The 72,089-nt window shown below is 31.4% G+C and overlaps 1 protein-coding gene across 2 annotated transcripts; it reads right to left on the reverse strand.

Annotated features, from left to right (window-relative positions):
* Window positions 1–10,278: 10,278 nt before the first annotated feature.
* Window positions 10,279–45,989, reverse strand: LOC148614571 (uncharacterized). Of its 2 annotated transcripts, none has more exons than XM_088588740.1 (20): window positions 45,292–45,989; window positions 28,930–29,046; window positions 28,233–28,428; window positions 25,795–25,916; window positions 21,757–21,888; window positions 20,643–20,777; window positions 19,810–19,907; window positions 18,772–18,926; window positions 18,158–18,255; window positions 17,042–17,179; window positions 16,390–16,642; window positions 15,625–15,715; window positions 15,280–15,344; window positions 14,860–14,986; window positions 13,500–13,600; window positions 12,817–12,909; window positions 11,957–12,058; window positions 11,637–11,771; window positions 11,210–11,300; window positions 10,279–10,842 (listed from the first exon to the last, which is right to left on the reverse strand). In XM_088588740.1, exons 1-20 carry the CDS (start codon window positions 45,791–45,793, stop codon window positions 10,606–10,608), a joined length of 2,988 nt encoding a protein of 995 aa, XP_088444866.1. In that variant the 5' UTR covers window positions 45,794–45,989; the 3' UTR covers window positions 10,279–10,605. The 2 variants fall into 2 exon arrangements, with proteins under 2 accessions (XP_088444866.1, XP_088444865.1); XM_088588739.1 differs by lacking the exon at window positions 45,292–45,989 and adding an exon at window positions 32,486–33,097.
* Window positions 45,990–72,089: the final 26,100 nt, after the last annotated feature.

Consider the following 72,089-nt stretch of genomic DNA (forward strand, 5'->3'; position numbering starts at 1 on the left):
TTTAAGTGTGACCAGAAGAAGTGTCGTTTTTATTGTGTATCTTTTTGCCGATAAATGTTTGACACAAATGAACTACATTAAAAAAAATCATAGATATATTCAATTTATTACTATATTTACATAAAAAGATACAAATATAAAACATTGGAACTCAGCTTTGGTGGATTTGGTAACTTAGACGTATAAAACATTCTAAAATGTAATCATTTTTCGTTGATATTTGCATGAAGGTCCAAACTTGACAGCAGATTGGACACTCTGTAGTCTTGTAAGAATGTGGTGTCCCCAGATGGGAATCTTAGCACACTCACATCCGATATGGACATTCTTTTTATTACCACTATAACCTTGGTTCCCTTGATTACTCTCTCATACACAAAAAATGATTTTTTTTTAATTATTTAATCGCAATGAATCGTAAAGTAGTAAGAGGGACGAATTGTTATCGACTTCCTATATGTGTGAGTTAATATGGTATCAATCTTGTGTTACATGTCCCTGAGCGAATGTACGTCAATGCATGGAGGCTAAAAAATATAGCGCGATTTCTTTTTGCCTTTTGTTTTTTTGTTTTTTTGGGGTTTTTTTGGTTTTGTTGTTTGATTTGCAAGTGATTATCATTTATTTTCTCAAAAGTACAGGGTAAATATCATGCTATGACACGAAAAAACTGTTTTCGTAAAAAAATAATGCTTCAGAAAAGGGTCCATTATGAACTCAAAATAAAAGTGAAAATAGAAGAAGTCTATTTTAAGTTTGACCTGTTTTTTTTCTAAAATGGACCTAAAACTGTTTTTGACATTTCCTAAATGGTAAAACATTCTCAACAATTATTCGGAAGTTATTGATAAAACTTTTAACTCAGATATATATCAGGTGTTCTAGGAAGTCTGTCAATTCTCGTAGGTCAAGACATCACCGGTAAATCATTAACAAAAGATTCATTTGTGTACAAATTGCTGCTTCCTTCATATACAAAGCTTAACATTATTAAAGTAGTAAGCAGTGTATTGTAAATATGCCTTTTTAACTAAATAACATTTTCACTTTTCATTTACACTTGATAGAATATGACTCTGGTAGATACAAATTTCAAGCCTTAATAACTAAATTAGAAGGTTTTTACATTAGTTGATCTTCCATGTGTGATAAAAAGACCAGCAGGTAGGTGTCTATAACGAGTGGAACATCACACAGTCTTTTCCAACAACAAATGTAAGTACATATATCTTCCGTGTCTCAACTTATTTCAGTGTTGCAATCTTCTGTGGAAGAGTAATCAAGGGAACCAATGTTATAGCGGTAATCAAAAGAATGTAATCCAGGGACAAAAACCAGATATGGAAAACAGGCATACACAACAAAGAACAAGTGGATCTGTTTATGTTACATATATTTTTGCTTTAATTATTGATTAACTTATATCATAAGGCGTTTAATTCATATAAAAATAGTCAAGAGACACCTGAAAACAGGGAATTAAATAAATATATATAGCTTTCTATGGATATTTTTGCATTTATTCGCCACTTTGCGATACATTTTATTGAAAAGAAAATATATCGAACAAAGGGAACTATTTCTGTGTTGTTATAGCATGTAGTTTGAAATTTTTGGAAACTGCTCAAAGGCCATTTTCTCCTTCTGCAGTATTTAGCAATAAACAATACATGTACATTTACATGTATGAACAAAACGTTTAAGATGTTTTATTCCATTCTGAACAAAATATCGTATACCAATCGATTAAATACAAGAAGTGTGCGTGACCTCGTCGTACATGGGTCGCCTTAACAGTTTATTTATGGGGAAATGAAATGTCTACAAAAAGTTTAAATTTAATTGAAAATTTAAAATAACTTCCCAAGACATTTCATTAGTTGAGTATTTTTTAATCATGACTTGGCCAATTCTATCCCTAGACCGACATGATATTAATACCGTTAATAGTTTATTATACAACTTGCTGTACGCTCAACACAATTTCTTACCATTCTACACTGTCCTGAAAACTTACATCCGGAAAGTATAGTTTTAGGTATTTTTATTCTTTCTTTTTTTGTTTGTTTGTTTGGTTTGTTTTAGATGTTGAACCCCGTACTTGGAGTTATTTCCCTTTCATTTTGAAGCTTGAATATCAGGAGTCAATCAAACGTTCTAATGACTGAAGACCTTTCTATTTGGATAACCTCCCTTACCCCAAGTCTACTTCCTCCTTAAGTAAATAAGGGATTGCATTAATTATTATCATGTTTCTGTCTTTTTTTCTTGCGTACAATGTAAAAAGAAATTCATGTTCCTAAACGTTATACAAACATGGAAACCTTGGTGGTAAACTACTGGAAGCTTAATTAGGAAAACGTTTTGAAAACGTTAAAAATAAAACTGAGAGTTTAAAAAAAATAATACAAAGTAGAAATGCCAATTACATGAATAAAAAAAAGATAAAATAAAAGAAAGATGTAACCAAATCAAAGTTTTAAATATCTAGCTGAAAGAAAACAAATGAACTAAGTTAAATAGATAAAAAAGCTCAATAAAACCGTATCTCTTAACACATTTTGATACAAATCGGGAAAAAATACTCAGATAATTTTCCGAAAAGTAGTTTTACGTACATCTTTTACCAACTTTTTTACATACAGTACTTGTATGGGGAAAGCTTCCCATTCCTTAGTATATAGAGAATGGATATTGTGAATGGGGAGGATGAGGAAATAAGTCTTAAAATATTTTTTGACATGAAAAAATTTGTAAATTTTAAATACTAATAACCGTTATGAAATTGAAGAATTTAAAAATATAAAATTTAATTTGATAATTTAAGTATCTGAAAAAAAAAACATGTATTGTATGGATTGTATGGGGGGTGAAGATTTTTCTATGGGGAATTGGAATGGGAACGATGGGGAATTGGGGAATGGGAATAGTATATTGTAAAAGTGGACAATTTATACCATACAAGAGCTGTACATTGGCAACAGCTTTATCAAGTGTTGAAGATATTATGTTTTGTATGATGTCGAAATGTAATAGTGGTATTTATCACTTCTTCTGTATAATTGAAACTCATCTTATTTTTACGCTGGAGGATAATTGTCGCTAATTTTGCGATGACGAGAATAAAAAATCACAAACGTTAATTACCTGATTTAGTCGCTTTATTGTGGAATAGGTATAGGTGTTAAGTGGGGTTTAGGCGCAAAAGTAATAGCAGTTAAAATGAGTTGATACCTTTAAAGGGGAATATAAGTATCGTCGAAAAAAATCGGTTTAACAGTCCATGCTTACTTTTCCCCGTTATATCGTTCAGTTGATCAGTTACAAAAATGAATCACATAAAAGTGAGATATACTTTTTCAATGAAATAGATTGAATTAAGTTACTGATTTGTACTGTATATCATGGTTAGGCTCCTTATCTTGAAACAATAATTTGGGACAAAACTTGAAATAATCTATATATTGCTACTTTGGACAGCATCTAAAGATGATTCAAATTTAGTGATGTCTAGACGCTGTAATGATTATGTTTTACATCAAATGTTCGTTTTTCTGTTTATACAAAGATTTAAGATTGTATCTGATTTTGCGTTGTAGAGGAGATTCGTTCTGACCATTCCAAAATAAGTTTTTAATCATAATCACTTCCGATATTATTTCTGATGGAAAGGGAACATTTTACACTTTTCGATTTACAGTGACTTTCCTACATGCATGAAACTCTTTTGTTATCAATCTGCTGAACAAATTAAATTATTGACAAGCTATGAGGTCATTTAAGTTCACCAGTTTTTATTACAAGAGCCAACGAATACTCACATGTGATATTTAAACCTGAAGTATATACCTAAGGTATTATATTCTTATTGGTAAAGGAAGGGAGTTCAATTTTAATGAATTAATTTTGCAAGATTTAAAACATAATTAAGAATAGTATATGAAATTCATTTTTCATTTCTTAATTACACTGCACAGAAGTCTTATTGATAATCTTTAAAATGAGTCTTCAATTAGTGTTTATTCCCGTCTTCAGAATATTTGTTAAGCGCATTTTTCATCAGAACTAAATACAGCATAATGACAATCATGTGCAAGAATGTTTACGAATTATTTTTAAAATAGATACATTACAGGATTATACCTCTATACATATATTTTGACTTCTTAAAAGCCAATATTAAGAAATAGATCCAGATTTGATACAGAGTGATTTTAATTAATTGCAACACTAACTGCATATGTTTCTGAAACAAATTAATTCGCTGCTTTTTCTCAAATTGCGATTTCATACTTGAAATCGACTTGAGCACCTTGGAAAAATATATGAAAATATTCACATTCACTGGTTATAAATGTCGGTATCTTTCTTTTGTCAGCTATGTAAAAAAACAACTTTCAGTATGTTTCTGAGAATATTCCATACGATTTAAAACATGGAAGGTATTGGCTGCTTCACATCTGTACAGATACAATTTCGTCGATGTCATCAACTCTTACAATATCATATGGTCAGGCTTGAATACTCCCTGAGATTATTTGAATGATTTAACTGTATTGTTCAGCAAAGTGCCATGGCTACATGAAAGAGTTATAGCGGTAATCAAAAGAATGTAATCCAGGGACAAAAACCAGACATGGAAAACAGACATACACAACAAAATACATAAAGTAACTAAAATCATACATACAAAGTAACAAAAGCAAATGAGCAACTCGGACTCCATTAAAAACTGGGAGCATGGACCAGGTGCGCCGGTCGGGAAAGCATCCTCTGCTTTTCTAGAAACAACCGCCGAGTTACTCATAAAAAGTCAAGTCCGGGGTAGACAAACGAGGAAATGAAAACTACGACCCGTTGAATAAATCAGTTTTCATGGTGCAGATGGATACACCATAACGATCCACGAGTTCATAATGACGACCATAAAACTTCTGTAGTGGTGACTTCAATCTTGTAGCAACATAACCCTGTTCCATGGTTGAAAATCATCGCAATAGGAACAAATTAGTTTCAAAAGCATTTAAACACGTGTAATAAACGTATGTTGACCATGTTTTCTATTTCATTGTAAAAGAAAATCAATTAAACAATAATATTTTGAAAATGTATTTTTTTTTTGGTAAATAGACATACATGACATAAAATGATATTTATTTGATATTTCGGATAATAATTTTAAATGTAAAATTACACAATCTTCCTATAAAGGATGATGATACTGGTCTGAGGACAATGTATTTGATATTTTAAAGACGCAAAAATACGCAATAAGCCCTCAAAACAACACTTTGTAGATGGACTGGCAGGTTGATTTTTAAATTACAATTCTTCATTAAAAATGTTTTGGCGAAGTGGTATAAATTCTTTGTGCCCCGTGCAGGTCCGGGTGTTAAAAGAATAGGCCTGCAGCAGCGCTAAGCTTGTCGTAAAAGGCGACTAAATAGTGCTCAGAACCCTAGCCGGGGGCTAGGCGCTCTGCCCACAGAGCAACTGGGATGTGTGCCCCAGGTGGTGGAATGGGGTACCCCTGGCGTGTTACATGCTGGGGTTGTCAGGCTATAATACGGAAAACCTGACCGCAAACCATAGTGGTGCAACGTGTTGGGAAAGATGCCACGTTCCTCGCACGTTAAAGAACCCTGCTGTGGTATTCGATAGGAGTAGGAACCTTTGCGCTCCGCCACAGGAGGCTAAATTGCCCGACCTTACCCATCCCCCCTTTTTCCAGTGGCAATCAAAATTTGTCGACCCTATTGTCCTTGTGTCCCATCCTTTTTTTTTTTCATTTCATGTTCATTTTATCATCCATTTCATGTTCATCGTCTGAATATAGCTGAAATATTGCTGCTCGGACGTTAAACCCCAACAAACAAACAAACAAATAAATTCTTTGTGGATTGTTAACAAAATCAAGAGATCTGTCGTAAAATCTTAATGAAAAGTTTATCATCAGAGTACATGAGTTGGTTATACCTACAAAAGAAACACTTTACAAGGGATTTTTACCCTGATATGGAATGAAATTTCGACATGACCTATTAATCTTTTATATCACATTAACAGTTTAACACCTATGCCTTTTTGCATCAGTCGGTTTGTCGTAGGTAGAAAAAAATCAGACGCATTCATTCTCCATTATACATATATCGAATATTGAGCAACAGAGTTTTCGCCGTACCAATACCTATCACACTTTTATTTCGTTGAACGATAAAAACTATATTAAACGTCCAATAAACACATAAATTGCAATCAATCCGTGTTTTTTGGGTTGTCTTCGTGTTTTCTTTTGAATAAAGCAAGGTAGCGCATTATCAAATTGCTTTACATTGTGCAAAAAATACTGCGATCAAGAAAAAAAATCCGTTCATCCTATTTTTACATATTTAGTCATTTGAAAAAAGCGTTTCAACATTAACTGTAATTTAAACCTTATCGTAAGTAAAAATTGAATAGTTGAATACCTGTGACGAATAAAATTTTATGTATAACACAATGTTCAAGATCCTTGTTAACTGTCAATAAAATTTTATACGTCACAGGTATTTACCTGTTTGGGTAGTGAGTTGTGTTCACAGACCACTTATTTTCATACACACTCAGTTTTTATTGAAGGCACTGAAGAAGGTCATTTGTTGACTGAAAATTTTGCTCATTATATATTTTATTATAGTGTATTAACATCTTTATTGGTATCATTGTACAATCCTGTTTAAGTTACCTCCTCGTACACAAATCGTGTTTTCTACAAGATCCACTTACTCTAACCAGCCGTATATTTGGATGGGATCCTTTAGAGTAAATGAAATTAATGGCATCGTAAAGAGGAAATACATTGTATTAGTTGAGCCCCGACTTCTGGTGCATTTTCCGGAGGGACCTTCCGCTTGATCCTCCCTATAGGAATGTTTTGTTTTGTTTCTTTTTGTCATATTTTGTTTCCTTTTTTATCGAACAAGAAATCTTACAGGCAGTAGTAATTTTTGTACAGGAAAAATGTTGTGATTATTTAAGCACAATTTTTCATTAATCTAAAAGTAAAGAAATGTAAAGTAAACATAATAAACCGCAAAGTCCTTTATGTCGAAGCGTAAACCAACCAACAGTCGTTTATATCTGATATTCTTACAAACATTTGAAAACAATTTTTAAATCATTAAATTACATAACGAACATTACAAAATATTATTTTTTCATGATTGTATGTACAAACAAAAAACAAATGGAAAAACTACTATTTCAATTGCAACTTTACCATTTTCGGATGTTTTATTTTTCCACTACCCCTGCAAATTGGAATTAAACATACAAATTGTCAGTTTAAAGTCAACAAATGACACTATGTAGTGCACATGCCATAAAGTGAATCATGATGCCCTTCTTAGAATAGAATTATTATTTTAAATATCTGAAGCAAGAATAATATGTTTGTTTGAACATTATTTGCAAAGCTGAATCGCTTGATAGTTTTTACTTTCCCATAGTCATTATTTTATGGTCACAGCGATGATGATTTCTTTTTTTTTCCCATTTTTTTTCTTCAAATAATGACAGTTTTATAATTTACATGGCGAAATAAAATATAAGAAAGACATGAAATAATAATACAGAGACGAGCAGTACGAATCCCAACAGAAACCTGGGGGGTCAACACAGCTGCTCCAGAAGGGTGAAAGGTTCCTGTTTTTTTTTTTTTTGCCCTACACCTTTCATGCTGCCCGATAGAGTCATTTGTGTGACAAATGTAGTTCATTAGTTATTCCAGACAAAGATATGCCATTACGACCAAAAGTTTCTTGCAAGCTATTTAGCCCTCTCATGAACAACCTGTATACAACAATTTCTTGCAAAACACAAAGCTAGAAAAATCAAAACTCCATACAATGAGTACTTGGCAAGGGGAAACCCAAAGTCGCCACGTTTGCCATTCAGTTTTTTTTTTTAAATTTTGTTTTTGGTAATGTGTTTGTTGACGACAATTAATCTGACCATCATTAGGCTCAATACAAAGAAAAAGCATTGCAATCATCCGTCTTTGAAATGCCAAGATACATAAATATATATATATATATATATATACATATATAGATCCACCAAATCTACAACCAAAACGTAGTTCCCATTATTTGCATTAATGCATAATACTTTCCAATGGTTCTTCAAATGAAAGTGACCATGATACTTGCTGCTCAAGATTGGGCAAATATTGTAATGAAAGGCAAAGCTATTTAACGTTATTGATATTTATAAACTGTACTTATTCGGGGACAAAGGAAACATAATCACCTGCAGAATCCTACAAAGATTTTTATCAAATTACTCATTATTTAATAGAATATTGATATACAAGTCAAATGCTGCTAAACTGTTTTTTCAACAGAGTATCAACTTTCCTATTGTGTTCCAACTTCTTGTCGACCTGTTTAAGCAAACCTGTTAGACAGGCTTCAGAGATAGCATTGCCAATAAATTAAGTATAGTAATATTACTTTGCATTGGGATGACTTAAACTGTTATTATATGTTATGTCTATATAATAACAAAAGGGGTTGCTTTTACAAATTATGCAATTCATTTTTAATTTTCAATTGCTGGAGCAGCAGAATACAAAGCTTAACACCTTTTCAAATCTCTTTACTTTTTTACTCACAATAGTGAATGATGGAATTAAGATTTAATGTGATAAAGCTTTATCAACAAGTGCCGTGATTAAAGACTTATATGAGTATCTCTCTACCAGTAGCCAAATCTTCCGTTATAATGTATAAATAACCTTTGATTATTCCACATAACAAGTTTAAGTCTGATTTGCGCGATCTACTTCACAAATGTATCTAAACAAAGTAAGAGAATAGTATAAATGCTTTTCTTTTATTTTTACTAGATAAGGAAATGCTTTGTTGTGTGAAAAACCACAACGATTCTAACAAGAAGTACTCTGAGTCTGATGTTAAAGTGTATAACATTCTGGTCGACAAGATATTTGTTTAGTTTAAGGAGACAATTGTTCCAATACACCGCGAGATAAGTTATGGGAACAAACCTTTGCACAACCTTCTGATCTGTTTCTATATTCACATGAAGCTAGATTCTACAATGACTAATACAGAAAAAGAGAGACTCCTAGCCGAGTCCTTCTAATAATTCACTTTTCGTATATAAAGATGATGTATTATCTCTGATAATTTCAAAGATTACTAACATATGATCTACCGTAATGGAAGTATATATATGTTTTGGCCATGTACTTGGGTTTTCATATCTTTGAATTATCATTCTGTTCAGATGCTACAGTATTTTTGTCAATTAAAAAAAACAAACAAATAAATTGCCATACCGTACCATCGAAGATTAATGCTTCAGTGTATAGTAGACGGTTAAGTAGTTAAATTTGCAGTTTCTTTTCACTATCTCAATAATATACTTTTAAATTTTATTTCAAAAAAGCCATTACAACCATTTAAAACATAAAACTTTGGTCAGTTGATCATATTCAGGAGTTTATCAATGATTTAACATATTATATCAAAGTATTACATGAACTCGAGGATCGCTACGGTGTATCCATCTGCGCCATGAAAAATGAATTGTTCAACGTGTCATAGCTTTCCTTTCCATTTTCGTCTACCCCGGATATGCCTTTTTATGAACAACTCGGCGGGTGTTTCTCCAGAAACAGAGGACGCTTACCCTACCGGTGCACCTGGTCCATGCTCCCAGTTTTTTAGTGGAGTCCGAATTGCTCATTTGCTTTTGTTACCATGTATGTATGATGTTAATTACTTTACTTTATTTGTTGTGTATGTCTGTTTTCCATGTCTGGTTTTTGTCCCTGGATTACATGTTTTTGATTACCGCTATAATCCTGGTTCCCTTGATTACTCATTCGACTGCACAAGCTCACAGTAGTAAAAAAATACTACAAAGGTGTAATTGTATTGTACTTTATTCTAACTATTGGGATTGGTGTGAATACGAGAAGCTTGTTTAGCAATAATAAACAAAAAAAAAAACAAACAAACAAACAAACAAACAAACAAACAAACAAAAAACAAAAACACAAAACAAAAAAGAAAAAGGAGACGAAAGGTTTAAATGATAATGATTTTGATACTATTTGAATTGTATAGATTTGTCCTATTGTTCATCATGTTGATTATTTTATAATAAAACATGCAACCACCTATACATATATCGAAGGAGGAATACATTTTATTTTTGTTTTGAATGAGTTAGAAACAAATGGCAAACTGTTTAGATAAATTAAATTGCATATTTGTATATTTTTAATTTCATTCTTTCACAAAAATAAATCAACAACAGTATAACAACAATATAAGATAGTAGATACTTTAGAAAGAGATATTGAATAATATTGCTTGGTTCCTCTGCATTTTAAAATAATATTTCATCTTTGACAGAAAATAAGTGACAAGTCTACAGCTTTCCATATTATCACACTTTAGAACTAGTATTTTGTTTACAAATTACTTTTAATAAGACTATTCTTTTGTAGACAATATCTTTTCATAAATTCACAAAGTTTTTTTTACATTTTGTTTTATTAATGATGCGCATTAGATATGCATACGTCTTTTTGAGCTATGTATCCTCTTTTTGCTTGGCTGCTTTCGAATCATTTGTGCATACATCTGTTTGTTTATTGGGGTTACATGTTTGACTGTTATCATTGTAAATATGATCGATCTGTATATTGCTGTCGTCAATTGAGCATACGTCTTTCTTATGAAAATTGTTGTGAATATCTGTGTCATCAGTGGTGCATTGAGAATCTATTTCGCAATAGATAAGATTTTCTTCAGATAATATCATCTGTCTCTACAAGTATAAGTAGACCATACTTGATTGTGAAACTACTCTTAAGGAGTTTGTCAAAATAAATTCATCTGAAAAAATTTCATTTTTTTTTAATTACGCAAACATATTTATTACCATGTTTGCCACAAAAGTCAAAAGAGCTTTTGTTTAAGTAAAAGGGTCCTCAAGTCATCATTTAAAACACAATCATATTAAGAGGTATTGAACATCAATTTATTTTACAATTGAAGTGATTATGTAATAGTAGGATCGTTAAGAATTGATGAGACAGACTAATTATTTTGCTTCTGGTTTCGTTTATAACGCTATGGCGATAGGCAATTTATGAAATAAATTGTCAGGGAAATTAAACCATTCAAGAATTTACCTTCTGGCAGTCTATCAGTGTATCTGAGACACGTTTGAAATTTGGTCTGTTATCTGGATTTTCTTCCCAGCAGAGCAACATCAATGCATATCTGAAATACACCAAATATACTGAAAAATCCAAGAAGATGAAGAAGATAAATGAAGAAGATAAATGAAGAAGGGAAAAGAAGAAGAAGAAAACAAAACAAATCAAAACATGTACTAAAAATACGAAGAAGAAGCTTAAAATTCCACAAGTATATTTAACTCTATTTTTATCCAAGTGCAAACCAGTGTACTTTGGATTAGAGGTGACTACAATTTTTCTCCATTCGACTTTTTTAATTTTTCCCTTCTATGCACAAATTACATTGTCTTATACATGATAATCATGTTTTCTATATACTTCATTTGCAACTAAATGATAGTTCTATTAACTAACTCACAATTTATCAGGACATAAATCTGGTTTGTTGAGCCTTCCTCCCTTTGCTACGAATGTCATGACTTCATTGTTAGATTTTCCTGGATATGGAATATGTCCGAGGGTGAACACCTCCCACAACACTATACCAAACCCCCTGCAATATTTATACATTTTATCAAAAAGTTATTTATTATGTGAAAATATTTTAAGCATAATTCAATGTTCAAAATTAATTCCAAGAGCACCTTGCACTTTTAATATACCCCGTCTGGTGTTTCAAAAACAATGATGTCCTTATTTCTATTTTATATTCATAAATATTAGAGAAGGAGTTCATACCACACGTCTGTTTTTGTGGTGAAAACGCCGTCATGGAAAGCTTCCGGTGGCATCCATTTCACAGGAACCATCGCCATTCCATTTTTTCGATAGTAATTTGTGCTGAAAAAATTTATAAACTTTCTGAACTAAACGAAGGATAAGATTGGTCATTCTTTATTTATGACCCATGCAATGGTTTAGACATGTCTTTTTATTTAAAAAAAAAAATAACCACTAGAGATAACACACTTACGCTTACTAAAGAGTAATCAAGGAAGCCAAAGTTATAGCGGTTATCAAAAGAATGTAATCCAGGGAGAGGGACTAGACATGGAAAACAGACATACACAAAAAAGAACATAAAGTAACTTAAATCATACATACAAAGTAACAAAAGCAAATCTAAAGATAATTTTTGTTTGAAAATTTAAAAAAAAATAAAGGAAATAACTTCCTGATCTGTTCATAATTTCGGTGAATATTTTTTTTTTGTGCCTTGAAAATTAATTCTGTCTAAACAACTTTTGATATAGTAAAACCCCTGTTCTGTTTTACTTCACGATGCCTTAAACGTCAATATTACATTAAAAATAATAGAATAAAGTTTATTGCGTGTCATTAATCCTATCATGCAATCTACAACGTTTGTACATGGATAATCTCTAAAGAAAATCAAATTATAACTGTGAACAAAGGTCATAACAACGTTTTCCTGTACTACTTTGATACATATGTGCACAATATTATCATTACCATTTGATCCATACAATTTATCACCCCGTTAAAGCTGGAGTATGAATATATTTAATCATCTGAATGTTTTCATTCTGGTAACAATTTCCAATTTGTGTTTATGTCATTAACATATTCATACGAACCTGAACACGTTTTTGGTCATTCCAAAATCAGCAATTTTTGCAACTCTATTTGGTCCTTTCTCTGTCAAGAGACAATTACGTGCTGCGATATCTCTGTAAAAATGATAAATGGGTATGCGTCCATGTGTGTATGAATATCACATATTGACACAATCTTCAATCAGACGTTGCGAAATAAAGAAGAATTCTATTATCATGTATTTAAGTCCTCTTTTCTCTTTACATGAACACATCAAATTCACCATCGTACAACATATATTAAAAAAATATATTTGCAAAGATCACCAACAGGTACTCAACAAGTGTAAACGCATACCTTTTAGTAAGCTCTTTAGGCCCCAACCCCAAAAGTAATAAATCCAACTAAAAACAGAACAACGATAATTCTTCGAAATCAAACTCGAAGTAACATAACGACACAATGGCACATTAGTTACTGACATCTCAAATATTCAGTGGGGTTTAAATAGCTTTATACGACCTTAAATGTCCTCTTTAATGAAAGATAAAAAATGAACGGAAACATCAAACCAACACACTATATAATTCACTCTATAGTACATCCATTTCTCCTCTTGAAAAAAACTCAACACACACAATATAGACAAAACAATATATACAAGTACAGAATACTAACGTATACAAGATCGTTGTAGATCCGTACATTTCAATTGTTTTCTTACCTGTGTATAAATTTATTTTGTTCAAGGTATTCACAACCATTAGCCACATCTAAGCAGAGCTTAAGTAAATCATTGACTCTTACTATTGAGGGAACCTCTCCCTTAAAGAAAAGAAAACGTTCGATATATGTGCAAGATGAACATGAACATTCAAATTATCCGTATTTAAAAATATTAATCTGATGAATTCCAGCAAGCTTTTTTTAAACTCTCACCGGATTCGGGATCTATGCCCTTTTAGATTAATAGTAAAATACTATTGGTCGTGGGATACCAATTTTTGTGGTTTCTTGGTTGAGCCACATTAAGTTTGTTTCCCAATGAAAAGGAGATAACCAATAATGTGTTTACTGGAAAGAAATGAAATCAAGAATCTTCAAACTTGTGTATCTTTTCTCATGTTCCTAATCCACGAAAATTGGTATCCACGAATAATAATACTTTCACAGTAACTGTTGTTGTTGTGGCGAAAACGTTGTCTTATTTTGTCTCCTTTCAAATAAGGTAATCATCTTTATTAAGTAGCACTCCAGATAAGAATCATGCAAAATGTGATTCATGATTGTAAAGCCTACATATTTTTATTTTTGATATTTTGTTTAAAATGTTATAGTAAACAGAAATCAACATGTGGATTTTCATATAACCCGTACTCTTAGCAGATGAAAATTATATATAATGTACTATGAAATTCAAAATTAAGGGAGTTAACTCTGTAAATGATACTAAAATACAATAGAAACTATTAGATTCTCAATGTGGATTATCTTATATGAGCAGTCACATTGTATTGAATGATAATACATTTCGTCATATAGCTTAATAACAAAAATAAAAACGTGTAGCCTTTTGCAGGTGTATCACATATTACAGAATTTGCATGATTCTTACAAAGACTGCTATTTAATACATGGTACTTACAAAATACATTTTTTCTCCATTAAATCCTCCTTATTAGACGGTTATGATTTACTTACGTTGCTCTCATACAATATATAAACTGTATTTGAATTTCAATTCGTATTGCAATTATACTTTCTTTATAGTTTTCTCGTAAATGATGTCATATATATACATTCACAAAGGAGTATTTGCTTGATTTAATAATTTAATTCGTATTGTGAAGAAAGAATTTTGATTATGTATTCAACTGTGAAATGGAGTCATCATAATAGATAATGTATTATCAATGCCAATTGATTTGCATTTGATTCGAATTGATTGCGCATAGTCGATACGACTTAACGAGACATCACGAAAGAGAAGAATAACATTTTTATTAATAGGAAGAAAAATAAAACATGAATTCACTGTATCAAAATTGTTGTGTCATATGTTTTCTTTTGCTAGTTAAGCTTACATTTATTCTACACTCTCTTACGAAGCTTTTCAGATCACCCCCTTCCATAAGTTCTAAGAGCAGGTAGAGGGAGCTGTCATCCAGTGATATTCCCAAAAACCGTACTATGTTTGGATGACGAAGTTTGCTGGAAAAAAAATTAGAGAATATGTACGTGTTGTTTTCGATATTCTCGATATTCATATTTCATTTGCAATTGTTTCTTATATTTTTGTCCAATTGTAATTCAAATAATTGTTGAATAAATGCATTGTTTTGAAAAGTTTGTTTATAGTTTTATCATAGTTTGAGACTTCTTTGTCTTCATTTCTGATAAGGATGATCGACAATTAAAATAAACAAAATTTGTATTTTTGACAATAGAATATCGCGGTAAAGGCATCAAAGGAGTGAGAGATATCGGCTTAAAGCCAACCTTACCTCAATAACACCGCTTCAACAAAGAACTCAGACTTTGACTGCTCCGAGCAAAGAGTAGGCAGCATCTGCATCACATGAAATCGTTGTTCAGTTGATTAATCACATGGTAATACAAGTTCAATCTTATTCTAGATCCGAATGTGTTAGACATCTTATCATTTAGTGTGAGATTATCAGTTAAAGTAAGCAATTAGCGTTCTTAATATGTTACCGTGAAGTCTATCTTTTATTGTAATATGGTGCACAATAGCAGTATTCTCTAAACTGTAGGCACATTTGTTTAAAATCATACATAAACATCTCGATTGAAAATATAATTCGTGTGTTGTTAATACCAATACAAACCTTAACAGCCACTGGAAGTGAACTTTGTAGTCTTGCAACATCAGCAAGAAGACCATAATATACCTCACCAAAGGCTCCTTTACCAAGCATTCTAAAAATTGTGTTTAGTTATTTTAGCAAAAATGCAAATTGCTAAAGTATAAGATATTCAGTTTAATTCATACATTGATAAATAAGTTTGTTATGCTATATAGTTTAAATTAAAGTAGAGTGGTACTCATTATTATAATTATTTTTTAATTTTCTTTTTTGCATTTTATATACATAACTAGTCGCACGTGGCAAAGTGTCTACTGGTAAATTTCACATATTTCTCCTTCCATGAAGTAGCAACATTGCAAGCCTGCCTTGCTTGCCGTTGTCGTAGCTGATAGCGCAATTACTGTATATTAATCACATGTTATTTAAAAAAAATATCATAATTTTGACCTACAATAAACAATATAATGAAATTGATGCTTAAAGTCAGTTAAGATATTTATTACAAATCTTAGCTATCCTTTTAGAACTACGTTAATTTTTAGGAAACTCGTTTTCAATTTCCGCTTGAGTAATATAGTGAACATAAACTAATGATATGTTAATCATAAAAAACATTATTAAGTTATCAAGAAACATGTCTGGGTGGCTTCTTTGGAATATGATATAATAAATACCCTCCTTTTTATTTGGAAACAAACTATATGCATAGTGTACAAAATGATGTAATAATCTTAAACTATATTAATCAAAACATAACAATTAACATTGAATTAAACTAATTACCTTTTTATTGTAATTTTATTCCGTGGAATGATATGCATTACGTCGTTGATTTGTGTCCAGTCATATAAAGGAGAAACACTGGACATTCCAGTGGCACCCTTACTGTTCAGGAAAGGTCGACCCGTATCACTATCATAGCATTTATCTGTGGAATCTGGCTTTTTAATTCCAAATAACAATGTACTTGCTGTCGAGTTTGTCGATATCTTTCTGTATGTGCGTTGATTCGATTTCGTTTCTTTCTGTTTGCAAACTGAAATAGATTAATAAAAAACATTTCTATTACTATTTGTTTTTGTCGTAAATTTTTCTGTAGTATCAAAAACAACTTGACCAAAATATATTGCTAACAAAGAGGTCTAATTCATGTAAACGTATGGTAAATCTTAAGTTTAATATTTGTTTTTTGTTATCTTCTTTCTTAAGAATGATTGGTAGATCAACTTCATCACCATCAGGCCACGTCTTCCATGCCCTAAATTCAAACCTCGGAATTCTGAACTAATTGTATATTGAAATATGTCATAATTCCAAAACTAATGTAAACATCAAATGTATAAACGAAACATTGAAATATAAAAGAATGTACATGTACATATCTTTTTATTCAACTAATACCATTCAATCCATATATGTGCTTAATGTGTTTTACCTATGTAGGCTAGAAGGATTAGAATAGACCCACTGATTAGCCCCAGGATAGATCCTACGACTATTGGTATGATTTCACTTCGTTCAGTGTCAGAGTCATCTACAGGGTACATTTCCTGCCGAGTCACGTCATCGGTGTCTAATGGTTAAAATAAATAACAATTTATTTCGTCATTGAAAAAAAAACTTTGATTTAACATTGTACACAGACAAAATTATTTCACATGATTTTCACATGCATTTCACATGACTTTCACCCGAATTGAGCAAAGAAACTTTGTGACAGAGTCACGTGACATTCGGGTGCGTCGGGCATTCACGTAAAATTCACGTGAATTGTTCACATGCAATTCGTGTTAAATGAATTTCACGTAAAAATTATTGTTAATTTCATGTGAAGCTCGATTAACACAAATTTCACGTGAAAAATATTTCTCTGTTTAAAGAGTAATCCAAAGAATCAAGGTTATAGCAGTAATCAAAAGAATGTAATCCAGGGACAAAGACCAGACGTGGAAAACAGACATACACACTAAAAGAACATAAAGTAATTAAAATCTTACATACAAAGTAACAAAAGCAAATGAGCAACTCCGACTCCACTAAAAACTTGGAGCATGGACCAGGTGCAATGATTCAGAAATCTTTCTTGACGTTGTCATGTAATTAAAAATATTCGCGACGTGAAACTCTATTGAACTGCATAAAACCTGAACCACTATTTTCAAGTACTCAAAAGTTTACATTTTTTATATATTCAATTTTTCATTAACAAAATTTTTTTTTCGGTGCAAAATAGATTTTAAATGTTAATTTTAAAAGAAAGTCGTTAAGTTTGTGCAATACTGCACTATATCTCCCCCAACACTACATGTTCGTTTCATTATAAATTATATATAAGCAAACACAATCAATTAGAAAAAAAATAATAATTTAATTTGATTTTGTGTATTTCTTATGTTGTTAGTTTTATTTATAATATTGGGACAAAAGCAGCAAAAATTCATTCATTATGTCCTATTAGATTTTATTAGATATACATATGTGGTTCCGTTTGATATAAGTTTCAAATCAAATCAATTAATTACAACATAAGTTGTGAAACATACCATCTTACCTAACGTAAAGCAGTTCTGGGTAAATGAGATATTATCTAAAGCTATGTAAGGTGATCGACCATGGTCACTAAACTCTCCATGTATGTGAAGCTGAAACCTTGATAAATTGATTATATATGTGTTAGTATCTGTCTTAAAATGACAAAAATAATGTGAACTATAGTTAAAATTGTACAATTATTATTAGTAGTACCCTTTATTTCCAACTTCTTGATTATTAACACATAAATGTGACTTAAAAACAGAAATTAATCAAATGACTGGTGTATATATACATACGTAGTAAACAAACACTCTAACTTGGTGAAATCGATGCAAAACAAAACAAACAATTAAATAAACGTTTCAAATTTCAGAACGCCACTACCAAATGATGGTAATGTTACAATGCATATTTCGAAAAAAAACCGATATTCTTTCTCGGGATTAGGATAATATATATAATTTTTACCTTAACTAAAGATACTTAGAAACCATATGATCATGAAGCAAAATCAAATTTGCTATTTTGTTTTACTATGAGTGAAATTGTTGTATTTAAAGTTACCCTAATCTTTCCATAGCAAATAACATATGCATACCATATGAATATGCCAATATACTATACAAGTACCTAGAACTTGAAGTTGGAAGAGGTAATGATGAAGATTTCCATTTCATATCCCGATAGTTGCCATGTATTGTTGATAATTGCTCACAGTCACCTTCGCCATTGCATTGTTGAATGAATATAGACGCTTTCCCGCTAATCAGATAATAGAGACGAATCTATAATCATTAAAGAGAAAATAAATGACAAAAATGTACAGACTTGACAAGCCATCTTTTTTCCTGCAAAGATAAATGACTTTATTGCTAAGCTGATAACAATTGAATTTCATTATCTGAAATCAGTGGCTCTTCCCGTCAGATATCATTTCAATGGTGTAGAATGATTTAATGGTACGTTTTCGGACTGTCTTTATGGCGAGAATGTTAAAAAAGTGCATATGACTATATCTCAACTCCGTATGACGTAAGCGCTGAACGTTATGTATAACGAGAATTAATCTTTTGTGCAAAAAACTTTTGTTAAGTGCAGTATTGCATTTTAGAACTTGCAAAATGGTTGTAGACGGAGCAGATGACAATAAACTTACCAATGTTGTAAGACGTTATAGGTGTTAAAAGAAAGGAGCAGTGGTGTAAAGACATTTTACTTCATAGCTATGTGTTTGTTCAATTAAACATTTATAGCGCATAAAAGTTGGCACTGCAGTGAAATTTTTCTACGATTTTAAATAAACATGAAAGGGGTAAACTTACCAATGTTGTAAGAAGTTATAGGTGTTAAAAGAAAGGAGCAGTGGTGTACAGACATTTTACTTCATAGCTATGTGTTTGTTCAATTAAACATTCATAGCGCATAAAAGTTTGCACACTGCAGTGAAATATTTCTACGATTTTAAATAAACATGAAAGGGATAACATAAGTTGTATGAAGAGAAACCAGTTAAGAACAAAACAAATTTGTTTTAATCTCTAACTCGTGTCATACTATAATAAGAAATAGACAGAAAATTAATGTATTTTAAATGTATACATTGTTCCATATAACAATGTAAAAAAACATTATTCACTAAGGAAATCATACTTTGCGCTAATTACGTACATAACAATTAGTAGTATTCATTGATGTCCTTAGAGGAAGTATAAGTGTGGCATGGTTCTCTCTCTCGCATTTATATCCAAACAAAAACCAAGCCTTATCTGCAATGTGAAGGATAATATGCAATATATTTGTTCAATTCGACAGAATGCATTCCTTTATTAGCTCTTTTGTTCTAGAATATATATACTTTTTTTATTTTCTTCCTGAATTGTAGTCAAAGTCTTTTCTGTTGGACAAAAATTCTTTAGAACATATATATAGATTCTTTAAATGATGCTTTTGTTGCATTAATTATTTTATCTTGCTCTTTATTCTCGATACCAATTTTATACCGTTTAAAATTAATCGATGAGTTCAAGTTAATTTGTCGAATGTGTTTTCTCTTCATACAAATTAACAAAGGATATCGTAAGCGTTTGGTTATGGCTGTTTCTATATTCGAATTGGAAGATGAAAAACATCATGGAAATAAGATAACTGTGTATACCAAAATTGCATAATATTTACAAATATGACGCATTTCGAATCTTTGGATATACTAAACATCCCGTCTATTTAAAGGAATAACTGTTACATATTTTTGGTCTATGACGAATGATCCTCAATCATGCGGTGAGCATGCAGATAATTCTCAAGTGTGCACCAAGGGCATAGATGTGATTTTAGGTAGACCAAAAAATATAACAATCATTCCTTACAATTGCATTTTTGCATCAAATTTAACGAGTAGGTGGATGAAGTCACAGTCACGTTACACAATTTCGTCTATGAGATGATGGAGAATATTTTTATCCAATCAGAAATCGTTTTACTTCTGAAATTAAATTATTTACCCATTGATACGTTCGGTTGTATCGAATCGTCATCTATTTGTTTTCTTTCCCATTGACACGTTGCAGTAGGATCATTTGTGTTCCAGCCACACGATTTGGCATCGAAATCGCATCTTGAAAACACATCTGACGCTCCTTAAGAAATGATACGTGTACTAGTTTTGATAAATGAAATCAAGTTTTAAAAAGCATTACTTTCCTTATAATTATAAGAAAAGCCTCAAGCATATGTACAAGTGTATCAAATAAATCCAGCCGGAACACAATTATCAAAATGTTATGTTTTTTCTTTTTTTCTTTTTTTTTGCTGTGAAAATAGATACCATAGTGGTTGTTTTTTTTTTTTTTATGAATTTAACATTATCCCATTTTCATTTTTTTTTCTTCCGTGCCAACTGTGTTGTACAAAAGTGACTGAGAGTCTACGAATGACTTTGTTTTCAATCACTATACATGTACGTAAGCACATTAAAATCTGCTTGGTATTTGTTTAAAATTCCGACATGCACAATCCAAATTAAAAGAATATAAAAATTATATATAATACACGACTATCAATACATCACAATGATTTCCTTCTTTTAACGCCTATTAATCTTGTACCTTATAATTGACAATCGTAAAGTCATCTTTTCTGCATTTTAAATTAGTCATTTAGTCATGACTAAGATTATCAGCAATTACTTCAAAGATTGCTTTCAACAATGCGAGAGCGAGTATAAATCTGGTTAAGATGCCAGTAACGTTATCAGTTTGGTGTGAAATCAACTTGATTTTCTTATCACGTCAATAATTATTGAATGAAGACATGGATGTTAAAACGTTTTTGTAAGTTCTATCAATTTTTATAGGGTTTTTTGTTGAGTGGTAGATATTCTTTAAAAATCACCATAAGATTAACATCTAGTTTTTCAAAACAGCAATGTATTTTGTATGTTAAGGATTTTTCACATTTTTTTTTGCAAGGAGATTTGGTGTTTTGGTTCAATGTCAGTTTTAATATTTGATGTCTGCTTACTGGCATTTAAGTCCTGACATTAATTATTCTTTTAATTTTCTTTTAGGTATCAAAACCTTCAATGACGTAGATGTATATATCCTCCACGTAACTTACCACATCGGGAATATGATTCGTCCTCGCCATAAAAGCAATGGTCTTCAAGATCACACATGGTTATTTTCTCTATACAATGTCCAGTGGAACATGTGAATTGGTTAGTAATATTGCAAGCTTTAGAAGCAGAATCTGCAAATAAGGTTTATATTCCTTTACATTGATTTGTACACTATGAAATGCATATAATTTCTCAAAACCACGAAAACTATAACTCGAGATCATTTTCATTGTAAAGAATTCGCAAAAGTTTACATTGAAAGCCTTAGAAAAAGAAACTGCAAATAAAGGTGTAATTGCTTGAACATCTGAATTGTTCATCTATTCGAACGAATAAATTATTTGGTTGGCGTTTATCATTTTGTTTTTTGTCTTTTATTTTTGGCCCATTTTGTATCACGCTTAACAGAGTACATCCTCGTGATATTCTTGTAAAATGCATGGAAATGTTAAAAAAAACAAAACAATTTAAACTACCTTGGCAATCTTTGTGAAAAATTCATTACAATTTAATAGGCACTGAAACATTTTAACAAGGTAAGCATGAATTGGCCCTTTATAATAACGCTCGTCCAATGAGAAAAAGTCTAAAAGAAAAGAAGAAAAATTAATTTGTGAGCAATAGCAACGTTTAAAAGGTAAAAAGGAAGTAAAACCAAATAAAATATAAATGAAAAATAAAAACAAATTGATTAATATGAGCCGACATTTTCGGACTAACAGCATTAGTCAGGTGCAAAATGTATTGAAGATACAACTGTCAATGCCTTCCACAGAGCCAAAGTGCCGTTCAAAAATCTTGAACATTATGAGATGTGTATCAAGTTCAAGATGTTGCTAAAACGAAATCAGTGGAAAAGAGGGTTATAGTGAGTAAATTATCCGGGTTTGACTTTCATTCCAAAAGGATGGGCAGTCCCAACAAAGCTGATGATATGCTGTTCTAGGAACTTCCGTTTTCAACCTGAACATGTTTTCAAAAGGAAAAATTATGTCATGTCGTCATCGCTGTGGTTTGTTTCCTGACTCCACAATCCTTTCCTTTGGTGACGCTTTGTTTGTGTTGGGTAGTACAATACAGTTAGGTCATTTCTGAAAATTTGGTCTCATTTTGTTGAAATAAAGCTGCTTTGAGGCAGTCCGTATAGAAATTTATAGTGTTTTGTGCATATTTTTGAAATCCTTGGTGTGTAGAGGTTCAAGTCATTTATAAGTAATTTAGTGATTATTGTTATAAAATCCAGTAGCCATGGTAACATTCTGAAAAAATATTACTGAGTTTTAGTACAAATCAGGGGTGCCTTTCCAATACTAACAGCCAATTACTATGTTATATAAAATATCAGGCACTTAGACATTTCCACAGGATGAAAGCATGCATGGAGTAGGTGGAAAAAGGGTTAAAAAATGACCTTTTTCGATTCATTCTCTCACAATTTTAGTTCCAAAAGTTCGTGCGAAATAAGGTATTTTGAAAATCAGCCATCTGATGCTGAAGAGAGAACCTAACACGGTAGAGGACGGACTGATGCGTTCCGGATACCATTCTACCTTTAAATTACACCTGTTTACCATTACGTATATTACATCTGTCTATGTATAAATGCTTAACTACATTTAAACAATATATCCACCAAAATTCAACTTTTAATTTAAAGTTTTACAAAATTTGACCAGGGTAACTTGGTGTGCGAAACAGTGCGCCTTAATGTAACTGTATAGAGCACCCTTAAATTCTACAAAACGATTATCCAACCTCCGATAGGTCTCGCCCACGTAAACAAATTGCAGCGTTTGCAACCCACAGCGTAGACGACGTTTTCTAAGGTACATGTTACGCCATCTTTTAATTTAATGTTTGCTGGCCCGGCGGCCTCATTAGTTTCCCAAAAAGAGCTTGTTGAACTACTTGTTTGCTTACAGTGCCTTGTGCCTCTGTAACTGGCAGGGAGCGTCTAGTGGCACTCTTGAAATAACTCGTCACAAGGTGCGTTTTAAGACTCTTTCCCTTTCTATAGGCAGCAATTGGAAGCGAATCCTTAAATACTGACAACATGTATTCGTCTCCAAGAACTATGGATTTAAAGTTGCAAGTCAGGATGTTCTGGATTGCATTGATATGTTCAGACCAAAGGAACACGGTCACTTGTGCTTTTCATCCTCTTTTCCATAGACTCAGATCTGGTAACATGCAAAATTGGGAAACTGAAGTAATAGCTCGACCCAGAACTTTGTTCGGGTACGTAGCCTCTCATGAAAAAACAAAAAGATTTCATCGAGTTACATTGAGCCCTGAAATCTTGGTGATCACTGCAATAACGGCGAATTTTTAGAAATTGTGACTCAGGAATATAGGATTATAGGACTGATAGTTCAAGTAACAATATGCGTCCGTGTTTTTCTAAAAACTGAGGTTGAAATTTCTCCATCTTGAATTTTACAATTAAAGTCAATGAATGAAAGGCTCTCTTTGGTGATGTTGAAGGTATATCTGATGGCTGGATGGTAAGAAAATACAAAGTTAATGAAAGACATTAAATCATGTTCTTCATCTAAGGAAACTCCAAAGACATCGTCTATGTACCGTTTGTAAAAATCTGGTAAGGGGCCAATGTACTCAGAAAACATTTTTTCCTCCAGGTAGCCAGCAAGTAGACAAGTAAAGCTGGGTCCCATTTTAATTCCCATTGCCAACTAACCTGACTGACTATAGTGGTTGCCATTAAAAGGAAAGGTATTGAGGTTGGGGACATGTTCGGCAATCCTTAAGATTTAAGTATTGACATTAGGATTGGGTCTTCTGTCAAGGAAATACAGCATCATTATTAGGAATAATTGTATATAGGGCTTTCCTATCCATAGTGATAAGTTTGAAATCTGAACTCTAAGGCTCAAAGAAATCAAGAATATTGAGAGCACGAATGAAAATGTCGTGAGGAAAACTAGAAATGTATTGAGTAGGACAGCTACAGGCTGAAACAGGCGGTCTCCCCGGGTTCCCAATTTTATGTATCTTGGGAAGCATATAGAAATGTGTTCTGGGTTGAGATGCGACCAAAATGAGGGCTTCTTTTTTGTCTTTTGATTTGTAATTGAATTCCTTGATTACTTTCAGTCTTTTGTATTATAAGACCAGAGTTTTTTTTAATAAACTTTAGAATCAGAAAGTTGAAATTCCCTCTCTGAGACATAGCATTGAGCATCCCAGGCAACTACAGCTCCACCTACGTCCGCTCCTTTGGTGACAATGTCTGTACGATACTTCAGATGGCGGAGGGCGGCCGGTTACTCAGTAGTCAAGTTATATCTCTTCAGGGGTTTTGTGTTTAAGTTGTCAATTTGACTTTGACAAGTTCTAATTTACTTTTCAAGGATGGGGAACCAGTCGGGTGAAATCCGATTTGTTCTGTTGGAAATTGAGAGACTGTAGCGTCAGAGACTTCGGACCGATCTTGGCAGAAAAAAATGTGCCTTTAAAAAGAGACGACGGAAGAAATGCTGGAGGTCGGTTTGATTTTTGAATTATTCACAGATGTAGGAACAAAATTTAATCCTTTTGACGGAGGACTTTTTTCAGAGTCGATGAGGCCTGCCGAATCTGGAATACAACAGACAATCTCGTCAATTTCACCTTGGTTGGGTTCGTGGTTGCAACAATTGAAAAGTTACTGAGGGTGATCTGGGATTATCTGCTGTATCTTGACCTGTTTGCCGGAAGACAAGATGTCAAACAATTCACTGTTGTGCTTACGAATTTTTCCGACACTATTCTTTGCAACTATCGGATGACAATGGGAAAAGAGCATGTTTTTAATGAGGTCCTTTTTTCAGACAATGGCATTTAAGTTTATGTTGGACAGCTTGAACGGCCAGACGCATCAATGGTAATGAGTATTGACGAGAAAGGAATTGGAAATTGGAATAAAACTCTTCGTTGTCGCAAATTTAGAATAAAAAAAGAAGTGGCTGCATGGAAACTTTGTTTGTTTTCGTACGCTGTGTATCCCTACACAGAAAACAACCATAAATTTTACTTACCATTACCACAGTTACTCAACCCAAATGACCTGAATGCAACATGGTACATCGAGTAAACATTGACGGTGAGAAAGAAGGGTTCATCTAATTTGCCGATATCAATCTCTACGTTGTGCCATTTTCTAAAGATGAAAAAAAAACATTGAAAAATATTATTTGTACACTTCATTAATGCAACGTGCATTTGCACGGTAACGATATTCGACACGGTATGAATTCAAATCGACTACATCTCAAATACAGTGTGATGAAGAGAAGTTATAAATCAAAAACTTGAAAACAAATTTTATGTTAACTTTTAAATTTTAACTAAAATTGCGTTTAAACTTGCGCTAAATGTGCTTTTGAACTAATATTAATTCATTTTCGAATAGTGACTGGTTGTTTCGAATGCCAGTCAAGATATGTATTTTAATTGCAGAAATAATCCATCCTCCATCATTGAAAAGCAATAAAATGCCATTTATATTTGAGAAAAATACTACAAAATTCAAAAGGTTTATGATGTTCAAACGAAACGCATTTCTGTATTTTCAAAATATAAATATATTTATTCATTACTCGTATCAAAAATATTTTCAAAAAACACATGCGGTTGTTATTAGAACCTGTTCAGAAGTGGCGTTTTATCACTCACTTCATGTCTGCATCACTTCATAAATTACAGTTATTTCAATATAACAAGTCGGGTTCGTGGTTATTCTACACATCTTTCTTTAGGCCATACTTAGATTATGACAATGAGAATTGTATATTGTGTTTAATATGTATGGTTATTCGTTATGGATATCTGTATTTCATTCTGCACTTGATGGCATCAAATGCAATAGTGAATCATGTTATGAAATATATGATACAATTAGCTAATAACCGGGATATTTATCGCTTAATCTCAGGAAATAATACAGACATTTCTATATGATTAGAACAGTGATTTTACTAATGAACGAACAAAAAAAACATGATGCTCTAATTTCATTTTGTTAATTTATAATATCAAGGATACTCTTCTGAATATTTTTGTGTTTGCCTTATTTTTTATGACATTGAGTACATATAAGTACGTAGGAAACAATTGCAATAATCACCTACATGGATCAATTCGCTAATGATGTTGTGTTATCTATAGAGAATAGTCTGTAAATATTTTCCATTTGTTTTCAAGGTAAAATCATTGTTTTAATATGAATGCTCGTGACTGATAAAAATTACTCGAATTTATATTGATCTGGTGTCAACAAATACAAAGCAGGATTGCAGAATTGCTATTCCATATAAGTATATAATTCCTCATAAAAATCCGTTCATTATAGTAATATATAAAGGATTCAGCAAGTACACTGCATATGGTTGAAATCAATTGTGATTATTTTTCTGAAGACTCTAATTGTTCTCTTGATGTATAAGAGATACTGATTTAACCAACTTGAACAATTATGGATACTTCATCCCAAACAGACAGCATCTTCTATCAATAATTGATCTTTACTGATGGAATAATAATATCCAGATTCATTATATCTGAAGTATACTATTAACAATATATGGAAGCCTATACGTGTCAGGTGGAGATTTATTATACTGAGCTTACTGGTTATATTGACTTAACTAACTAGTTGTATCGACTTAGCTTACTGGTTATATTGAGATTCACCTAAACAACTCGTGATATTCAATTAGCTAACTGGTTATATCTACTAGCTAACAGGTTATATCCACTCAGCTAACTGGTTATATTACTACCTAACAGGTCATATCCACTCAGCTAATTGGTTATATGAACTTACATAACTCGTTATATCCAGTTACTAACTGGTTATATCGACTTAGTGAAGTGGATATATCCAATTAGATTACTGTATATAACCAATTAGTAGTTGGATATAACAAGTTACCTACATGTAACTCGATATAACCAGTTATTTAAGTCAAAATGTCCACTCAGCTTAGTATATATATCCAGTTAGCTAAATGAATAGAACCTTTCACTAATTGGCTTCCGAAAGAATAAGAATGTTTAGTTCATGTTTTTCTTCTTATAACATACCTTGAAGTACAATGCTTTTCATTCGTGTTGTTGTTGTGTTAGCATGGTTACAGTTTTTTATAAAGGATCTATGGCTAAATAATTTAAGCGTATGCATTTTTGCGGATCTTGACATTCGAACATGCTCATGGGTTTAAATGTTGTTTTTTTTTCAGAAATAATATACATTTCGTGGTGTAAAAAAGCAATTTCGCGAAATTTTTTTCCGCGAAAATATGACCATCATGAAAGAAGGAAAGTAAATACAACACATAAATACGTTAGAAGTGAGTTGCCTTTGAAACACATATATTAAAAAAGTATAATTCAGGTGTCCTATTAAAGCAAAAACAACAAAAAATAAAACATGACCAAAATAAATCAAAGTTAAATAACGGATAGGTACACCTACCTGTCAAATATTTTAAACTGCTGTATATCAATCACTTTGTTGATAGATGATGTATGCAATATGACCGTAATGTTGATTTCCGGGTGAATCCACACAGAATATGAAAATCTACACCCGTATCCACTACCATAAATTATCGTTGAATTCAGCATTTGATGTTGATGTGGCATAGATAAGGGGATATAACTAAAACTGTCTGCAAAATCATAATAGAAGTCCTTTTTTTTTATAATGTTTTATTTTCCAATTCAATGTGAATAATTTCTATGTGTTGACTCAAGACTGACGAACATATACAGATATTCCAAGATTAAATCAAGAGCTATTTAGACCACGTGACTATTTTGTGTGTTCACTTTAGTAACCGCTTAACATGTATATGTTTTTTGTTTTGTTTTGTTTTGGTTTTTTTTTTTTTTGGTATCAAAAAGTATCAATGCAATTTTATCTTTTTGTTTTACAGATATCCAATATAAGTCTACTCTTAGCTTAAACCTAGATCTAAAATTTTTACTACAAAATCACATACTGTTCACAAAATATAATTCAGGTTTGAACGATACTACAATATCAAGACCCAGGAAGAATTAAGTTTAACCAAGGCATTTTAATGAAGATAGTGGGATAAAAAGAAATTTAGAATTTGGATGCGTATGAAAATTTATATTGTCTAATCAATAAATGACAGGATTCATACCTTCATTATTAGGCAAAGTATTGCAATATTCCACACAATTCGATACATTTGTTTCCAACAATGACACTGAAGCATCATTAAGAAGTGTGCAATGATTTCCCTGATCACAAATAGGCTCTGAAAATATAATAAAAAGTTCAATATGAACTATTCAACATGTTGAATGAAGAAAGCATAAAGAATAAAAAAAAAGGAACATGCATCAAACACACTTCATGGTTAATGTTAGAGAACATTGGATTCGAAAATGTGTTGTTCCTTTCTCACCCAACCGAAAGAAAACTATTATTTTTAGCAAATAGTCAGAAAGCTGCTTGGTTGTTTTATCATGAAATACCCATTAAATTGATAAGCTTCTTTTTGCAGCTTGTTTTGCAATACTGCTTGCTGTAATTCTGGAGCTTGATTTATCTACATAAAACTTTAGAAACATAAAAGTTAATGATAGCCTCGAGGTTCATGAAATATCTTATTATAATGTTATTATGAACTTTGGAAAAGTTTGATTTTCTGTCCATTCCTTTTACTTTTATTTGGTTTGAGTTAACGAAATGACAACATTCACGTTTTAGTTTCATTTTGAAATTCAGGTTTCTGGTGTTTGAGCTATTTTGTTTGTTTGTTTGTTTTTGCTTTGTTTTGTTTTGTTTTGTTTTGTTTTTTTTATAAAAGGTAAATCAAAACTTATTTCAATAGTCATATACGAAGTTTTAATTTGTTGATAATGTTTTCCATTACCCGTACGTCTTTCAATATATGACCTTCATTAGATGTATTTGTTATTTAAAAAAAAACGTATTTTTTACTTAGTCATTAAGACCACGAGAATCGTGATGAAGAATTAAATAGCATGGCCACTAATGGATGACGAAACCAGATTGGAAATAAATCATTATTGCAGAGATATCTGTAAAAAGGTTTTTGACAAATTAATTCCTCTTATGTTCACCTTATTTTGGTTACCTACAAGTTAAGTTTAAGTACATCTAAACGCTCAATTGATTATATTCCCACGTATTATCAATTTTACTATTAATAGAACCTTTTTTAATAGTATCAAAATAACTGCAATAATTAGTAAAACAAGGTAAAAAACGGTACGTTGAGGGTATATATACATATCACTTGGCAAACATATACTGTAAAATGAAACTAAAAACCAAATAAAAAAAGACATTGATTAAATTCAAACGTACTTCAAAATTAAGGGTGACAAAAATCAAACCATTGATATAGGAGTTGCGAGATTTTTAATGTTATTGATTATCGGGGAGATTAACATATTTAAACAACTTCTTGCGCTAAGCATGCGTATCCGGACACACAAGGAAAGACCATGTGAACATTCTATTATTTGATGTAAAGTTAACAAATAAACTTTGCCGTTAATTCTTCACCTTTCTTTTCTGTAAATTGTGAAATTTTCAAGGTTTCTTTGATCAATCTGCTTTCGCGAAGTTTTGAATTCGTAATCTTACCCCAAACTTAAAACAAAATTCTCGAACGTTTTATTTTTGCGTAATAGCGATAATAAAACTGCTGTGAAAATTTCACGGTTAACAGAATATTGCTTTTGATATTCAGCAATACACCTTCCTATCATTAGAACAATTTGTGATAAAAGTAATACTAAATAAAGCAGTTTTTGATTTTCACAGTTGTACTCATACTTTCCGAAGAGAAAAAATGCCTATGAATATAAAATACTGCGAGGGAAGTAAACTCGGATCAAACAATGTAATACTTCAGTTCAAAAACAGTTTATTGTTGCCTCATTTATATTGATATCCATGAAGCACCTTGATATAGTTTACAACAATATTTAAAGCTTCTGTATAGCCAAATAATAACAATGAAATATTGTTTTCAAAGGTATGATTGATATGTATAACAGGACAAGTCTTGCTTCAAATCAATATCTAAAGAATTAAGTTGATTTAACGCTTCATGTAAAGACATATTGTGGCAGTTTCAAATTAAATCTAATGCCATTATACTTTTAGTTACCAAAGTCTCTGAATCTATGTATATGAAATAAATAATTTTTCATGTTAGAGATCTCTGATTGCAGTTAACATAAGTACATGTACACATTTATCAATACACTTGTACTTGGAAGGGTGTAATAAACCACTCTTAAAGAAGTATACTGTAATGCTATAAGAACATTCAAAAGTGACAAACTGAATCTTGGCTACGGGCAAACAGAATACTGATCAATAAAAATACATGTACCACTTATGCGACACTGCAATATCCACATTAACAGAAAATACAGAGAATCATGATGCTAGTGTAAGCAAGAATTTGAAGTTTTAATCAAATCAAATAAAGATCAATTATGCCAATATGTAAACAGCTAATTTTCTTCCGAAGGTAAATTTTAATAAACTTTATACATGCATATTGCTTCTTTTTGATGTTTGATAGAATCTATATCTAAACTTTAAGGAGCTCGTTTTTATTAACAAATATCTTCATGAATGTATCTCATCCCATTTAGACGGTTGTATTTCTTCCACAAAGCTTCTGTACTTTATGAAAACAAAAAGACCTTGCGTATATTCATCTTTACTCTCAATCGTCAAGAGACGTCTATATCAAATCACCTAGACTCCAATTAATCACTAATTATACAATGCTAATCGAGTTTCTTGAATGCAAATAAGATAAACAACATTAATGACGGGCTACATAGATTGACGAAGGCTAAATAGATTGACGACAGCGTCATAGATTGACCACGGGCTACATAAATTGACGTTTTGTAATTCAAAATAAAGAATACGAGACATCGATTTGAATCGTTTGATAAGTGTTTGTTTAATGTAGCAAACTATCGTTTCTTCCTTAACATAAAATCATCTGCACCAAATTAGTACTACTTTTCAAAATTGATAAAGATGTAAAAATGCAATTTTACGAAAATTGAACACAAAACAAACTTAACCATAAGGAACTTATTTTAAAAACTGCAGAGTCGATTTTGAGCAAAACAACATAAACTATGCAAACTGTTTGTAATTGTTTAAATGATATATCAGGAAATGTTATGTCTTTAATATGCTGCAATGATAGCACATCGAGGAGGACTAGACTTTAATGAAAATCATGGTATACTTAGTACACAAATTCCCATCATGCTGTATCTGTGTTTCAAGAGTTACCTGTCATTAGCAGCTTTGGATCCAAATACTACGGAAGTTATAAAAAATCAAAATTAAAAATTAAAAGTTTAAAAATGTAAAGCCAAATTCGGCAGCGATAAGTTCTCCTATTTTATGTAAAAAGAGCTACAGTATTGTAATAATGAAACCTCAATGTTAAATTGATTTTGAATTTTGTGATGTTGCAAAGTTCGGTAATAACATATAATATATAGTTAATGATCAAACCAGGTTGACTACTGGGTTGGTGAATACCCTCGAGGACCGATGGCCCGCCAGCAGTGGTATCATCCCTGTGTTTCTTAATACAATTAAATATTTAAAATACTAATTATATAGCTATTGCAAATTTCGATAAGCTGGTACACATGTTTCAAGGAGTTACTTACTTGTAAACTTTATCAAAAGTGTTCCATCTACATTGTGAATGGTGAGGTTAGAGGTAAACAATTCCAACATTTGTAATTGCAAAATACAGCTTCTAGTCAAAATACAGGATTCAGAAACATTTCTGAGGACGCTAATTCGACCATTGACGTTATCAATGAATGTGACTTTGACTTCCTTTGTCTTTTCATTTAATGACGTTGATCCTTTTTTCATTGGTTGTGTATAAAGGAAGACAGATCTTCTAATGTGCCTTATGTTTGAAAACTGTAAATGATCAACGAAAATTTCTATCTCTTCTGGTGTATATCCTTCCCATAACGCAATTGAACTGATTTCAAAACAAAGTGTAAAGCGTCTCATAGGAATGTCAACATTTTTTTGTATTTTACATGCCTCTGATGATATTTTCGCAAGATGGAATTCCAGTGAATCAGTCACACTTTTCATTACAACAATAATCATGACATAAAATTCAAAAAGTCTTTTAGTTTTGTGAAAAGCAAGATTAGCCATTTTCGGTCAAATACACTCTATGAATCGGTCAAAAATGTTTTTGATGTTCTGTATAATTGAACAAAGAAGCAAACTTTACTTTAATTGAAGCTATCACACAGTATCACAGACATAGCAAACAAAAACCAATTATTGCTATTTTATTGATTTCACGTCTTTGAATGAGCATTCTGATTGGATATCAAAACCCTGCTCCATTACATCATAGCGAATGAGTTTAACAACACCAAATCCCATAAAATTTCGCCTCTCTTTTAATAGTAAGATTTTACAACTTAATAAATTGAGAATAACAATTGTTCATTCGAAACTTCGATATTTAATATCGAAGATATTGAATAACGATTCGGTATGGTCAAACAATTCAGTCAATTGTTCAATAATATTTTTCTGTCAACTTGTGTTATACAATCTTTATAGTAATATCGTATCGCTGTATAACTTAGTACTTTTACCAGAGTAGTAGATGTATAATTATCAATCAACAGAAAGGAAATGGAATACATTGACTTTGAAAATTCTGTTTACAAAAGTATTTCCAATAACTTCAAAAGAACACATTCCATTATTATTTTTTTCCCATTTTTGAAAAGAGTTAGCAATACTTCATAGCATCATTAGATGATAACAACATAATTATACTTAAAACATTTTAAATGTAGTTTTAAATTGGAAATGTCGATACAGGAAGTGCTTCTTATAAAAACATAGAAAAAATATTTGTATAAATATTTTAAATTTTTTGGGTTGTTTTCAAGAAATTATGACCTTGGGTATGTTTTCAAGAAATTATGACCTTGGGTATGTTTTCAATACATTTCAAGGTTGTTTGCTTTGTTTCCCAGATAACACTGATCTCAAGATAAAGACTTCATTTGGCTAATATAACATTACATCTGTATTTGAAGAATTCATTTAATTGTACAAAGCTGCTTTATTGAGCTTCAAATAAGTACTCACTCGAGGACTGTTTGGTTAGCGAACTTCTGAATGACCTTTATCAATACTTTGGCAAGGATTGACGACTCAACAATTTGCCTAAAAGCTTCTTATTTTGTTTCTGTAGTTGTTCATTTACGATTGCAATAAAATGTCCTGAATCGGGAACACCCGCTTTTATAAATGAAGATACATTGTGTACATGTTCTCTAATAAACCGTAGCATTTCATGGCTGATAATGAAGACAGTACCGCAACATGATTACAAGGTGTATTGTTTATGTCACTTTATTATTACGATTTGGTTTTGCCTAAAAGTATGTTGATAAAAAATGTTTGCCAGGTTATAATGCTTTTGTTCATACTTAGAATTGAATAATGTTCTCTTGTTTAAAGCCTTCAGTATCAGACAAAAGAATTGTGCATATTACAACAACCACACGTGTAAATCGAACTTGATTTGATTGACTCATAATAAGCGAATTTTAAAAGTAATGTTTTTGCCAGACAGACCTAATTTATAGAATCTATGTATTTAACATATCGGAACCACGTGGTAATGTTCATATGTCTCTCTCAATAGTTACAAATCATCATTTTCACGCATATTACGTTTAGCCAGGTACAGTAATTGGATACACAGGTTCAATGCTCGAATGTACATGAACCAACAACAGTCATGTCGGATGTAGATAGCAGCAAGCAATCATTTACAATATCACATACTACTCAACAAACGTGGTTAATGTTAATGACTTTATCTAAATGGACAGATAGCAAAGGGTCATGCATAAAAGTTTTTTTTAAAACCATTTGTATCTGAGATATATGCCATTACAGATGGCAAATAAATATCACTTTTCGCACTTTACTACCTATTTATGCCATAAACAATTCTGTTAACCCAATGCTTTGGTAAGTACACTAAACCTGCATGGTTATTGATTTTTAATTAAGTACACGCGAGAAGATAGGATTCCAAGAAAATTATATTGGTTTACTTGTAATATGTTTCACACATCAAATACTACAACCACTATAAACTTAATTGATTACTGAATTATTGATAATTAAACTACATATTATCACCTCATTATGAACTCATTAACGTGAAAGATAAAGAATGAATACGTTGTATGAATCGTAATTAATTTGAATTGACACGTTGGAAAAAGATCTGTTGCAAAAATTCAAAACGATAAGTTCAGCATTATGTAATTAATAGGTCAATGTTTTAGATAACAATTGGGTAACCTTGCATGTACTGCAGTGTTCAATATAAGGTATCGCAACATATTTTTTTAACCAATGTATGAAATATTATGGGTTGTAATGGTTGCCGACTAAATCTTCTTGAGTCAAACTTCGAAATCAAGATAATAATAATCTAACACATGTATGAGTGAAAGATAGGGAAACCTCAGATACCCGAGGTTAAGATTTGATCGTTCTCTAACAAGGGCCCCAGAGTTAGAGAACTATGACATCTTACCTGAGTCTCTGAGATTTCCTGATCTTGCATGAAGAGTAATGCTGTGCCTGATTCGTTTTTTCAATTCGAGTTATGTTGGAAATGTTTGAGTTGAAATGACTTGCATTTAACTGCCGATCATGACGTATCGGGTCAGTGATACGTCACGACCTGGTGTAAAATTTAGGTCACTTCAAAATAGTATCAACAAACTGCAAAAATAATTACCGGTTATTCTTGATAAAAGTATTATTTTAAAAGAATTTTCAAACATATATTCGATATTGGTAGAATATGATCGTATATTATAAATCTTTATTCAATTGTGCCATATTTTGTACGTCAAATTCCAAAAACATGGCCAGACCGTCAAAGTAGGAAACAAAGACGATCTGCATACACAATGTAACAATTCGAATAAAATTGAAAACATTTGAAAAATGAAAACAAGGACGTTGAAAAAAAGGACAACTAGACGTTACACAAAACATAAATAATAACAACATGAACTCCATCAAGTGCTCTCAGAGGGTAAGCATGCCATGCCCTGCCAAGCCAGCAGCACACTCCAAATTAAAAAGAGTAATCAAGGGAACTAAAGTTATAACGGTAATCAAAAGAATGTAATCCAGGGCCAAAGACCAGACATGGAAAACATATATACACAACAAAGAACATAAGTAAATAAAATCATACATTCAAAGTATCAAAAGCAACTAAGCAACTCGAACTCCACTAAAAACTGGGAGCATGGACCAGGTGCACCGGTAGGGTAAGCGTGAGTGTAATCCATTAATAGAATAACAACAATAATGCATCTCCACGACACGAGTCATAAAAGGTATCCATAAACATCATATTTAGTCGATACCATACAATTCAACAAAGTATTATGATATATAAAGAAAGTAAATAATGCTGAAATGGTGGACAATCATCCGAAATAGACAAACAAAATTTTAGCATAGAAAAAATAACACAATAAAACATGGGACAATACCAACTATACACCCCCCCCCCCCCCGAATGCAACATATTTTTTCCAAATAAGAATTTTCTCAAAATTTGAGTGATAAAGACATGCAATATAACCAGAATAGGTATGGTGAATATGTCAAAAAGGAAACAAAACTACCGGGATGAAAATGTCTGCCTAAGGTTACCCACTGGTCTTCAATGAACGACTAGGAATCCATCACTTGACTGGGTAGGCTACAGCTGGCCCAAAACATACGCAGGTACAGGGAAAGACTTGTTCCTATATACTCAAGCAACGTAAAATAAACGAAAGGTGAAAACGAAACAAGACATAGACTGGCCAGAAATTCCTGACTTGAAACAAGCGCAAACAATGGGACCGTGAGTCAGAAATGTCATCTTATGTCCCAGGTCTGAGAGTGATATCGGCACAGGCAGCCAGAAATCGCCTCCGTGAAAACGGATTACGATCCAGACGTCCTTACTTTGGCGCAGTACTAAGACCAAACATCGACTTGAAATGATCTGGGACTTGCAAAACTGGAGGCGAGTTTTGTTCAGCGATGAATCTAGATTCGTGCTGCAGAAAAGAGATGACTCTACACGTGTCTACAAACCCCGGAATGAGAGGTTTAAACTGCGTCCATGAGGTCGACAATTTCGGCTAAGGAATTGTGGTCATGTGGGGTGCGCAAAACATTCAACTGGTGTGCATTCCTGTCAACCTTAACGCCGCTCAATACAGCGATGAGATTTCTTACCAACCAGAACGTAACATTAATCCCCTGACCGTTGAAATCACCTGATTTGAACCAAAAAAGTGATGATTTGAATCAACGTGCGCCATGGACTTGGATAGTTAAATTATGACATTTTAATAAAATTCAGGAGCCAGTGTGCCGAATTTCAGTGTCAATTTCAATGATGTTGAATATTTAAAGTAAACATATTTCAACGGTGCTTTAGATTTAGTTTAGCGAAATGACATTGGCAATTTAATACTCAAATGACAAATATACCAAAAAGAATTCATTACCCAACCGATATTTCTGTTTAATTCCTCCATTCGCATTTTAATTATTTAATGCTTCACTTTTTTTTTCCTTTTGGAGTTCGAGATGCTCATTCATTTAAGCTTTCCTTTTGAATTCTGAACATTCTCTATGAGATCAGTTGATTCTTAAACCATTCATTCTTGCTATTGTGAAATATAAATATCGCTTTAACCGCAATATCACCTTATTTCAACTACACATGTTTCATTAAATTTAGAAAACATACCACAGTAAAGGACCATCCATCTTTAAAGCAATATTTGATCTTTACGTTGTCACTTCAACATCTTGATTGAAACAGAAGACGTTGCCCCAACAATACCTATAATAAGTATTTCATAGAGAAAGGTAGTGCTATTTACTTCCTGTAATGTTATCTTCATTCTCTGTTGTAACAAAAATTTATCACCGACACTAGACACCAAATATCATAAATTCTTTTAATAGAAACCATGTAATGTGATTAAATCACGGCAGCAGTCAAATACTTTGTTATTGTCAATCGAATATATAGCAATCATTGTGCCAAAATAAAGTTGTTTAGGAATGTTCTCTTCTGTTTTGGGTTATTGTAGACATATAGATAATGTTTAAAATACATTTCTCGGTTTCCCAAAGACATTAATGAAAATAAACTAGATTTTATTAAGAAAGTATAGACTAGAATTTCTTTCTTATGTGTAATTATGATGTTAAGTTACGAGTGATTACATCAAAAAGTTGGCTATATTGAACAATTCTGTTCCAGTATATTTTCCTGTGAATACAATTAATCACCCAAGATGCAACATAAAAAACGTATATATTCGTGAACAAAATCGTTTTCATTCACCCTTTTCTATAATAAAAGTTTTAATGCCTGTCCAAATAGAAAGTAATTAATAATATGAAAATACAACTAATCCAGAAATCAAGACTTGAAAGATAATAAAGTTATATCGCAATGCTATGTGCCAAATCAGATATATACTGTGTGTAACGAATCATTATTACGTGCAACAGCTCAAGAAAGTTTTATCTTTTGTCTAAATCATTGAATTCATATTGTTCATATATGTTATCACACAAAGAAACTTTCCAAATAGTAAATTCTAACGACCCTCTATATTTAATTGCCAGATGTGTTTATTTGCTTATACATTATAATATTTTTGTACGTATTTCTTTTCGTAAACAAATCGTGTTTTACCAATTTATTAACATAATGTTTCGATAAGCTTCCTCAGTAATACAATTTAAAGAAGTTTCCAAGTAACCTTCAAAATGAATATCCCTGTCTTTTCAATTGTAAAAAATCAATTTGGTTTATATCACACAAAACATAACATATTCTTTTACAGCTCCATTAACTGCAGATTGCTACAATTCCTTAACTCAAATTTAACGCCATTAACAAAAGGTCAGAATATTCAAAATCTTGTTTTTAGGCTGAGTTAAAATTCTTTGATCAATAAAGTATTTGTCAATATAATGATTGTTGATAAATTGAACGTTCTGGTCTTTCATCATTGCGTTAAAACACGAAAGAACACATTGTTTACAAAAAAAAACTAATATTATCATTTCCGAGACAGGAAATCATACTGTCGACCAATCAATACCTAATAATAAGAATACAGTCGTTGCTCCCATTTGCCCGGACATCAAACTAAAGATTTAGATACCTACTATGATGGTGTAGATATTTTGTATTTAAATAGCTATCTTTGTAAGAATCATGCAAAATCTGAAAAATGTGATACACCCCCCCCCCCCAAAAAAAAAGGTTACTTATTTTTATTTTTAAATTAAATTGTTTTATGGATCTATATTATGAAATGTGTAATTATTCATTCAAATCTGCCTGCTCTTCGGAGATAATCAACATTGAAAATCCAATAGATTCTATTGTATCTGAGTGTCATTTGCAGAGTTATCTCCCTTACTTTTGAATTCTACAGTGCATTCTATACCATTGTTATCGCCTATGAACACGGGTTATATGAAAAACCAAATGTTATTTTCTGTTTACTAAAGCATTTTAAACAAGATATCAAAAATAAAAATATGTAGGCTTTCCAACCATGTATCACATTTTGCATGATTCTTAGCTGGAGTTCTACTTAATGAAGAAAATCGATTTCAAGTGTAGTGTTTAATACACTTTGCAATATTGTACAACCTCATTAGCAGTTTAAAAAAAAATCAAAGAATAGTGTTAGAATGAAAAGTGCAAGTAAAATTTATGCCCGTCAGTTTTTTCCTGAACACCTTTCCTCTTACCCTTATTCCCAATTGCTCTCACACAAATATGATCTTCGGAAGATTCTTACCATTTTACTTTTCATTACTATTATTATGACAATGCATGATTAATTAATGAAAATTAATCATCATCAAATTTCATAATGCAGACCATTAGTTAACCCGTAAAGACTCGTTTCATAATACTAATGTTTTAGTTTTTGATGTATACTCTAATTAATCGGTTCGCTACAATGTGTAAGTAGACCGTCTATGTTTCACAATCAGGCCATGTATTTTGAATTTACGTATTTGAATTATCCCAATGGTGCTGTCGCTTCGGTATTATTTTGCCTATATTTCACATAGGCGTTTTTCTTTTCTCTACGCAATTCATTTGAACAAATATTGAATTGAACTATAAACAAACAATTTGCAGAAATATTAGTTCTATTACGAACAGTTCGATATTGAACTACATTTCAAAATAGTTGCATGCCCATATTAAAAAGATCAAATATAATTTAAAGATATTAAAACGTTTGGAGAAAATAATGCCTGGACATAAACAATGCTTGGACAGCATTGATATGTAGTATCGTCGAGATTTTGAAAAAAACCTATAAAACCCTCCAGCCGGTCACGTGAGTTGACTCGCACTACACACAATTAATCCCACATTTCTTTACCATGACGTGCAATAAGAAAATATCAGAAGTACAAACACGGGGAAATCTGTTGAAAAGAAAACATCAGGGACTCCAAATTTAGCATAAGAAAAATAAAAGTAAAACATTAAAAGACTACAAAATTACTATAGCAGAAAAAAACCAACAGTACGAACTCAAATCAAAGTGAAATGAACATGCAGGTTATCCGGAAGAGTTCATTGTTCTTGCACCTGCTTTGCAGATTGTTGGAAGCAAAGCAGTGAAGAATAAATGTATTACAACAGTCGGAGGTCGCTGACGTTACATTATTTTCGGCGTCACATAATGCTTACACTATTCAAATTTGACATAAAAAATTGTCATCTAGTAATGTTTAAGTTATCTCGAACGACTTGCTCAACCGTATCACAAAACGACGTCTACCTAAAATTTGCATAGTTCATAACCGATAAGTTTAAATACAAAATTACAATGTTTACATTGTCAATCGTAATTACAAATGTCGTTTTAATGGTAAAGGAAAACTATTAACCAAACTATACCACAAACTCGATGACTTTTCATTTCATATTGTCAATTTTCCTTTCATCTGTGGCAGCATCTCTTTAGCACCTGCGTATGGGGTTTTCATATCACAACTCATGCATTATGCCAGAGTTTGCCGTAACTACGCAGACCTTTTGTATCGTGCTAGAATTCTTACAAATAGGCTTCTGGGACAAGGTTATGTTGCTATTAGATTGAAATCATCACTGAAGTTTTATGGTCGTCATCGTGAACTCGTGGATTGTTACGGTGTATCCATCTGAACAATGAAAACTGATTTGTTTAACGTTTCATAGTTTACCTTTCCTCTTTTGTCTACCCTGGACAACCCGGCGGGTGTTTCTAGAAAAGCATAGGATGCTTGCCCTATTGATGTACCTGAACTATGCTCCCAGTTTTTAGTAGAGTCCGAGTTGCTCATTTACCCATTGTTTTTTTTATGTATTAAATTGGTTATTTTATGTTCTTTGTTTTGAGTGTGTCTGTTTTCCATGTCTGGTATTTGTCCATTGATTTCATTATTTTTATTTCGGCTTGAATTTTGGTCCCCTTTATTCCTTTTTAAGCGATATATACAAATGCTCTTAAACATGCCATTGATTAATGGCATGAACATCTTGTAAACTTTTGTAGCAGGCATGTGTAATCTGTAAGGGGAAGAAGTTGAATATATTTATGTTTTGAAAAAATCATTATGCCTTTTACAGTTCAACATTAACTTGAATTAAGTTTCTCCATAATTTAACAAAACTTTAAGATGTGAGTTATAATCTTTATAACTTTTTCTTTCTACAATATGACAATACATTTTTCATTTGATGTGCAAGTGTGGCCGTTAATTGCAGAAAAATAATATCAAGAACTACCATTCTGTTTAAAATTTTCATAATTTGAGAGTCAAGAAACATTACGGGAAAACATTCCGTTTCCAGTATATAGAGAGAAAAGAGAATATGACTTATGAGGATCTACATGTATTTGTCTTATGGAGCTTGAACAAAAGGACACGTCAGAAATATAGACATCTGCATCTTATTTTGATAACAAGGAAGTTTCTAAAGCGGCATTTCCCAGTAAGCTATATGATGAGACTTTCACTTGGTCAATTATTCATTCAACATTGTAGTTGCTATATCATTTAACTTAAAATATATGACCTCTGCAAGTGATTGCGGCCGTTACACTGTATTCGTAGATAGGGTTAAGCGGCTTACACAAAAGCTACATGGACAACACAGAACTAAGAAAAGAAAAAGATGTTTGGCCGGAAAGTGTTTCTTTCAACATCATAAGACTTTATGGAGTGTCAGTTTTCTTCACGAGGAATGAACGTCATTTGTCATTTTTCATGGGTGTAGTTTCTTTCATACTTGACATGACCTTTCAAAAGTGGTCGGTGTCTTGCAAGAGGTACATGTATTACTCCGTTTTATTTTTGTATTCATCTGAAATATATGGCTCTTTCATGCATACACTATTTTATACTTTTAACATCAGAGAAACCACCAAGCACTTTTGGAAAATAATACTTAAGATTGTGTTTGTCTAGAATGATAAAACTAAATATATATGTCACTATATACAAAGATAAGCTGTAATAAGTATTGATTGGTATTTAATTCATGTTTGGCTCACCCTTGATATCGAATGAATCTTATATGTTATCTAAAGATATCAGATACACCATAACGATTATAGATTAATATAGATTAATATTGTAAACGCTTATATCACACATGCATGGTCGAAAATGCAAGAAAAATAACTAAAAATAACACATAAAGACGTAGCAAAACTATTTGGTATGATAATTTCATGCACTTCAGGATAAGCAAAGTCCACAACAAAATCTGCTCAAAAAATTCAATTCAGAAATGAGAATGTATCGCTCCGTTAACCCGGTCTCTAATTATCCCCACCACCAACAGCCGCAATGTAAACAAAAAATCTTACACATATATATTAACAACTGCACAAATAAACATATATATAATCATAAAAAACAGCCTCCCTTAAAGAAGATTTTATATTTAGTAAATACATTGCAATATAAGAAATTTATATGCTTATACAGATAACCTATAGCTTAGACTGCTATTCACTTTTCTCAGTTAGGCGTGTAATTTTTTTTTACTCACATCATTAATTCAGTAACTTCCGTTTCTGGCAAATGTTATCAAATCACTTCGTGAATTACACACATGAGCTGATGACCTAAATCTCTACATTTTGGCATCATTTTCTGGTTTTATACTATAATCAATATCATTTATTTTGATTTCTTTTGACGCCTATGTTAAAATCAAATTGAGTTCTTGAAAGATACTTCAACAAACTTTTCGTCATAATTAAGTGTAAGTAATAGTAATAATCAGGCAAAATGAGAAAATCAGAAACATGCAAGTCATAACCCCACCGTTCTGACAGTATAATTGTACTTAATGAGAATCTCTGCATCACTGGATTTGTTCAGAAATCTTTTCAATAAAATGTTAGAAAAATGGGATTTTACCCTTGAAATGTTCATTTTCAGTACATTTCAATGAAATCATTACTCAACTTACCCGCATGATATGGGATTCTTGATTTTGATGTTGCAAATAGTCAAATTACACTTTCAAAACGGTGTTATTTTTTAATATTATGTTTCACCCTCTGCCTGATTCTTACAAAGCGTGATGCTTAAAATTGTAGTGTTAATTGAAAGATGGGGCACGGTGTTTTCTTAAATATCAAATGCATTCGTTAATCGCCTGATCATGGTTGTAATGCATACATTACTATTCCCTTTTGTCCAACCGATACATTTAAGTTGTTTAAACATCATATAAATATTGAAACTTCCTAGATGTAAGACGTAATTCTTACAAGTACTATTTCAAACTTATCATAATCCTGTAACAACAATTTAGTACAGACAGGTTTAACACAATGTACCAAGAAAAAAAGTAATATATAACTAAAGCTAAATTTTGTCGACCAAACAGAATGGTATAGAGAAAAAATGCAAAAGAATCTCAAATACGATCAATCATTGAAACCCTAATAATTTAGGGCGATATGGGATTAAATGGCTCTCATTGGCCAAAGATACAATATTATTATTCATTAAGTCAAATGTTTAAAGTGCTAATTGAATATTTGGGACTTGAATCCATAACTACTACGAGAACACAAAAACTTCTGAAAATCATTGTATTTAAATGACGCAAAAACAAATTCAGACATTTTTTTCATTCTGTAATTTTCGGTCACTTTCTGGTCAAATTTCTGGTAATAAAAAGGGTGTTCAGACCCATGAAACAACTTCATATTTTGTGAAAAGGTTATTTTGTCATAGTTTTATATATATATGAAAATATGAATGTTCTTCCTGGGTGAGGACATAGTTCTCTGGATGTAAATATGTCCAAAGAACAAAAAACAATATTTACAATTCTCAGCACGTATTATTGTTGCTCAATTGAGATGTCATTACATTGAACTTAAGTACCAGTCCACATAAAACTCAGACACGGCCAATGGTAAAATGATTCATGGTGAAAAAAAACCACCAAACAAACAATGCTTTTTTGCAGTCAACACACATTATACTTTTACATAAAAATAACCATTTCTGCATTCAGATCTGCACTTTTTAGAAAATGATACATTCATCTCACACTGAAATCAAACAAATCAAAGTAAATAAAAGCAATAACTCTGTAAAGTGCTTATTTCATGTATAATCTATATAAAGTTTATCTCAAAAGTACCACTCCGAAATGAAAAACAGAAACTATTTATGTGGTCTATAACTGGTTCTAAATGGAAAATAAGGAAATAAAAGTAAATTTTGTGGGTTTTTGACATCCTGTTTTTTTTTGTTTGTTTGTTTGTTTGTTTGTTTGTTTGTTTTTTTTTTTTTGTTTGTTTTTATATATATATATAAAAAGACAGCTACTTAAAACAGAAAACATGATATAATTCATGACTCTTGATTAATCGTACCCCTTAGTCGTTGCATAGACTGTCGGTATTTGCTGGTTTTGCGAAATTGTGATATTTAAAGGCCCGTTCTCCTGAGATATCACAAGATGAGTGCTTTTAGTTGACATAAATAAAGAAACAGTAAAGGTAAATTTCGATCTTAAATGTATTTTCCTAATCATTCAATATTTCAGGAAGATGACAGCGAAAAGTGTGATTTCTCCAGTTTTCAGCCATATACATCCCATATTTAATATTAATCTTAAAAATAAATCAAAATCAATGATGAAGAGATTATAATGTACTTGAATAATTGCATCAATACAAAGGTAAAAAGGGATATTACGTAAGAATCAATCGCTATGGGATTATTTTAATTAACGTCAAACAGTAAACTATATTTACACTTTTCCTGACAGTATGTTATAAAGAATACTTACTTGCTAATCTGATTGTCATGTTACCATACGATATGTTCTTCCAAGAATTATGTCCTCCGATATCAATCAGATTTACTTCCAAGTTGCAGTCTTCTGTAAGGGAACTCGATGACGAAACTTTCCGTCTAAACTTTATATGGTTACCTTTGTCGTTAACAAAAATTACTTTTACAGGTTTATTAATAGGTAACCCGATGCCATTACTTCGTTGTAGAACTGTCACCGCTTTTTTCAAATGTCGCCTATTCAATACAGAAAGATAATGAAACAAGGCAATATTTGCGTTCAGTATTATGTATCCTTTTGGTATTTCGATAGAGGTTATATTGAAGCAAAATGACATACTGTTAAAAGTTTGGTTTTGCGGATGATTTTCACAAGATTCCGACAATATGTGCGCATACTGTGCGTCTAATGCCAAAACTACACTCCTCTTAACAAAAATCATGTAAAATACCACCCCTGTAAGTCTTCTTAAGTTTTGGACAGCACATCCACTCATTTTTAGATACTACAATACTGCATTTTTGTTATAACACAATTACGTATAAATTAAACCTTTTATCAGAAAAAGCGCACCGTTAGCAGCGATTCACATCATAGCATCTAAACAAACAAATACTATCTTCTTCTATTTTATGCAGTTCACAACTTGAATGTAGATTTTGATTGGATATTCAAATCCCCTGTGACAGTATTGTGATGACAAAACAAAGACGTATGTATAAAAAACTAATCACATCATATCAGCGATTCCATATTTAACTGATATTTGACTTTCAATAAAATACAATCATAGTGAAAAGCAAAAAAGATGTATAGACCTATTTCAATTGGTTGTTATTTTCATCACATTCTTTATAAATACACAATCATGTTTAATAATGTTGACTTCCTCTGACTATTTTGTACATCATTGGAAGTATCAGTGTGTAGTATTTAGACAGAAACACTAAAATACAGACGCAAAAAACACTTTATGAGAAGGAAATACAATGAACTGTGGTATATGACGCAACTTTACTTTACTATAAGGGTTTTATATATTGTTCAATCTTTACTTCTCTGTATGTAAGAAATCGGAAAACCGACTCTATTAATCATTTGTTTACGTTCTTAACGAATGTTTAATTATTACACATACTGTGGTGCTTAGAATAATTTCTAACAGATAGCATCTATAATACACATAAAAGAAACATGCTTATTCAAGTTAATATCGTTTGTAAATCAATACGTATTCATAAAAAAATACCAAAATTTTGGAACTGAATCAATTTACCTCAACCAGGTCAGGTTAGTGTGAACGATACATGCTGATAATTGAAATAACCAACATCTATGAGCGCCCATAGCATGATTTGTGCCAATTTCATGATATATGTGTGATTGCAACAGTGACAATCAATTATAATGACTGACAGAATAACATTTTTACACTTTGCCACTTTGCCGGCCTTGAAAAAAAGGAAAAGTTCACAATTTTCACAAAAACATTACATGAATATTATTTCTATATTCAAGATTTAATAAATGAATCATGGTCAACGTGTATAGAAATGCAATAAATTCTCCCAATGACTCGATCTCATTCCATATTCATATTTATCATTATCACATACTTATAAATCACGGATTTTCAGACGTTTTAATTTGAGTCCAAGTCATTTGCTTTTGTTGCTTTGTACGTGTTATTTTATTTATTCCATTTATTCTGTGTGACTGTTTCCCCGTGTCGTCTTTGTCCCTGGGTTACATTATTTTGATTTCTGCTAGAATTATGGTTCCCCAGATTACTTTTATATGTTAATGACGTTGTGGATCGAGGATAAAATTCAAAATTAGGCAGGTGGAGCAACCGTAATCAGAGAACTTAGTATTTACTTTTTACGTATTTGGTACCCTTCAGTACTTTTGTTATGTTCTTTTTCTTTGAAAGTTATAATCCATTCGCTTTCTATAAAAAGGTGTATTTTTGTGCCTCTGAAAGTATGACAGGGTAAAAAGCATCTTATACTTTTGACACCCGAAGAAGATCACATGCCAGAGAAGGCGTGTCTACTTAGTCATTACGCATACAAAGATGGGTACTGATCAATACTTGAAAGACACCAGAGAAGGGTCTTTACAAGTAAAAACACCTTGAATTGGTGCTTAGGTAACAGGTGTTTAGCAGTTTGACAATTTCACTTACCTGAAATACACTCCATTTTACTTAATTGATAGATTATAAATGCCTTAAATAAAGAGGGGAAGGACAATGTATTAACAGAAAACCGGGGTTTATATAAGTTTCATGTTTAACCAAAAGTCATTATTATCTTCTGAAGCTGATAGCCTCAAAGTCCCCAAAACTGCTGTGTTACGATGTCAGTTTTGGAAGTGTTAATGATAAATAAAACCCATTGTATTGTTCTGGTCTTTATGTATATGCATACATGTAGATACAAGTATATGCGTTGTGAAAGATTGAATATGAATAACAAATAAATTGGAAGTTCCCTTACGTTGATTACGTATGATCGGATATGATTATGAAGTAAGGAATTTGGAGTGTTTTTTTTTCCAATTTCCTAATACTAGTAACCGGTCACTTGTTAAATGATGGAAAACGTCATTTTAAACTCCAAACGATGATAGTACATTTACAGATGATTTACAATACAATGTCTCCTTCGGAAATAGTGGAGCAGACATATTTCGAAACAACAAGGTAGTGGCCAATCCTTACATGATTATATAAATTGAGCAATAGTCAATGAACATTTTTCTTTCAGATATTTCCTTATTCTTTGCTGACATTACAATTTTCAAAAGGATTGCATAACATGTCTTAAAGTTCATTTTAACCTCTTGTGATTTTGAAAATAAGTCAAACAAAGTGTATTTTCATGCAATATACTCGTGTATTGAGGATCACCTGTTTATCACCTTACAGTATAGCAAAGTTACTTTATTGGAATGTGTAATTGTTTTTCCATCGACTTATTCTCACCAAAGAGTAATATTGAAGCGACGGCGTTTCGTATTTTAAAACAAAATCAATTGAAACATGGTTAACAGTTCTGTTAAATTACAAATTCCTATAACATATAGTTTGAAAAAAAATATGATATTTGTTTATTTTTATTATTTTTGTTTTTGTTTTTGTTTTGTTTTGTTTTGTTTTGTTTTGTTTTGTTTTTGTTTGTTTGTTTGTTTGTTTGTTTTGTAATGGTTACATTAAATCTTTAATATCAAAATAATATAATTTCCAAACAATTAGATTAAAGAAGTTTAACTGTTATTACTTTTCGAAATCAGTCTGTCAATACGTGTCACGTGTATTTCATGGTTTCAATAACATGTTGTTTATCTTGATAATGACAAATAAGTTGACTTGATACATAAACACAAATACAGATAATGAACTTTCGGTCATTATTTTATCACATCGTTGTTATATATTTATCCAGGTTGCCCTCGTTCTAGTTTTAAATTGACCTTTTAATACAAAGCAGAAATATATGTAACTAGTTTTATTTATCTTCCTATAATGCTGATTCAATTGACCAATGTAAAATCCAACTGTTTACATTGAAGCCGAATCCTCGCGATAAAATATCCATTATAACTATATCTCACTAAATGGACCATAAAGAGGATATATCTGTTTGAATTTCCGGTGATTGCTAAGGGTATCAGTTTATTAGTTTGTTTTGGTAATTAACACAGACCATTAGAACTGCTGATACATTGCAATATTGAGGGAAATAGTAATATTACGGGTACATGCCTTTATAATTCTTTCTGATATGAACAGTACATATATATTCAATAGTTTACGCTCGACAGACTCCTATTGCACTGAAAAAGTACTTTGGTATTATCTTTATCGTGACGTCAAACCGACTGTGACGTTTCTGATAAACAGATTAAAGCCTGTGTCGAAGGTTTCGAAAAAATAATCTCATCTCGCCCTTTTTGCCTCAGTTAAATATTTTCTCTCGAATTCAAAACTGTCGTTATTTCATATATTTCAAATAAAAGAAAGATACAAACAAATAGAATGAAACGAATAACTCATACACAGGCACTTTTGTGAGGATGGACTATACAACCAACTGTTTCTTGTTTCTTCGCTATTTCAAAGCATTTTCGTATCTGCCACACTCAATACCAGATTATAAAAACTATTACAAGGCACAGTCAATGTCTTAGCGCATTAGTACTGAGTAGTATTCATTTCTTGTGAATTTAACCATACTAAATGGCAAAGCAGAAATAATTACACAGCAGAGAAGAGAAATAAACATGTTTAATTGGGAATTATATTATTATAGAATGTTCAAGTTTACATACGATTTCCACATAATAGTTACATGTGTTGTAGCGACATTGTAGTTATCATGCGTAAGCAAGACGTTGATACTTATTCGAATCGCATGTTAGTCATATGATAAACATGTGTATCATATTATTCACCTGTGGTTCACATATAATAACCATATGAATAATAAGCATCGCATGATTATCATTTGGTACCAAGCTGTAAGCTTTTATCATGTCGGACTTAAGCAAAATGTGCCTTTACCAGAAGGCTAACCATATGTTGTTTGCTTGTCACATTTATTTGTGTTAACTTAACTTCAATTTTTGTATTTACTTTCAAAGTAAAGTATTCAAGTATTTTTGAACGTAATGTACATAAATATATTCAAATGAAGGGGATATTGAAATTGTATGATGATTCTTTTTACGTTATGGTGGAAAATCATTCAATGTTGGTATGAAAGAAACTGTGCTTCCAACACAATCTAAACACCACTTTACTCTGACATAGGATTATGGAAAACCTAACCATACCAACAAACACAATATTCACAGCATTTACAGTTGTAACAACGGTTGCTTCAGTTTTAGTGGATACTCACCCTACTGGTGCACCTGGTCTGTGCTTCCAGCTGTTAGTGGAGTCAAGGTTGCTCATTTGTTTTTGTTTTTTGTTTTGTTTTGTTTTGTTTTGTTTTGTTTTTGTTTCTTTGAATGTGTTATTTGTATTCCTACATACTCTTTGTTGTATATTTTCTCACTCTAGTCGTTGTATTATATTTTCTATTTTCACCGTTCTAATCCTGGTTCATTTGATTTCCCTCTGATATGGAAAGACACTAAGAATATGTTGCTTTTAAATTTGCACGTCACAATTATATTGAATAATAAATATTCCCTGATTAAAATTCAAAGAGATGCTTATCTTCCGATAAACAGTAAAACTACAAAAACATATTCTTCATACTGATTTACTTAAGGAAGTAGACCTAGGGTAAGGGACATAACTCTTGAAATCAGTAATACGTTTGCAACATATCAATTTGACCAAAGCCTATCAAGCTTTCAATTGAAACAGAATGAAATCAGTCCAAGTTACTTTGATGCTCACATGAGATTGAGGTAAAATGCTGAATACATACGTTCCAATGATTTCTAAGAGTTGTGTCCCTTACTCTTGGTTTGCCTCCTTAAGGTAATCATTGACTGATAATAATTGGCATTAACGATAATACTAATGAACTACAGGAAGTTTCTTATAACACCGCATTTAAATACAACATGTGCTTCACCGAAAAAAAACCCCAAAATAAATATATTAATACAAATGTAGCTAAAACGTTGTGCACCTTAAAAATCATGGTAAGACAATTAAAGAATCATGAAATGGTTTCGCATAAATTAATTTTGTAATAGCATCATAAAAAAAGATTCGGGCTTCAGTCGAATACGCATATGGACAAACTATATCAAGCTGTGCTTTGCATATTAAATATGATAGTATAGCATTGTCTTCTATGATACTGCAATACGGTTTATAAAAAGTGATAATGAACGTCAACGGCGTGTATACTTTTAAAGTATCATTTACTGTACGAAGTCGCACTTCAGCGTTCAAAGTAACACAGCTTAGTGACATTTATATAAAAATATAAAGATCAGCTAAAATGGCTACGAGGAATTAATGAACTCCTCATCATACATTGATAAAACTATATGTAACCTATCAGACAATTTAGGTTGTCAAATACAGTAGGTATTGGTACAATTCAAACGTCTTTATGTCATCAGTCCGAAACGTTATTAACGGAATGCCATTTTCAATTTTACTGTGAATAAAGTAGAATCTGCAAATAATTATATTAAATTCATCTTTTATGGTAAATTTTCCATTGCCAGTATCATTTAGCATGTTTATCAACCAATCGTGTTGTTGTCAAGATAATATGCTGATAAATTATCTTCTGAAAATCATATAGAGTTCTTCTGGTACGCGTTAATGTACAGCTGTATGACCTGCAAAGCCATTCACAATTCGCAAATTAGCACTGGAAATGAGGGGATAAAATTGGTTGTGTTGTTTTTAACATTTAGACAATAATGAAAAACTGCTAAAGGACCAGTATTCAATATATTCCAGAAGCCTTTGGTAGTAAATTTAATTTGCATATCCTATAATCAAGCATCCAATGTTTTACAAATATTTAAGCGACTGAGCAAGGCATCCATATTTGTAGCATCTTATCTTTATGTACAGATAACAATTACAATTGATGACATTATATGAGGTTTTTTTTAGAGGACTGAAGAAGGTAACCTGTAAATTACAACAATTTTGTAAATTATTCTAATGGATATGGGCTCATGCAGTGGATATTTCTGTGTGTATTTATTGCTTCTTTTGTGTTGTATTGTCTTTGCCATCCCTTGACATAATGAAATGCAGAATCTCAGTTTTCATACTTCTATTTATCTGGTTTTTTTTCTGGGTTGTTGTCTCTTTGACATATTTCCCGCTTGACTTTCTTTATGTGAAAGAAACTGTGTTTCTTCATTCTCACTGCAATTTGATTTCAACGTAATTACTGTCATATAAATAAAATTCTATCCAGAATTTTCCTTCCTTGAAAGGTAATATCATACCTTAATTTTTGATTTTTAATATCACAAACACATTAATATAAGGTGATGTATTGCAATTGTAATTATTCTAAAGCTACAGTTTTAGATTAATGAAATGAAGAATACAATTATGCTTCATAATATCACACGAGCAGCAGTTGGCTTAGATTAAATATGACAGACTTGCAGATATAATTTGAAATAAACTACCTGCAATAAATTTTGTAGAAAATGTCATAGATTTATGAACATATTCCAACGCACGAAATATAGGCTACCACCAAATGAGGTTATATGTAGTATCTTTTTTTCAACTCAATGTTGGCTTTGACATGCAGTATGCGCACCTCATTTCATGACCAGTGCTTGCATAGAACATTTTACATGATGAAGTTGTCGATTTAGGATTTGGTGTTTATGATTAATCGTCACATCGTTTTAGCAGAATCACTTAAATAAATGCTCAAGGTGTAAAATCTTTAATTCTTAATTTTTAGATTTTGTTCCTATATTTTCGTTTAAAAATCAATTTATCATTGATGATAATATACTATGCATTCGATTGTGACTTTGACATGGATTGCCCGTTTCTGCTCTCATTTACAATTTAAAAATCGTGCTGTTTAGAATATTTCCAGAGACTGAACCATCAGTTTTTAAGTCAATAACTCTTGATAGCTTAAATTCATACAATTGTCATTGCACTGTTCTTTATTATTGCTTTGCATGAAACGATATCCGTAGAGAGAAGCAGTTTCCCAAAACTTTTAAATTACAACAGAGATGAGATTATTTAATTTGTTCAAGCCGGTTTCTATTGTGTCATTTGTATACATTGCAACTTTACAGCAATTGTTTGATATATGTGCATGCTTCTTACATATTCTTTGAGTCTCATGATGTTAAGGTCGACAATAAAACGAACTATTATCTGCTAGAACAGCAAATGCAAACATTAGACATTCAAAACACTACAGTTGTTGATCCAAATAACCATATTTATGTACTTACAGCATATTATCGATGGTTCGTATGCCTTCTTTTCTCGTGATTGTCCTAGATGTTCGAAAGGATTGATTCATTTTGCATTGCAAAATGCAACATTGTAATCATGCTGTTGGTATTCAGCCGTATATATTACAATAAATAAGATCATTTGCAAGTTGAAAAACTAGTTAAGGGCATCGTGTCATTTCAATTGTACTTCAAACTGGCAATCTATATGAAGGATAATCGAACAAATAAGTTTTTTTTTTGCGATTCACATGAAATCATTAGCTTACTTCCTTAGTGTGACAAATGAAAAACGACGTTTTTGTTTATAGACAGTTCAAACGAAATTTCGTAGTAATGATATCGCTTAAAGTGTCACTCCTTTTCCGGATTGGTAATAGGTCTATCTTTTTTCCACGAAAAAATCTGTTGGTGAAATGTGTGTCAATTAATCTCCACTAAGTTGGTTAAACGTAATGGTGCTTCAGCATTATGTAAAAGTGATAGGTCCGTATTTAAAACTTTCAAGACTGACTTTATATGTTAGATATTACATCGGAAAAAAATATCAATCTGTTTACATGTGTAATAATTTTTGTATGGTTTTCGGATAAAAAATGGACATCAGCATTTCCTTAAAATATATTGTTCATTTTAATCAAAATTCATCGAAGCTTTGTGGTCGAGGTGTAAGTACAAAACAATTGCGTTTTTGTTAACAATTAAATCATGTTTGAAATGTTACAGTATTGACAAAACTTTGTGTATACTTGTCTTTGGCTTGGTAACTTTATTTCTGGTATTTTGAGTAACTAAATATAGGCTCAATCTGTTTTTTTTTCCATATTATTTTATAGATAACCGTGAATGATCTAATCGTCCCTGCACAATGAAAATAGTTCACGTTAAGTATATTCTGCATTGCCACACATTTTGCTTTCAGATGACGTCACAAACGATCTTGGGTATCAATCGATCATATTTATTAATCAAAAAATATTAAGACACTCTATATAGTATTTCATATAAAGACATGAATATTCACTTCGAGAACAGATTGGGATTTGCCGAGAACACGCCCATTCGTTAACTTATGATTTCTTCACGTGCTATCATATTTTGTTTATTTAAATGTAGAATATTTCTTAATTCTCACGTCTTTATGCAAAGTTGTCATTTCAGAAGGAAATGTTTTGTTCATGTATTTTCAATCAATTCATCATGTTCTATCTAAATAAACTTTTGTTTATTCTTATCGGAGTAAGTTTAACATGGTTATGACACTAACATTTGTCCTATTGATTTTGCAAAGAAACGAATTGACATTCAATAGTTTCGAATTGCACTTTTTCGTGTAGTTCATGCACCAAAATTCGATTTAATATAAATTGTCTTCAGATTTTACTTTCACAAATGATTCCCACAAAATTATACAATACGGTTCCGTGTTCGGTTAAATAGTTTGATACGGAAGTGGTAAAAAAACAAACACGTATCTTGAAATCATTGAACTGAATGGCTACAGATTGGTTTGTTTCAAAAGATGGTGAAATTGTGGAATATGCTCCCTTTACTTGGTTTGCTTTTACTGTTTAAATAATTCATTTAATCTTTCATTTTATGTACGATATTTCCTTGTTCTTAATAGAAGTGAATTGATTTTAAATCTTTCGACGTCTCGAGGCAAATACGATGCTTCCTTGTTATATTTTGTAGCTTTTCACATATAGCTAAATGCAATAATAACAAGATTGTAAATTGAACGAACTATTTGAGCCCACCATTATATTGACCTCGTCCAAGCCAAGACAAGGTTCATGTGTAACGTTTGAAACAGCATGGGTTTCCAGGTGTTTGTTATACTTTTATGGATAATGAAGTAAATTAGAACTGAATTGTAAAGATCTTACAAAAGGTAGTTATCCTGTCAGAGTGTATTGTTATTTTTAATCGTAATTGTGCAGTGTGATATGGGAACTGTCTCTTTAGAAATGTCTGACATTTCTACCATATAATAGCTTTTAATCGGTCAGCTCTCTTGCCTTTTTTATATAAATACTCACGATGTTCTGATGATTTTTAGCTGATACTTTCTATTTTATATACAAACAAAGAGTGCTAACAAAATAACCGAACTATAAACTCTAGGCAGTATTCAAATTGTAGTTTTAAACGAAAATCCGTGTAACAAAAGGCAATAGCAAAGTAAAATCCGCAAAATGGGAAACCTCCGCGATCGTAGTTTACTGAATAGCCATTTAATAAATATATGCTACAGCATTATCCCTGTTTGTATCCATGCCTACATGATTTTTGAAATTTACAAGTGCTCCAGTAATTAACGAATACGGACATAACCTCACTAACACCATACAAGTTTCTTCATGATAAACCTCCTTATCTAAAGTTCAGTTGTACCTGAAAAGTGTAAAAGTGTGGAATCAGTTTGTTGAAATAGACTGTTTAACCTTTACGGTGTAATAGTTATTTCATTATATAATAACACATAAAATTGATTAGATTCTATTGTTAAGAAGTAAATGCGTATAAACGTTTAAAAGACTTAAAATATTATTTTTAACGTCTCATTTGCGTTTCGGCAACATGTGATACATTGTTTTATAAAGGTTGTAACATAATCACCGAACAGATAGGTAAACGCTAGGGAATAGAAAAGGAAAAGTCAAAGGAGGAAAGTCTAGTAACAAATTGCTATATCAAGCAAAATATAAGTTTACCTGATAATTTTCAGTGGGAACAATTGGTTAAACCAAGTTTTGTAGCGCACTTAACCTCCTACTTCAATTTTAATACCCGTATATTTTTTTCAAAGTTGATTATATTTGATAGATCATATTTTTGTTATTATTATTAATTTAAATCATGCTTTAAATAGTGCAGTATGCCTGTGTGATTTTCTTTAGTTTCCATGTAAATTTTATTATTTACCATTGATTCAGTTCATTTAGTAATTTTGTTAGTGAATTGAGTAACTAGATACAAATCTTGAAAAGTATTAACAGAAGATTAAAATAAGACCTCTTTTACATTTCTTATTTGTTTCAATGCATACCTTCCTGTCTTTACTTTTAATATTCTATTTTGCTCGTGTTGCTCATAAAACTCAATTCCGGGGTAGACGAAATAGGAAAGAAAAACTATGACACCTTGAACAAATCAGTTTCATGTTGCAGATGGATACACGAGTTCATGATGACGAACATAAAACTTCTGTAGTGATGCCTTCAACCTTGAAGCAACTTAACCATCCAGAAACATACCTGTAGGAAGTCTTGCGCGATTCAAAAAGTCTGTGTAGTTACGGCATGCTCTGCCATAACGTATGAATTGCGATATGAAAACTCCATACGCAGGTGCTAAGAAGATGTTGATACAGATGAAAGGAAAGTTAGCAATTTTGAATGAAAAGTCATCACGTTTGTTGTTAAGTTTGGTCATTGTTTTCCTTTATCATCGATCTCTTAGGTGTAGGTCAAGATATGAGGCTGACTTCACAGTGTCTCTAGTATCCTTTATTTCAAGTTCTTTTTGGGTAAATGAGATTTATCAAATCCCCGAATCGAGGATTATTTAACAATAACACGTCATCTATGTAGCGGGAACTGAGATTAAAGGATCTAGCTAAACGATGTTCTTTCTTTCGGATCAGATGAGTTATAAAGCCAGCTTCATAAGAGTGAAAGAATATGTCAGCAAGTGAAGGAGCACAATTTGTTCCCATTGGAATGCTGGCCGTTTGTTGACAAACGCGTCCACCACACTGAACAACTGTTTTTCCATTACTAATCGTTTACTTGCAGTAATTTGTCAGCGCTGTAAATTTATAATTTCTGCTACCATGTAATACTAAACCGCATTACATTCTCTTTATAATATAAATGATACAGTACTGATATAGTACTGATATTTACGGTATATCCCAATACTAAGTCCATGTAGTCAGAACAAAATTATATTTTATAACCGTTTCATTTGGAGATAACCAGAAATGGCGCAGGCAGTTTGGGGCGTGTTTATAAAAAGAAATATACAGAAGACTCTTCCTAAAGGTTCTGTGCGTCGTTCATTTTGTCTTTTAAATGTATCATTTTACTTCCGAATTGTATCATACCGCTTTGAAAACCTTGATTTATCTTTGATGAAAGGTAAAATTGGAAAACTTAATGTAGAAACGTTGGAATAGTTATAGAAGTACATGTGCGTGAATGAACTACATTATGTATATTTAAATTATAATATTAGACAGAAATACCAGTCTTATACTCCATTACGTTATTTTCATTACCAATACCGAATCGAATTGCTGTGATTATACATATATGGACGAAAAGACCAAGTGTGCCAAAGTAATGATTAAGGACTGTTATAACATAACGAGAATATGTATGATGTTTATATCAAAGAGACAACAACCCAACCGGTCAGCTCAAGACCACCAATTGGTCTGCATTTAAAGACGAAGAAACCCTAATACCACAGGCTGCAGCTACCCCCAAAAAATCATCATACACAGCGAAAGAGTTGTTGTTTCTATATACTTTTACTCAAGTAGGATAAGAATAAACTAAGGGTGAAAACTATACAAGACACAGAACCAGAAATTCCTTACTAGTGACAGACGTAAATATGCTTTTACGTTGAAAGATTTAAGTTTAACAATACCCACACTAGAATGTATGATTGATAAAAAACAAGGATTGCCTTAAAATAAATCATACCTAATATTTCTTTTAATATTTTTTTCTTTAATTTTTCATAAGGATTGTATTTGATACTTTGGAACAGTAAGTTCAAAAACTCATGGTTTAGCGCTCTTGACATCGTAATGTTTGATTTCAAATTTTGGAGAATTTTACATTTTTTTAAAGGTGATCTATTCAATATATCCTATTCAGGTCAGTGTAAAAACTGTCTGAAGTTCCTACTTTACTTGTTTTAAATTATCTCCCTCTTTTAAGCGTCGTTTAGTCTATTTGTTTTTATTGAGCCTTATGTAGTTTTATGTCAAACGATGATTTTGAAATAATTAATTTATTATATAACGCACCGTGACATAATTGTGCCCCTTGCAATTTATATTATCTGCCTTAACGAGTGTTTCATCTTGTAAGATGTACGTTTATGGTAAAGGTACAATAACAATTATCAAAATATAAAAAGACTTGGACCATACAAAATTAAAGGTTTGAATACTTTTTTAATAGTGGTCGAATCTTTCAGACAAAACATACAATAATTGGTGAAAAGTGATATGATATTTCGGTATAAAAATAAGATAATCCGTTCCTGACACCTGAATGTTGAACCGACCAAATGCCAAATTGGAAAGTAGTTGTTATCAATTACGATTCATGGACTGTCAAATTAAAAACAAATGTCATTCCGTTTGAACTCGATTGATATGAAATAAAGCTCTTTTATTGGCCTCTAGTGAGAACTGATGTTGACAAATTTATTTTGGTTATATCATACAATCTTTGTGGACGTTCTTTGTAAGCAGGCGGTAATCAGAATGTCAAGTCACATTATTGATACAAATTGCAGAGTAAGCATTGCTCAACAAGCTTTTAGATTTGTATAAAAGGAAGTATTCTGCATGTCTATTGTTAAAATCATTTCAATGATTGAGCCAAATTTCTTATTATATTTTTCCGACGAGCATGACTGGAACGCTCCGGTATAAATGCGTGACACGGGAAAAATTGATTCTACAGAAAGTCTACAAAGTTAATAAACACGAAAATTTATGAAAACACCTCAAAAATAGTTTGTATTTTAAGGTGGTATCTATCTATATTTCAGTTTTGGTCTTAAAAGAGTATTAGTATATGCCTATGTGAAGTAAATGTAAAACTCATTACCGATTTAAACTACACGACAGAATATTTAATATGTTAACACAATTCATGTTTTACGCCAGTGGTTCATCTTAAGGTTCAAAACCTACACTACCAGTTCTAAATACAATTTAGTGTCGCTTTAGCACATATATTTACTGATAATTCCTTTACGCACAATAAAATTCTATTTTAGTGCTCCGTCGATTTTCGTGTAATGCATTGACAGTCATGGCATCAGATCTTTAGTCACGATTCTGAATGCCCAAAGTTTGAGTAGGTAGTGTCAAGGAGTTGTCCAGAGGAAATCAAATTTCAGTCTAATTTAAAAAGATAAAAAAAGGACTGTGAGATTTTTATTTTATTAGTTTCCATGTCTAGACATACCTAGGCTTAACAGGACTAATAGCTATAAGTACCATTATCACAATGGTCTGGAAGAAACCTAAACTAAATCAAACTGCATTTTAAAACCTTTAAACGGGACATTTTAAACGATATATCTTTATTAAGACACATAATATGCAATCCATGTACATACAGAACACACTCAAATACATTTACATACATGTAAGTCATTGGTAAGTGAAGGGATTACCACTGCAAAGGTATCAATTTTTCGTGGTGTACTTATTTTGATTATTTTCGCGGTGAACAAAGGCGCGATAAATATTACCCATACAACTTATATATGGCACTATATAAAGCTTATCATTCTTTAAAAGTTTACCAACTGATATCCGCAAAAGTCTATGCAGAATCTGAGAAAATAAACAAAGCAAGGATCAATACGTTTACAGTATTGTCCTTACACATTATTCTGACCCCACGTCTTTGTGGTAGCACATAATTTTATATTTCGGCAGACTCTAAAACCAGGTATAAAATATTTGTATGGCTGAAATCAGTTTAGGAATTATTTGAAGTAACTTAAATGAATCACTTTAAATCAAACATTCATATACAGTTATAGTATACTAATTCGTAACGTCCTTTTGTTGTTTTTGTTTTGTTTAGAGATTTTGTTTTGTTTTTTTTTTCTGTTTGTTTTGTTTTTGATTTTGATGTTTGCATTAATTTTATTTCTGTTTTCTTTTGTTTTCTTTTGTTTTCCTGTTTTTGTTTTTGTTAATTTTAGTTCAAGAATTTTCCTTCTTTTTAAATTTGGTTCTTATACTAATTACTTCTTTAGACTTGAAAAGTGTGCCAGGGTTGAGTCATTGCCCAGAAAAGTTTTAGATGAACAAAAGTATTTATTGAGCGTTCAGTTTTCTGTTTTGTTTTGTTTTGTTTTGTTTTTGTTTTTTGTTTTGTTTTTTTTTAATCGAAACTGTATTATTTCGTTCTTTTAGCTTTCCAACCTATAAAAGTAAAACAGGGTTTTCGTTAGGTAATGCAATCAAGTTACAAAAGCAATACCCCTAATTACTGGCTGGTTTACAAAATGCTTGCTGTAAACATGGTAACCATTTCTATATTCATGGTGGACAAAAAGGAAATCTCAAAACTTAATACCCTCGAAGTAACTATTATTGAGGTATGTTGCATTTTAAACATTTCAAAAACCTCGACAGTTGACACCGGAAAATATATTCAATTGAAATTATCCGAAAAAATTAGCAATCACGAAGTTTAATATTTCTGCAGTTTTACTAAGTCATTACTCGTTCCTTTAAACAAAATCATACTAAAGATTCTACATGGGTTGGAATGTACCAATACCCAAAGAAAGCTTAATAGACTGAATGACATGTTAATTCACAACAGTTTGACCATCGTTAAGTAAAACTGTCGTGACACTTTATAGAAAAAAACGTAAATAGAATGCATACCAGTGGACATTGATTATTTGTTAAACTGAATATAAAAGTAGGTTTTTAGGTTTTCAGTTTTAATGTTATTCCTAGGAACAATTACTGCTTTCTTTAAAAATTCATAAGATCGCACTTTGTCATCCTGATTGCATTCAGTGTGGGTTTTAAACGCCTATTGAAGTGTTGATTAACAACTGTCAGGGGAAATAATTGCGACATTACTTAATTTGTAATCGCATTCTAATAATACGCTTAGATGTCTTGTTGATAAAGTTATCCTCCTACTGGCATAACTATACATAGACAATAGAAGGTGTAGATAAAAATGAATCAAATTAATGGGGAGTCTGAAACTTCCAGCCCAAAAATGCAATCTAAGTATTAATTACTTATCGCTATGGTTTATGGTTTGATAAACCATGAGTCAATTTAAAGGAAGAACACTTACGAAAACTAAACTAAAAAATTGTTTTTGTTTTGTGGTTATTTTTGTTTCAGTTTTTTGTTTGGTTGTTTTTTTTTGTTTTGTTTTTTTTTTTTGTTTTGTTGGTTTTTTTTATATTTTCATGTTGTTTTGGTTGATCGGTGCACCTATCTCTCTGGTCTGCCTTCATCTTTTTAGTCATATTTGTTTGCTGTGTATTTTATATAACTTTATCTAGTACCTATATGCTGACAATGAATATATCGATTGGTAGATATTAAAGACAGGTCCTTTACACTTAAAGTAATTACATATAAATTTACATTACTATGAACACAATCAGCCAGTTGTCCATAGGTTTGTTGTTGTCATTTCGTTATCATCAAAACTTAAAACAAACGAGATCCATCCTATGACTTTTTTTCTCATAAAGTATATTTGAATAGTCATTCATATCTGCGTTTTTTGTCATTATGTTTTTTCGTCACGGTAACAGACATAGTTTTAGGTTCTTTCACTACAGTTCATTACATAAAATGGCAATACATTCAGTTAACAATGTATTGCATGTCATATATTTTCCGTTGTCTACAAGAACCAATACATATACATTATGAATATAAATATGAAAAAATTATATATCTAGCAGAACAAAATTTCCCTCAGACAATAATCAAAAATGGAAACTCAATACATTCATATACTGAAATATGCTGCCAATCGCTAAACACTATATGCACATCGTTGCTTGAATATTTGCCAGGTTCACTTTAAAGTCTACTTCATATGGTGTATTGTTTGTCATACAGTAGCCTTTTAATATATTGTATTAAACTGTCCGTGATATCTTAACCACATTAAACAAAATTACTAACGAAAATGACTTCATTTCATTTCGTAATATCTAATGATTTAGCACCAAATTAAGTTTTACGTCTATCGGAATAATTATGGGCCAAGTGTATTAAAATGTCCTCATTCTAATGTGGCGTGCTCCAAAACTCTTTAGACCACACCCACGGAAAAAAAAAGTGATAAACACATGACCAACATTTCGTGCAACTCATATGCTTCGCTTATTCAAAAATATGAAGAAACTTATCCTATTAGAATCGAAAAAAATCATAAAAACTTCATTTTATCATTGATTTACAACGGACTGGACATTTATGTCGTCATTGAACCCCTCCCTATCACTCGCGGTAAAGCATTGCGATATAAATGGCAACCTCGTGGTAAAGCAATTATAAAATGGTATTTCCGTGATATTTTTTCTAAAAATTATAATTGTTACATTTTTAAGTATTTACATTTATTTAATTTGGATATGTTTTTTATTTGCCTTGAAATAAGAACCCTTTTGATATAAATAAATGGAAAAAATACTTACTGATTAATTAATGTTTTTAATATCATATCTTGACCTACACTTATAAATAGATGGTAAAGGAAAACTATTGACCAAACTTTACAACTAACGTGATGACTTTTCATTCAGAATTGTCAACTTTCCTGTCATCTGTGGCAACATCCCTTCAGCACCTGCATATGGAGTGTTCATATCACAACTCATACATTATGCCAGAGCTTGCCGAAACTACGCAGACTTCTTGTATCACACTAGAACTCTAACAAATAGGCTTCTGGAACAGGGTTATATTGGTACAAGATTGAAGTCATCACTACAGAAGTTTTATGGTCGTCATCATGAACTCGTGGATCGTTATGGTGTATCCATCAGCACCATGAAAACTGATTTATTCAACGGGTCTTAGTTTTCCTTTCCTCGTTTGTTTACCCCGGACATGACTTTTTGTGAGCAACTCGGCGGGTGTTTCTAGAAAGGCAGAGGACGCTTATCCTACCGGTGCACCTGGTCCATGCTCCCAGTTTTTAGTGGAGTCTGAGTTGCTCATTTGCTTTTGTTACTTTGTATGTATGATTTTAGTTACTTTATGTTCTTTGTTGTGTATGTCTGTTTTCCATGTCTGGTCTTTGTCCCTGGATTATATTCTTTTGATTACCGCTATAACCTTGGTTCCCTTGATTACTCTTTAATTCAAGTGTTAAGCAGCCGTTGTCATTTTAGCCCAATTTTAGCCTGACAAACTACATTTAACTTTCATGATAATTTTGCGGTTTCTCCTTTTTTTCTTTGTGTTTAATTTTTAGTTCCTTACTGTTGTGCTTGTTTTTCATAAGTTGTCGTTTTATTATTTTCGGCATTGTTTGTAATGTCGGTATTTCTAAATTTGTGTACTAAAAAATACTTTTTTGAAAACCTCCCTTTTTTCGTATCAAGTTCATTTGATAAAAATGTCATAGGTCTGTCTCAACATCAGGCAGTGGGTGAGTGATCATATCTCAAGATAGTCGATGAAGTTGTTTACATTTGTTACGTCCTAGAAACAATTCTTCCTGTGTTCAATTCCTTGGATCTTTTATATATCGTGAAATAATTTTGGACTGGTCATTGTGTAAAATTTCTTATCCCTCCTTTTCTAAAGTAAAAAGTAATCAAATTTTAAATACTTTTGTCTCCAATGACCTACTTTCATTTGTACTCTTTTAGTCGAATACAGTGTCTTTGAAGCCTGCCGAAGGATTTCGTATCAAAAGATTTTTGGGATTAAGATACTCATGAATCACTAGTCATAAGTTTCTGTCTGGTTTTGAGGCAGAGTAGTACATAAGCACATAAATGATATGTTTTCTTAATTCTTCAAAAGGTATTTACCCTAACAGAAGCAAACCGTTTTGCATAATTATTTTGATTATTTGTATTCTCCTGTGAATTCTATAAATGGTTCGTCAATGCGACACATAGTCACGATAGTTTAGCCGATACTGAATAACAACTGAAAACTTCATTGTTAAACAAATTATGTTACTTTACAATAACATTATACAAATGTATTACATAAACGAAATATGTAAAATATTAAGAACTATGTTTTCTTTAACTTATGCCAAACAATTCCTCAATGTATGGAACATAATGAACTTTCAGTTTCAGTGCCAAATCTTTTTTTCTTTTTTTTTGTAACAAAAAACAAAACATTATGAGTCGTCACTACCATCTACTTGAATGATATTTTGGCCGGTTTCTACTATGATATATCAGAATCTTTTATAGTTTTTTTCCTCTCTTTTCGGTGCACTTTTCAGTTTTTATTTGTTTTTATTGCTGTGTTTGCTTTCCGTATTTGTCGTTTTAGTGTTTCTAACATTTTATATGGTTCCCCTCGTTGTATACTGTTGCTATTGCTACTTCCTTTACTATTTTGAATAAGCCCCTATTTTATCGTATCAATTTCATTTGACGAAAATGTTTAAAGTACATAAACGATATGCTTTCTGAATTCTTGACAATGTACGTACGGTTACTTATCATTTACCTTGTTTACTAACCTACTGGTATTCCAATGATTTCAATATGTGTGTGTGTGTGTGTGGAGAGAAGTCTGATGAATGTAGGAACCGCATATATTTAAAAGTGTGTATTATAAAACCATATTACGATGTCATTAGCCTAGTTATAAGGTACTCGCATGTGCATGTATCGGTTTCGATAGGAAAACCTAATATTGAAATAATTTTAGACAGAAGACATCTCGTTATCTTCATCAGTTTTAAACCCAATACAGACATAAAGCAGTCATTGATTCATAATGGCACTATACGCAAAACTCATAACTAATTACATAAAATAACATTAACTTGTCATAATCGTCATACTTACAATATAATCTGTAATTTATGGCAAGTATCTCTTCATCTTGGCATATTTAACTGTATGACAAACGACTGGTTGTTTCGTGGCTAGACTTTATATTTTCAATAGGCTCGATTTCGGAATCAATCTGGTTCCTACTTTTAGATATTATTCATCTGATGACAAATCCTCCTTGATGACGAAAAAAGACTGAGTAAGCATTGACGTAATACTTCCTTACAAACTATTGGACAATTGTCTTCGCTCAATTTTTATTCAATTGAATTAATCTATTGTGATGCAATTGTAAACTTCCAAATCATTTGAAAAGTTTTGAGTGCTAACGAAACTTAATAAAGTGATATCGCTTCAATATTAAAACAATAATATAGCATAATGTTCCTTTCCTCTTTCGTCTACCCCGGTGTTTCTAGAACAGTAGAGGATGCTCACCCTACCGATGCAACTGGTCCATGTTACCAGTGTTAAGTAAAGTCCGAGTTGCTCATTACTTTTGTTACTTTGTATGTATTATTTTGGTTATTTCATGTTCTATGTTGTGTTTGTCTGTTTTCCATGTCTGGTCTTTGTCCCTTGATTACATTCTTTTGCTAGAATCTTGGTTCCCTATTGCTCTTTGTTATAATTTTCTTCAACAATATAAAATTGAGAAAAACAAAAAACAAAAACACAAAAACAAAACACAAAAACAAAAACAAAAACCAAAATGTTCAATAGACAATACTTTAATACTTTAATACTTTATATATTCAAATAGTTATATAAATAAAGCACAAAACCAGTGGTTGGCTCACTCAAAGAAAAAAATTCAAAGTAAGCAAACAATTTTGAATAAAGAAAAAATTAATGACATTTTGGTTTCTTAATCTATTCTCCATGGATGTTTCTAAAAAGCACAAGACGCTTACCCGTAAAATGCCGTTATAAATTTAAAAAATAACAAAAATACAATTCATACGATATCAGCAATTAGAAAAAGATCAATGCAAATTTCAAAACAAAGTTTTCATAAACACTACCAGAAGAAAATTTTGTCAGTTTGTCTCTTGTAGATCTTGAATTACCTTCTTGTCAATAGTTGTCTGTAAAATATCGTTCAACTTGTAATTGCATCACCTTTTTTCATCTATATTGCAATATACGAGACCAAATGTTAGCTTTACAATCTAAACAGAGACATTCACTATCAAATCATAAAATGGCTGATGTTAACACTATTACTCCCGCCGTTTTCTCATTTAGTTGACGACTTTGGGAAAAATATGAGTATTTTTTTTATTGTAGAATGCATTTCAAAAATATATGGCAAAGTAAATATAATGCCTTTCTGAAACACAATTTAAAGTACTTTCCTGTCATACAACTACTAATTGAATTATACTGCATTAGAGATACTGATATAATGAAATAGTGTAAAAGAAATAACGACACGTATCATTTTGCCGGAGTACAGTTTTTATTCATTGGCCAGTATTTAATGAAAAAATAATTTCAATATTGGTTTATGATGTACCTTAGCATAAATACTGACAAAGTGATAATTTTACATTCATTTGCGACCATTTTTTAAAAACATAACCAGAGATGTGAATAATCAATGCACTTGTTAAAGTTTCTTTTCAGTACCAAACTTGTCTATTAATTCCATCAGAACAAATGCTTAAATTGCTATGTCACATGTTTGCGTCACTATTGAACTGAATACGAACCTAAATCCTTTTATTTATCCCGTTCTATTAACGCAATGTATCAGATAAATGTATATCTTGAGGTTATTGTTTATGACAGAAGATATAAAGATTTATAATAATACCATAATTTTGACTCCGAAAAATCGTAATTTTGCTGTTTTGTTTTCTCCTGATGTCTAGAAGCTAGACCCTATCATAAAAAAATTAAAACAACAGGGTGACAATAATTATGTTTCAGAGTACGCTGCGAGAATTATCGTTATTCCATTATTAAGTTCGTATTAATTGGTCAAAAACTACGATAGTTAATTATATATTTAGTCTTTATCTTATTCTATGATATATCCCAAGTTTCTCACAAAATGAAAAACAAATTTTTTTTTTTCTACATTGTTACAATCACTGTCTTTTTCTTATAGAGGCCGGCCTGACATATATATAGTTGTTTCAATGTGAGATGAGTGTTAGGTTTACCTTATACTACATATTATTTCCATTATAATTCAATCACAATCAAAGTAATAGTGCTATATTAAAAGTGAACATTTTTCTTTTTTTTTTTTTTTGCTTTCAGAGAAATAACCTGAATAAGAGGCTGTAGTCTTGATTTGTCACAATCTATAAACAACTGTACCAAAAAGTGGTGTCTCTTAGAGTTCCTGTCTATACGCCAAAGTAGAATATGATATAATTATCTTAATACATGGCCATGAGCAGGATCATACGGAATACTTGGTCTCACATCTTATTTATTAGTCCGTATTATAGCCATTTTGTTTATTTCGCATGTTTAGACGCTAATAGTTAAGAGAAAATATCAGCGCAACCTTACACATGAAAATGACTAGGGAAGAGGGTTGTTGGTATAATAAGCTTTGTTTTAGAATTTAGCGACCTTTAATGTTGCTATGGATGTAATTTAAATACATAGGATTCGTTTTTCTTTAGCATGTACTACAATGTATGTTTGGTTTTCTTAGACGGCCTTGACACCGAACAAACATGATCAAAGATATTATAAAATGAGTAAATAAATCTGTGAGAATTTACGGAGTCTGAATAACGTTTTTGCATGCAACTTTTGCGGTATCTTTTTAACAAAGTGAAAGATTGTTAGATTAAATGAGAGTGATTATTGCATGATTAAGCACAGTGAATACCGATTTTCATTCCTCCAAAAATTGTATGCTATGAATTACAGTGACTTTCCTACAACCTTGAATCTTTTTTGATACAATCTGCTGAACAATACAAAGGATTGACAAAACAATTTGGACATTTAAACTGACCAGTTGCTATTGAAAGATTTGATGAATACTCACTTATGAATCTACTCATTGCTAGCTCCTAGTTATTTAAATCTGAAGCAGCTACCTGGGTTATTCTATTTATCATTGGAGAGGGGAGTTCAAATTTAATAAATTATATTTCGTTTTGAATTTTGTTGACAAGGTTGAAAACCTTGATTTAGAATAGTATATTAAAGTACTTATTTTATCTTAACTACATTGCACAGAAGTTTTAAATATTATTATAAAAATGAGACCTCAATTAGTATTTATTCCCTCCTTCATAAAACTGGAATAGGCCTACCGATGTGCCCTTTTAATGGAAAGTATATGATTCATACTATAGTTAAGGAACAAGTGTTATACAAAATGCAAACAGTTTGAGGTTCACGTGAATAGCAATATTTGAAATAGTGCTATGAGTTTATTTTATTCAATTTTGAGTATGAGTAAGCTTAAAAGTGAATTAGATGCTTTATCATTTGTGAAGGATATCCATTGGAATTATGATGTTCCGAATTAACTATACTGGTTTTCATAGTTTGGGATTAAGTTTTATGTTAATAATAATTTTCATTTGTGTCATAGTTTGGGATTTAGTGCATTGAGTTTAATTGAAATTATAATTTGGGATTATAAGTGCAATGATTTTCAATGAAATTTAAGATTTGGAATAAGTGTTATTTACATTGAAACTTCTTTGGATTAAGTGAAATTCATTGAATATACAACTTTGGATTTAAATGATGTTTTCCTTGAAACTTTCGTCGATTATTAAAGTGCATTGATTTACATTCAAATGTAATAGTTTGGGATTTAGTGCTTTTGTAAAGTACAATGATTTCCATTACCGTAAAATGTTGTTCTGGATCTAATGCAATGGTTATTTTTAAATTAAAGATTTGGATTAAGTGTTTTATGTAAAAAAAAATGATTTTATTGGAATTATACTTACGGCTGAAGTGCATTAATTTTCATCAGAACTATATATACATTTTGTACATGTATATTTTAAATAATATGAAAATGTGTGCAAGAAATTTATAAGAATCCAAACTATTGTTAACGTAGACACTTTGAAGGAGTATATTTCAACGCATATATATGGATTCATCTTTGAGATGGGACAATTCAAATAAATAGTAGCACAACATTGTAACTTCAAGTTATTGTTCATTCCACGAAAGTGTTATTATTTTACTTTAATTTGCCATTTCAGACTTTCTATCCACTGTGGGTTTAAAGTTTTTTTTCTTAGAAAAATATAAACAATATTCACAACCAATAGTTTTCCACATTAGTACTTTTCCTGTGTTAGCAAGTACAAAAATACAAATTATGTAAAGAACACATTAAATTCCCTCAAAACACATTATGAGTACTATTCACAAGCTGAACATATCCAGTATTGGCTGCCTTACACCTGACCAGGTAAATTTTCATGGGTGAGTGGCTACCTATTCATCAACTCTTACAACAGCAACTGGTCAGTTTAAATGTCCCAATAGCTTTGTCAATCCTTTGTAATGTTCATCAGATTGGTAACAAAAGAGTGTCATGGTTGTAGGAAAGTCACTGTAATTGTATTAATAGTCCCGGTCAGAAATTGATGAAAAAGTTGACGACCCTCAGCTTATTTTCAAGTGTAAACCACGGGCATTGATGTTATTTTCAAATAGACCAAAAGTATATAACAGTCATTCCTTACATTTTGATTTTAGTATCAAAAATTAAGGAATAAATAAGCAAAAAAAAACTGATGACATCACAGTCACATTACAAAATTTGGTCTATAAGATGATGGACAAAATTGTTTTATCCAATCGGAAAGCGTATTACATCTGACATTAAATAATTTGATAATATCTGAGAGAAAATACACAGTAAAGCATTCAGGATACCTAAGGTCATGGCTGATAAAGAAATAAATGTTGCTTTTAAACAGATTTCTTGCAATTTGATAACTTCTTTTAGCATAGAATGTATCAGTTACTTCTTTTGCCCTTTTCTTTTGAAGACCCATGAGAAAATGTTTTCCTTTTTTTCAAAGTAGCTTTTATCACGTTAAAGGTATATCTGAATATTACAGACAACTTAGTCTGGACAGAGCTATATGAATACTTTCCTGTTTGAATAAAATAAAATAAGCAAAGAAATTGCCAGTTCAACTCGGCTGTCAATCTCATCAGATCCATACTCCAGGGGATTCCAAGTTACTGATTTATTTTTATTTTAACTTTTTTTTTCTGTTTTTAATGTTTACAAAAAATATTTGTTATTCATGGTGTTTTGTCTGCTTTTATGGTTAATCTTTATCCCATATCCGAAAAAGTTTATTTACAAATTACCTTCCCCAATAAGCCTTTTCTCATGAATGTACATTTCGAAACAGAGTAAATAAAACATATAATAAAATAAAAACATTAACACATGCGCAATATGACGATTAGTTTTTAAGCTGCAAGTACAAATATACTTTTGAATCTGTTTCCTTACCAAACAGGATGAAAAGTTAAGTATGATATTCTAGTCCATTTTGTTTCGTAAAAAATATTGAATTCATCATAAAAAATGATACATTAGCAAACAATTTATTTGATGTATATAAATTGAACAACAAAGGTCTAAATAAATGTTATTTAAAAACTGGAATAATTTTTTTTTTAATTCCATACCAACAGTATCAAACTTATCTCCCGATTTCAACAACTATAAGTGACGAGTAATTGTCCATTAAACTTATTATATATAAACAAAGATTTTTATTTAAAGCATTCACTAACAGGAACGATGACTAGTACAATTCAATTAGAACCACGCTAATGATGATGATAGTGGTGATGATGACATAGATACTCCATCATTAGCGATTTCATGTCATTAACTGATATGTCTTGTCTGGCCGCAATTACCAATGAACTAGGAGTTAGGTGCAGCAATTATTGTTCTCGACATTAAATGCAATCGATTCTTCTTTTTTGTTATTTTTTGTTTGTTTGTGGTAATTCGATACTCAAGTATAGTACATAACCTTTCCATGTGATCAGAGAATGAGGCCCGTGTGCTGAATATACAACAACTTTAAGGGTGTCTTAAACAAGAGTCCTAGTTCTTTTCCGTCCAAGACTATTATTTGGTTGTTAAGAATGGAACTACACGTCATAATTTAGACATACACTTAACTATATGTTACTTTAAGTCTATTTTTTACTTTTTAAGTCCATGAAAACACAATGAATATAAATGAAGGAAAGTTATTTCAAAGATAATAAAATAAAATACAAAGTAACACCAGAAACAAAATAACCTACGTTCAAATATAACAAACAAATCTAATATACTTTATTTGATAATAATAGAATAATTAATTGGAAAGAGTGAATAACAAAAACATTATCACGAGCGCATGAGTTAAATCCACAAGCGTTCTTGGCACGAGTGACCATATTTTGGTCATTCACTCTATCCAATTAATTATCCTATTTATTATATAGATTTTCTTTATAATTTATCGATATTTTAAATTCTGTGATTGGTGGATTGATATCTAAGTTGTGACGTTTTTGCGGGAGAAAAACCGACAGTGAAATTACCGAATTTATTTCACAGTGTGAATAAATTATCGAAATTTATTACACTGGAAACATTCGATAAAACACTGCTATCTATATAATAAAAATTAATTATTAACAAATATCGTGACCTTGAGTGTATGGCAAAAGTTTTTCTTTTAATATCTTGGATGATGCAAATGTAACACCATGTCTAGACAAACCATCAATTAGTCATTAGCTTCCTAAAGTCCACATTTCTACTGACTACTTTATATTTCTTATGGGAACACAGTAGTTAAGCTGTTGTAAAATCCATTATTTAAGTACTTTATATTTATTTTCATAATTATAACAAAGAAAAAAATTATCACAAAATAAAAGTTAATGATACCATGAGAATAAAATGATAGTACACAAAAACATATCGCTCCCATACTTGTTACGCTCAAAGCATGTTGGTGGGTATTGGTCAGTATTTGGCTCATTGATTCTTCGTTTTTATTTGT

This window comes from Perna viridis, chromosome 6 (genome assembly GCF_037379345.1).
Source record: "Perna viridis isolate PV_CMFRI_1.1 ecotype Kerala chromosome 6, ASM3737934v1, whole genome shotgun sequence".
Lineage (NCBI taxonomy): Eukaryota > Metazoa > Mollusca > Bivalvia > Mytilida > Mytilidae > Perna > Perna viridis.

Excerpts from the sequence above, each read along its gene's own strand:
- LOC148614571 (XM_088588739.1), bottom strand. The coding sequence starts at position 32,999 with ATGGCTAATCTTGCTTTTCACAAAACTAAAAGACTTTTTGAATTTTAT. Across the intron at positions 21,889-25,794 it reads GTTGAGTAACTGTGGTAATG|ATTCTGCTTCTAAAGCTTGC; the intron begins GTAAGTAAAATT and ends CCTTATTTGCAG. Across the intron at positions 18,927-19,809 it reads TGAATACTACTAATTGTTAT|ATTCGTCTCTATTATCTGAT; the intron begins GTACGTAATTAG and ends TAATGATTATAG.